We start from the raw sequence: 53,350 nt of genomic DNA, 5'->3' as shown, positions 1-53,350 counted from the left end.
TCGTATTAAAAGTCCCTGTCTGACTTCATCTGTCATCTGGGGACCCCCAAAAATCACACAGGTTGAGAACCACTGATCTAGAATGTATCTAGAATAGATCATCTATCTAGAATAGATGAACCACTGATCATCTAGGTGACATGATATGGCAGTGAAATAGACTCTTTCAAAAAAAAAAAATATATGTGCCACATGGTTGACCTGCTAAGCAACTTCATTTCTACACAAACAATTGTGTAACTTTTTTTGCCAGTGGCAAGGTTCTCGACTAATTTGTCTGGCAGGCCGCTATGGTAAAGTAAAGGCTGGCAAGGATCAAGCACCTTGTGGTGGCTTTTGGCTCTTTCTCCATCGTGTCACTTACTTACATGATTGACTATCTAGTCAGGTCATAGGAAGTATAAGTATCATTCGGGATTTAAAAAATCTAGAAGACACCACTGGGTCCTTGACATGAAAAGAACCACTGAGCCTCATTTTAAAAAGTGAAAATTGCTACATTGTGTTGTGAAAACACTGAACCCCTTTACTGATCAAATGGCCTCCAGTGTCAAGATTATTAGTTTTTCCTCAGATTAACAGATACATAAAATAGCACAAGACTAAACAAATATATAATGCATACACATCTCAGACAGACAGATGCCACTAGAGGGCAGCACATCACTGATGACCCACTCACCTAATCATAACCTGACTTTCCAGCAGAATCAAGCCAATTCCTTCCAAATGCAAGTCACCTCCAAACTCCTGATTCTAAAAACTCCTTCAAAGCCTAACCCAAGTTCAGAAAAATGTTTTAAAAAGTAAGAAAAATGCCTGTTGCTCTTTACATATCTAAAACAGGGGTGATGCAACTTTGATGATGGAGAGGGCCACTATATTTCCACACTCACTCCAGAGGGCCACATTGCATACACTGTCCAGTCTATGTCACACAAAAGTAGCAAAAATAGCCAATCTACAAGCTCAAAACGCGTCGCGACGCAGTTTGAGCTTGTAGATCGGCTATTTTTGCATTGGAATTCTGATTTTCTTTTTGCTGAATTGGAATCCTGAAAAGTAACATTTTTACTTAATTCCAAAGACAGTAGAATTTTAATACTAGTCATTAATATAGAAGTAATTAAAGCAGGTCATGTTTGCAAATGGAACAGCTGAAATCAATAATATATATCAGTATTCCGATCCTGCGGGCCACATTAAGTGAAGGTGGGGGCCGCATGTGGCCCCCGGGCCGCCAGTTGCCCATGTATGATCTAAAATGACAGCTGCCTTCCCAGTTTTATAGGAACAACGTGTACAGTAGGTTTTCCCGGTCAAATATTACCGAGGATTTTCGGGACTGAAGAACAAAGCTAAATACTCTACATAGTGTTATATAAACTATTTACCATTGAGCACATCTTAATATAGCCTTTTATAGACACATCCAGCTCCCATTAGTTAAGAGGAATGAGGAAAAAGCAAGGAACTAAACTTCAAAGCTTTTATTTAATCATGGAAACAAATACAAACTTGAGATGCAGTTATGTTTTTATGGAAACAAACGATGTAGCTTGATGCACACAAACTAAGCATCCACTTTCATACAACCTGTAAAGTGACAATAAAGTTGTTACAATACCATGGCATCAAACGAGTGTCTGTCCACATCAAGAGGATTTTTAAAAAGGCATATTATTGCAATAATGCAGCAATTAAGCAACAAACTACGTACATTTACTCAAGTACTGATGGTGAAGCAGAAAAACAAGCATTCAGATCAATGCTGTTTAGTGGAGTGTAGTCTTGATGGGTTTCAAGAGTTCTCCGAACCTACAGGAACAGAAGAGGCATATAAGTGCATTAAGAATTAACTTTTAAAAGTCATATCAGTACATTAAAGATAATAAAATAAGTTCTGATCTCAGTCCCATATCCGCTAGTTTCATCCAACAGTCACTAGAAAACGTATCATCATCGATCAGAATCATTTAGATCAAACTAGAAACCTTGTATCTGCATATTTAACGTATGGCCAGATAATTACACTCTTGCTTCTTACAGGATTGTTGCAAAAAAAAAAAGAGTGATCTACAAGCTCATGTCACGTCGCATCGAGTCGTGCACTTGTAGATCAAACTGCAACATCAGTCAGAGACAGGCTGAGAGAAGCTGTAATGGAGGCCTACTGTACCTGTTGTTCACATGGTCATCCAGACATGGCAACCCTCCATCACCCATGGTTCACCTGTTATGAAGGTTTACATTTTACTCACACGGTCATATTCTATAGTAGACTAGACATTAAAACATGTTGGTCATGTGACCAGAAGCGTTCTGGACATTAAAACGTGTGGCTCAGTAAAATAAGTCGATCATTACATATTCAGTGAGGGCAAGTTTATCATCATAGCCAGGTTATTAATATTATTATTAGTGGTGACATGGATCAGTTGAATGTCAAACAATTACCAGTTATTGTTCATCTCTTGTCAGCATCAGCATCACGACCACACCTAGAAGACCAGAGACAACATTATGGTTTAACGTCTGGGAGATTTTACAAATGTCTAAATCCTAACAGTCGTTTTTTGAAAAAAGAAAAAAAAAACGTATGTTGCTATATTATCAGTGGTTCTTAAACTTTTTCATGTCAAGGCACCCCAAAATTATATGCATTTGGCCGCAGACCCCAGAATGTTCCGTTCCAGGAACCCCCTGTAAACCCCTGGCAGTGAATGTGTTAATAGATTCACCTGTAGATCTGGATCAGAAAAGCGTTTTGGGAACAAAATGTATCATTTTGAGTCAATGAGCTGGGTGTTTCATCATATCCAGATTTTTTAATTTATTCAGAAATCGATAACAGGGCCTGAAAAAGATTCTATATCTAGGGGAACCTCTTTGCATATCTAAGCCTTGGGAGAACATAAATATCACAAGCAGAACGGGAGGTCGCGATGACATTTCTTCTCCCTTTTCGCGGAAGCACTGTGAAACCCTCCGTGATTAGCAACCATCAGGGGATCCATCATACTAGAGATAAATATTCTGTGACTACTTGAAAAGGTAAGAAAATCAAAGCTGGCAGTCTGGGCTTTAGTTAACCCATTAAGACCTGAAGCCGATTCCAAAAATGTCTTCTAAATCTCAACAGTATTCTGAAAAACTTATGTTTCTATATCAGTCGTGCTCAAACTTTTTCATGTCAAGGAACCCCAACATTATATACGGTACTATCATATTATCAAACAACGAGTGTCTGTCCACATCAACAGGATTTAAAAAAAAGGCATATTATTGCAATAATGCAGCAATTAAGCAACAAACTACGTACATTTACTCAAGTACTGAAAAACAAGGATTCAGATCAATGTTGTTTAGTGGAGTGGAGTCTTGATGGGTTTCAGGAGTCCTCTGAACCTACAGGAACAGAAGAGGCATATAAGTACATTAACAATTAACTTTTAAAAATCATATCAGTACATTCAAGATAATAAAAGAGGTTCTGATCTCAGTCCCATATCCGCTAGTTTCATCCAACAGTCACTAGAAAACGTATCATCATCGATCAGAATCATTTACGGTAAAGCAAACTAGAAACCTTGCATCTACACGTTTAACGTGTGGCCAGATTATTTACACTCCTGCTTCTTACAGGATTGTTGCACAAAAATAAATAGCTGATCTACAAGCTCATGGCAAGTCGCATCGAGTCGTGCGCTTGTAGATCAAACTGCAACATCAGTCAGACAGGCTGAGAGAAGCAGCTGTAATGGAGGCCTACTGTACCTGTTGTTCACATGGTCATCCAGACATGGCAACCCTCCATCACCCATGGTTCACCTGTTATGAAAGGTTTACATTTTACTCACACGGTCATGTTTTATAGTAGACTAGACATTAGAACATGTTGGTCATGTGACCAGAAGCGTTCTGGACATTGAAACGTTTGGCTCAGTAAAATAAGTCGATCATTACATATTCAGTGAGGGCAAGTTTATCATCATAGCCAGGTTATTAATATTATTATTATAGGTGACATGGATCAGTTTATATAAATAATTACCAGTTATTGTTCATCTCTTGTCAGCATCAGCATCATGACCTTTAACCTAGAAGACCAGAGACAACATTATGGTTTAACGTCTCGCTTCATAGAACCAGGTCAGATTAGCCTCATAGAACCAGGTCAGATTAGCTTCATAGAACCAGGTCAGATTAGCCTCATAGAACCAGGTCAGATTAGAGTCATAGAACCAGGTCAGTGAAGGTCATATTATTCTACATGTATAAAAGATTGTTCTTCCCCTTAATGTTGCTGAAACCGTTACTTCAAACTGACCAGCGACCGTCGGTGAAAGTGTTTCTGTCGGCTTCCTTATTGACCGCTCACTTCTACCAAGGAGAAGGAGCGGCTTCGATAGGAGCCTGTCACATGACAGTTATTTAGATATGACTGTGTCACATGTAGGAATCTACTTAAAACCGTCTACAAATATTAACAATCTTCACATTCTAATAGTCATAAAAACTATTTGACCAAGACGGTGTTGATTTCGTCTGCTAAAACATGAAAAATGTTCGTCTTCTAAATCCAAACAGTATTCTGAAAAAAGGTATGTTTCTATATCATTGGTTTTCAAACTTTTTCATGTCAAGGACCCCCAAAATGATATGAATTTGGCCGCGGACCCCCATCTCAAAATATTTTGTTCCAGGGACCCCCAGAGGCAAAGATTTGAGTTAATGTTTGCTTTAAAATAATATATATTCAAAGATTTGCACACATTTTCACGATTTTTCAAAAATAGCAGATCTACAAGCTCGTAGCGCGGCAATGAGCTTGTAGATCTGCTATTTTTGAATAACCCAACGTGTAAAATAATGCTTTTTTAGCTCAAATGAAAAAGTGACACAGATTCGTTCCAGGTCTTAATAGGTTAAAACTAAGCTATGATGACAAATATATTTAACATTTAAGCAAATTAAAAACCAGACTAAAATGTTAGTGAGGGACGAGTGGAGAAGAGATCCAGTAGAACCAAAAAAAGTCATTTTAATGATTGGTAGCTTGCACTTCAGAGCACAACCAAGTAAAATCAGCCATTACGATGCCATCAGGGCACCGCCAAAACACATTTTAGTCGACTAATTCAACTGTAGATTTAGTCAACTATAAAATCAACACTGCAAGACGGTCACCCAGCCCAGTGATTCTACATGAGATCCAGTCTGGCCCAGGTCGAATGGACCGGAGCCCAAACTTTTTAGCTCGAGACCCAAAAAGTGAAACCAGATTTTTGCCCAGGTCCCAAACCTAGTGAAAATAGTAGATCTACAAGCTCACAACGCGAGCTAGACAAATTTACCATTTTCACTACTTTTTAAAACATGTTTTCTAATTTAGGGAATTTATTTGATCATTGTATTTGCAGAATCAAAACATTATATTCACTCGTGACCAACGAAAATGGGTGTCGACCCACTGTTGGGACACAGTGGTCTAATCTCTAAAAACACAATATTTTTTAAATAAAAAAAAAAAAAAGGGCTGAGAATGGCAGAAACATGAAAGAGTCAGAGCATTCATGTGATTTACCGGTGCTCTGTTAACTGAATGTCTTTACAGGACATCTTGTCCATGTCAGACAGCGCCCCCCGGTGGTCGAACATGCGTCTTCTTCCTCCATCCTGGGGAAGAATCCATCTTGAGATGAAGTCCAAAACATTGATATAAGATAAAATAAAAACCTGGAACAGAAATGGAGTCAGTCAGTCAACTGATGCTATGAAGCCAAGCAGCTAAACACCTTAAATGTTCATTTCATTTATAATGTTCATTCACCACAACGACTCTCCATGTGTTACAGGTTAGTGTGCAGAGTACAGCAACTTGCTAGCTGTAGAATACAACTCTCGTAGACGTATTTATGATTCTGACGTTTTCAATCTACTAGAGTTGTAGGGTTCACCCCCCCATGGATACAGGGACTTTCAGCACTATACCCCGTAGACACTCCAAACATGTACAAATTGAAAAAAAAACGGTGCTTACCCCCACGCCCCAAATGATAACTCTCGCTACGGGGTAGTAGTTTAATGTAATAATCCATATCTTTCAATAAAGAAGTGTTTTAATGCAGTCTGTGGCCGAACGCCATTTTTTCACCCTCGTTTACTTCCCGTTTACATTGAGTGTAATTCCGGGTTTCACCGGATGGGCGCGTCACTACCACCCATTGGGAACTTCCGACAGAATCGGCCACAGACGGCATTAAAACACTTCTTTATTGAAAGATATGGATTATTACATTAAACTACTACCCCGTAGCGAGAGTTAACATTTGGGGCGTGGGGGTAAGCACCTCAAGCAGCTCATAGCTGAGCTTGTAGATCTGCCATTTTTGAAGAAAAAAAAAATTAAGGGGGCAAATCTTTGAATATATGTTTTTTAAAGGGAACAATTGTAACTCAAATCTTTGCTTTTGGGGGTCCCTGGAACTAAATATTTTGAGATGGGGGGGGGGGGGGTCCGCAGCCAAATACATATAATTTTCGGGGTCCTTGACACGAAAACGTTGAGAACCACATGGTCTAAGATACACCACAACGTTAAGACCCATGTATACCTGTCCAAAATACTTCAAAAAACGTAAACGAAGTCCACAATCACAACACCAGAGGTAGTGGTGCCACTGATCACGTCCAACAACCCAGAGTTGGCACAAACAAGGGGTTGAATTCGTTCCTGCCACCATGTCACAGAAACGTACGTGGGGCCCCCATGGCCTACCAAAAGTAGCGAAGGAGTGTAAAACCCTTCTCTCCTTCAAAACTGCCCTAAAAGAACACCTTCAGGTGGCTGCAATTAATCCAAACTGGCCCCTATAGTAGTCATAACCTTTAAAGTCACTTACAATAAGCAGACATTTAACCCCTGTGTGTCTAATATAATAATAATAGTTGTTATTCTGGTCTATGAGCTCACCGTATCTTTCAGATGAAGGACTGTTGAAGAGACCAAGCAAACGTGGCTGCTCGTCTATTTATACGCGACGACTAGCCCTCCAAGCAGCCCGCTGATTGGTCCGTAAGAGTCACGTGGAACGACCTGCATGACGGGATATGTAGTTTTATAGCTTTTGAAGTTCCAGGAGGACAGCCGACTAGACTAGGTCAGATTGTTTGAATTCTCCATTCAACACAGCGGTGGAAAAAGTACTCAGATTTGTTTACTGAAGTAAAAGTATCAATACTGCAATGTAGAAACACTGTTATATAAGTAAAGTTCCGGTAATACAAATTTACTTCAGTAAAAGTACCTTCTTCTTTTTTTTACCTTAAAAATGCAGATTTTGTATTGATGGAAAAAAGTGGTCCAGGTCAGTTTGACTGAGAATAAAGGGTTAAATGTAAATTACCTTTAGAAATATGATTGACAGATTCATATGGTAGAAGAATTAAATCAATACCATTATGGTAGAAGGGTGCAATTTGAGTCAGAGGCACATTGTACTTTTACTCCACTACAATGATTTGAAAACTTTAGTAACTGCTTTATTACAAAACAAACATACATTAACCACTTCAGCCCTATAGGCTACTTCGGCCTATATTTGAGAATAGCAGATCTACAAGCGTTGTGAGCTATCTGGGACACTGGTGTCCTGTGAACAATAACATTTCAGTGATTTGAAATGGAACTAGTGCTGTTTTATCATCTCATTTGAAGTGACACTCAGGTGACCAACTGCCATCACTGCCACCTGTTGAACCACAGCCTCCTCTAGTGGCCCAAGTGTGACTAACTATGGCAAAAATCAAACTAATGCATATCTGAAGTGTATATCTGCCTTTAGTAACATCTTGATTCTCTGTATTTTCAAGATTCTAGATTTTTCTTTCATTTATTTTATTCATTTAAAAATGAAGCTAAAGCTCAGCTTTAATCCCAAGGTCAATGTCTACAGTACATTTCTTGTACGTTCAAGCTCATCAAAAATATTTACTACCACAATGGAAACAAGCCCTCAGGGCTTTAATAAAGTATACAAGAATCAATCAATCAATCAATCAATCAACATCATCATCCTGCACAGGGCAGCCACAATATGGTAAGAAGCAGTTGAAGCCAGTTCTCCTCTCCTCACACCAAAACAGGACACCATTTGGCTCACCTCTTTTCACACCTCTACAAGAGACAAATTGCCACCTCAGATGCTATTACTGTGTCAAAGAACACAGGAGAGAGAGCGCTTTAAGTGTCTTTCATCAGTGCTCTAAGTGTCTTTTATCAGTGAGGTACATCATGTTTGCAACAGATATGCAAGGTTGCTTATTGGGGGGGGGGGGGGGGGTTGGATTGAGCCAGGACCATGGCCAAAAGAAACAGACCATGACCTAAGAACAGCAGATATCCAGGTTGGGTTTGCGATATCACTTACTTCAGAGCCATTAGTAAGGTATTGGTGGTCCTAAGCCGGTCATGGGGTGTCAAACATGATGAAGAGGTGTCACAAATGATGAAGCTCAATGATATTGTCAGTAGTTTATTGGTATGAATGATATAAAAGACAAGATGCTGTTAGGATAAGACACACACACACACACTCCCCCTGATATTACTGCTGCACTACGATTTTACTCTGTATCTGCAATCTTAAATAAAGACATTCATGCGTCTTTCTCTGCTTAACTGTGTCTCTCGACTCGTCTGTCCGACCCAGCAAAAACACCAACAATATCATTCACAATTATATTTAGTTACCTCATGTTTTTATTGTCTTTTACTGTGGTGTCTTTTAACTGTGGTGTTTTTGCCAGACCCAAGGGGTCGGGGCTTACATGAGGCTTTGTATCTGTTTTCTCCATACATGGGCATGGTCACTTTGTCCCCCGGCCCCAGCCCAAAAAGTCTGTCCCCCTTTCGTCCCCTTTCGTCACAAACTATTCATGACATCATTATTATGTCACAAAAATGATAAAATGATTTATGCTTTTCAGTTATAAAGTGGTTTGTAGGTGTGTTACATACTAGGACTTCATTCTGGGTCTGGCAGAACCAGGTCTCCTGGTCTTGTTATTTGTCATCTTCTCTGTACTGACCCGAGCAAAATTATTCTCCCTTGTGGATAATAAAGAACAACTAATCTAATCTAGAGTAATCTAAATCTCTCTAAAACGGTCACTTCAAACAGTTCACTGAAGCAGTTGAGAAAACTGTGTCCAGCCCAGAGTAAATTTCCTGCTGTTTTCAGCTTCCATGTTAAAGGATTACATTTTTTCTCAGATTTCTGTTGTTTCCTAAGTGCTATTTTTTTGCTCAGATCTAGCGACGTGTGACAGTGTCTCAGGTTGATGTCCGGACGCCACTTCTTCCAAAGTGGGTGTTGACAGATGTGTGTGGGAGCTTCGTCAACCCTCATTTGTTCTTTTGCTGAAAAACAACTCAATTTCACTATGCTTATCTCCTCGCATCTGGTGTCATCAATTCTGACTCTTTTTCCTTACTTGGCATTTCTGGGTGTTTTCCATCTACTCCTGTGTGACCTCTGTATTGTTCCTATGAACTTAATGTCTGTATTTATTCCTGTTTAATGTGTTTTAGTGATTCTGATTTTGGGTAAAGAAATAAAACTATTTTGTACTATTCTACATTATTCTCAACAATTGCTACATCTGCGACGGAATGTATGGAACCATTAAAGGAAAGCTATATAGCGGACCCTTCTGATTTACAGTTACATCTGTGAGAGAACGTGTGGCAGGAAAGCATTTTTATAAAATGTTTCCAGAGTGTGAATGTTTACAGCCCATGTTGGGTCTTTGGGCACTGACAGGATTTGTAGGTCAAGATGGGTCCAAATGACCAGGTCACAACTGTTAGCTCCACTCAGGTGTAGGTTGCCCTGGATCTGGTGCCAGTAGTTGAAGCCAGTTATATGATGTTTGTTTAGTGTCAGGGCACCAGTCACCTCATCTAACTGCAGATAGAAATTCCTCATCTCTCTTGCTGCCTGCCAAACGGTCTTTCGTCTGGCTGACCATGGACACTTGACCTCAATGATGCGATCACCGCCAGACACGGTCCCATCTGGAGATGCTCCAAGCAGGCCGCTCTCAGACAAGAACACTCCCCTCTCCTGGATATGCCTCCCTGTGAGCTGCGTGTATTGCTGCTTTGCGATTGGCTCATTGCGGATTCCATGTAATACTGCCTTGAAGGAAAATGTTGCCAGTTATTAATTAACTGTTTCCTAAGGAACACAGAGACATTCATTATGTTTAAAAAACAATAACGTATTACTCTCTACTTACTTTACTTCGACTGAGGTTGTATTTTCCAAGCAGCTTTTTGAATAAGGAAGGAGGGTATCTCCTTGATCGCCAAACTGCTGCCAAGACTTCGCCAAAGTAGCTTGCAGTGATCCGATTCTTACGATTGTCAAACCTGTTATCATACAGAAACCCCACATTAGGGAGACAGTTCAGCCAATCTGGGAAAAATATTGTTTTACTTCTCCTTTAACTCATTCCCTGCCACGGATGTAATTGACGTCATTTACGTCCAAACACCCAGGCTGCCAAGGACGTAAAAGACGTAATTTTGTTTTTTTTTGGTGGGGGGGGGGGGGGGGGTGATCCAAGCAACACCAAAGAAGAGTACACCAAGAAATCACGTGATCACAAAGAAAAAAAGATCACCTCCTTCCATGTTAAAGGATTCACAAAAGTCAAATTTTCCTCTGATTTCTGTTGTTTTCTAAGTGCTATTTTGGAACATTTCTGAAAAATCGAAAGTGTGAGAACAACTGAGTTAGAAAGCATTTGTAGAATCGGCCTCAGGTCTTAATAATGGGTTAATAAAGTATTCCATCTTTCTTACCATAACAAGTTATTGCTTTGCCCAACTGTCTGTCTCTCAATCCGCCACTTCTCCTGGTTGGTGACAGCGAGGTTTGTCAGCACATACCCATGCCTGTCCTGAGCCCATGCATAACCTGGGCTGGCCACCACCCAATCAAATGTCTTCATGACGGGTACAGCTGAAAGAATAGAAACTAAAATGAGTAATAGTATTTAAGGTTATTTCTGCCTGAACTAAACTGCCTTTTATCGCTATTATAAGATTTATATCTGGGTGTGCTTGATTTATTCCAAACATTCCCCATTGTTGTTGTTTGAATTAGAGTGGATTATTGTGACTACCCTGCTAAAATAATCAAAACATAACTGTGAACTATGGTGTACAAAGGAGCATCTCATTTAAACCACACAAAAAAAGTTCCTCCCACATACATACAAACACAAACAAGAGGATTGTAATACTGGGCTGCCGTTCATACTTGACCTCAATTAGGGATGGGACGTAACTCAAATGTGTGTCACTAAACTGAAATAAACTACTGTAAATTAAAGGTAGGGTAAGTGATTTTCTTTGGTTAAAATAAGTGTTTAAATAGCTCTATATTCTGATAGTACTCATTGCTATAGAGTGTTTGTTCAGGATATAGATTAAACAAGTGAAATTGGAAGTGAAGACACTAAGAAATGAGCTGACAAAATTTTAACTGGACCACTATACAAATTAAGCTTAAAAATTGGTACTTTCTCCTGATTGGCTGAGATTTTGACACCTACCGGAAAATGTATTTTCTGTTTATTAAAGAGCTGGAGAGACAGGGAGACATATGTTACTGAACAAACACTCTATAGCAATGATTACTATCAGAATATAGTGTTTTAAACTTTTAACAAAATACTTTTTGTTTTAACCAAAAAATATCACTTACCCTACCTTTAAGTAATATAAAAATAAATAAAGTATCAACAGAATATTAATGGAATAAGTCACTTAAATATAATCTATAATTGTTCCTCATACAATATTTTACAATACCTAATAAAAAAAAACATTTGAAGAGAAAACAGCCATACAGAATTGAGTCCTAATGTACGTTACAATACATGTTTTAATGTATGTTACAATACATGTTTTAATGTATGTTACAATACATGTTTTAATGTATGTTACAATACATGTTTTAATGTATGTTACAATACATACATAGGACTGCAATGTTATTTATTGATATGACATCATAGACGGTTAACTGCAGTTAACCAGCCACATTCCAAAGGTTACACGTTTACAAAAAAAATCACACCCAGTGTGAAGTGGGCGGTGTGGTCACAGTGGTCATCACAGTGATGGAAGTTCACTTAAAGAAAAGTAATATTGTGGACCAACCATTGTACACCCCTAACTTAAAAAAACCCATAAATGTGTTTTTTTTAAGTGCATAGTCCTATTTATAGGGCTATGCACATGTGTCATGTTTCATTAGCCAATCACAGTCCTGAATAGACTGTGATTGGCCAATCACGGTGCAGGGTTAGGGGGGTACACTGGTGGCCAATCACAGCGCAGGGTTGGGGGGCTGCAAATGTCCAAACCTCACATATAGGGGCGGTTTCACCGCCCAAAAAGGTCCAAATGCCTATACTTAACCCCTAACATTAAATTCCTTACAAAAAAAAGTCTAGTTGTCCTCACCATAGCAGTTTTTCTTTATATCCACTGACAGGTGTTGCAGGGCGTTTTCCACATAACCCGGGAGGACTAAGGTGCCGCAGCGTCGACACACCTGCCCGTAGGGCGTCATGATCACCGTCCCTCGTTCGGACGCACTCTGCCACCGGTACCGAAACCGAATCACATTCATCGAGGTCCATTCCCAGGAGCAGCAGCTACAGCAGAAACTGGGAGGTTGAAGAGAGACAGCAGAGACCAAGATTTACATCAGTCAATGAACTCAAGTAAATGAAATGCCCAGGATTCAAACCCGGGTCTCCTGCGTGGAAAGCCAACATCTTAACCACTAGGCTAAGGGAGAACTCTCCCTTGACCCCGGGGTAGATCTTAGGCTTTTAGGTCATTAGGCAGAGGTAGTAATATATACCGGTCATCACGCTCAGGAGGATTCTCAACCTTCTGCTTGCCAGGATGGGGTCACAAAAACAAGGCCAACACCCTTTCTAAGATTTCTGAGGAAGGGTCTTTAATTTGATTTAATTTGCATCAAATGGGGGGTCTTTGTTAATATAATTTTCCTCCAGGAGGGGGGGTTCACATTTTGTTTTGCTGGGCCACATAAAATGTGCAATTTTGAAATAAATTCAAAGTCCCCGGCCTCCTCCCTGACCCTGTGGCATTTAGATTCTGTTAATGGATTATTCTGTGACGGGCTGATGGTACTGTGGTTCTATGGATTTTACTATGATATGTGGTATCTTAACTCATGCAATTGAATGGTTCAATGTTATGTTCATGTAATAACTGTATTTTATGCTCTGCTCCGGGGGGGGGGGGGGGGGGGGTTTGTATCCAAGATATCCTAGGCTCACATTTCAACACCAGACCAAGAGGCAGTCCATTCAGAGAGTGGGCGGGGTCTATGGTTTGGAACCAGGGCCAGTGCTCTGTCTCTCTCTCTCTTGTCTGTTAATAAGAGGATTCATAATATGAACAACAAATGCATTCTGCATACCGTCCATTGCCCCAGTGCTCACAGACCATCCAACCTCTCCTCTGTTCCTCATAGGAGATGTCGTCTGTCTGCCTGTACTTGTAGTTAAAGTTCAGACTCCACTGGTCTCCATAGTTCAGCTCTGAGTCCAGCATGTCATCAAAGCTGTCCAGCCACTGTGAGGGAACCCAGTCTGTACAAAGAGAAACATTTTAAGCCACGGCTCTTTATTGCATCTTGTGGATACATGGGTAAAAAGTACCCCCCCACCCCCACAAATCATGTGGGGACCCGACCCACAGGTTGAGAACCACTGTGGTAAGTTACCCGATAACCACGTGATTTCTTGGAAATCTGAAGAGGTGAAAGTTAGGCACAAAAAGGCAGCCTTCATCAACTGTCCTGGCAGAACACACCACGTGGGGGTGGAGAATACAATACTTCTTAACCACTCTATCTACTCTGAGCATTCTAGCAGGTGAAAGCACAAAGCAGCAGATCTACAAGCTAACGACGTGTTGCAATGCGCGACAAATTGTGAACTTGTAGATCGGCTATTTTTGGACTGACAGATAAAGATATCTCCACATAATATCCAGATCTCCAATTGGGCATTTCGCCGAACCTCTAGTAGCCTATAGTCATAAAGTTTGAAAACCACTGGAACAACCCGATAAGACAATATCCTATACCTATACGCACCTGAATCAAGCTTGGTAGGCTATTTGCCATAGCAGCCTATTCAACAACAAAAAACACACGACTTTACCAATGTTTATGAAAACATTTGACTTGAGGCGAGACATACATTATGGCAATAACAACATTGATACATATTGATCACCAACACTTCCTCACTATACACAGGGGTTTTGCGAGACAGCTCGTAATCCTTGGATGAAGACTATCATAGATTAGCCCTGAATCATGGAACAACTTGTTTCTGGTTTGAGCATATTTTACATTTACAACCGGTACATCTACATAAACGTTCAGATTCCAAATATAAAGTGCTTATATCAAAGCCACAAATGTAACGAGTTAAAGCGCCTGGGTTTAAGTACCCTTATCTTCCGTATTGTTCAATAAAAAAGTTTTTTTATCTGATCGGTGGCCATTTTCTCCGAATTGTCTCCATTATGCTTTCAATTACGCGCCCCTATCGGTTGGGAGGTGTATTGCACGCAGATACATTATACAAAAAATAAAATAAAAATAGAAAATGGCCGCCGATCGAATTAAACTGCTTTTTTATTGAACAATACGGAAGATACGGGAACTTAGACCCGGGCACTTTAACTTGTTACATCCGTGGCCGTGGGGTCAGCACTTTAGATTTAGAAATGTGAACGTTAAGTAGATGTACGGACCAGGAACAAGTGGTTCCATGACGCTTGTGGAAGACGAGCGTCATGTGAACCATGGTGGCTAATCATAGATGTGTATTAGCCTATCGAATCTGACTTTTACTTTCCTGTCTATGTTAAAGTAAAAGTCAGACTCGATCAAATACATATGATAGTCTTGATCCAAGCTTGGCTACCCGTAATTAAGCTATTAAGTCACTTTAAATCAAATCGATGTCATTGATTTTCACGATGGTTTTGTCAGGGTCTCAACATGTCCTGCTCCACCTGCTCACCATTTATCAGACCTTGCATTTTGTCCACTGATATACTTACAGTTCATTGTCCTTGATGTTAAAAACAGCTGGAAATCGTCCACAAAGCGATGAAAAAGCGTCCGATGATGATCCTCCCCAGGATATGTTTACAGTTTCCACAACTTTCCAAGTAGTTTTGTCACTTTTGGGTGATGTCCGCCTAATACCGAATAGACGCAATTCCCTAGTTCTTTAAAAAAAAATGTTTTACGGGATTTGATCGAAAAGATAATTTTTAATTAATGTAAAGTGAATTTGAGTTCCAGTGTTCCAGTCTCGGCCAGGGCACGGTCCCACCAAACTATGGTTGCCCACTGTTAAACTCAGGTTGTGCGCGGCCGACAGTTTTCTGCAGCATGGTAGTACCAGCAGGCGTATATTTTTAACTCTATGTATAGAGCGCATAAACGCAAGATGTGCGCAAGACCATAAATAAACGCATTAGCATTGACAAAGCGTTGGCAGATTCCGCCCCATAGGTAAAAAGTGCGGTGGGACCACGCCTCCCCTGTCAAGACTTACAGTACGTTTTAACAGCGGGCGACTCTCGGGCGATCACCGGCGACATCGTCCAAAAGATAAAGAAAATCCATCTTTTCATCGCCCATCGCCCTATCGCCAGTAGTCGCCGGCTCTCATAGACTTTCTTTATCTTTTGGACGATGTCGCCGGTGATAGCTCGAGAGAGCAGTGTTCAGTCAGCAAATATAACGGAGCAAATATAAGACTTCCGGTGGACGATCTCTTCAGAATAAGAGTGCCCTCTAGAGTAAAAAGAAACCATTGAAAACCATTGAAAAACGGTTCATTTGCACATTAAAACTATAAATTAAGCATTTAAACGAAGCTATATATCACATATTATGTTTCTGTGTAACAAAAACGGATTTAAAACATTAATTATTTATCTAAATTGATAGATGCTGTTCAAAGGAGTGCATAGCCTATACAAATTGGACACTGGACAGGAGACGGTGCTTAGTGCCGGAACTTCTGAGGTACGCACACGTTCGGGGAGACCCCCTCTACACAGCCACACTCTCCGCTAAGCGGCACTAAGGTGTAAAAAAAAGTGGCGGGCCGTCCAGTGAGGTCAAGGGTCAGAAAAGGGCCCTTTTCAGTGCATAGCCTATACAAATTGGACACTGGACAGGAGACGGTGCTTAGTGCCGGAACTTCTGAGGTACGCACGCGTTCGGGGAGACCCCCTCTACACAGCCACACTCTCCGCTAAGCGGCACTAAGGTGTAAAAAAAAGTGGCGGGACGTCCAGTGAGGTCAAGGGTCAGAAAAGGGCCCTTTTCAGTGCATAGCCTATACAAATTGGACACTGGACAGGAGACGGTGCTTAGTGCCGGAACTTCTGAGGTACGCACGCGTTCGGGGAGACCCCCTCTACACAGCCACACTCTCCGCTAAGCGGCACTAAGGTGTAAAAAAAAGTGGCGGGCCGTCCAGTGAGGTCAAGGGTCAGAAAAGGGCCCTTTTCAGTGCATAGCCTATACAAATTGGACACTGGACAGGAGACGGTGCTTAGTGCCGGAACTTCTGAGGTACGCACGCGTTCGGGGAGACCCCCTCTACACAGCCACACTCTCCGCTAAGCGGCACTAAGGTGTAAAAAAAAGTGGCGGGACGTCCAGTGAGGTCAAGGGTCAGAAAAGGGCCCTTTTCAGTGCATAGCCTATACAAATTGGACACTGGACAGGAGACGGTGCTTAGTGCCGGAACTTCTGAGGTACGCACGCGTTCGGGGAGACCCCCTCTACACAGCCACACTCTCCGCTAAGCGGCACTAAGGTGTAAAAAAAAGTGGCGGGACGTCCAGTGAGGTCAAGGGTCAGAAAAGGGCCCTTTTCAGTGCATAGCCTATACAAATTGGACACTGGACAGGAGACGGTGCTTAGTGCCGGAACTTCTGAGGTACGCACGCGTTCGGGGAGACCCCCTCTACACAGCCACACTCTCCGCTAAGCGGCACTAAGGTGTAAAAAAAAGTGGCGGGACGTCCAGTGAGGTCAAGGGTCAGAAAAGGGCCCTTTTCAGTGCATAGCCTATACAAATTGGACACTGGACAGGAGACGGTGCTTAGTGCCGGAACTTCTGAGGTACGCACGCGTTCGGGGAGACCCCCTCTACACAGCCACACTCTCCGCTAAGCGGCACTAAGGTGTAAAAAAAAGTGGCGGGCCGTCCAGTGAGGTCAAGGGTCAGAAAAGGGCCCTTTTCAGTGCATAGCCTATACAAATTGGACACTGGACAGGAGACGGTGCTTAGTGCCGGAACTTCTGAGGTACGCACGCGTTCGGGGAGACCCCCTCTACACAGCCACACTCTCCGCTAAGCGGCACTAAGGTGTAAAAAAAAGTGGCGGGCCGTCCAGTGAGGTCAAGGGTCAGAAAAGGGCCCTTTTCAGTGCATAGCCTATACAAATTGGACACTGGACAGGAGACGGTGCTTAGTGCCGGAACTTCTGAGGTACGCACGCGTTCGGGGAGACCCCCTCTACACAGCCACACTCTCCGCTAAGCGGCACTAAGGTGTAAAAAAAAGTGGCGGGACGTCCAGTGAGGTCAAGGGTCAGAAAAGGGCCCTTTTCAGTGCATAGCCTATACAAATTGGACACTGGACAGGAGACGGTGCTTAGTGCCGGAACTTCTGAGGTACGCACGCGTTCGGGGAGACCCCCTCTACACAGCCACACTCTCCGCTAAGCGGCACTAAGGTGTAAAAAAAAGTGGCGGGCCGTCCAGTGAGGTCAAGGGTCAGAAAAGGGCCCTTTTCAGTGCATAGCCTATACAAATTGGACACTGGACAGGAGACGGTGCTTAGTGCCGGAACTTCTGAGGTACGCACGCGTTCGGGGAGACCCCCTCTACACAGCCACACTCTCCGCTAAGCGGCACTAAGGTGTAAAAAAAAGTGGCGGGACGTCCAGTGAGGTCAGGGGTCAGAAAAGGGCCCTTTTCAGTGCATAGCCTATACAAATTGGACACTGGACAGGAGACGGTGCTTAGTGCCGGAACTTCTGAGGTACGCACGCGTTCGGGGAGACCCCCTCTACACAGCCACACTCTCCGCTAAGCGGCACTAAGGTGTAAAAAAAAGTGGCGGGACGTCCAGTGAGGTCAGGGGTCAGAAAAGGGCCCTTTTCAGACAATAGTGTATACAAGTGGCCATACCCTAACCCAATAGTGTATACAAGTGGCCACACAACCCCACACCATAAAAGAATACAGACAGGCTTTGAAAGTTTAAAAAAAGACCTTTTAATTACTCTTTACTAATAAAACAGTGTACAATTTATCAAAAACAGAATATATATAAATACATTTTCCAATATTTGTTTTTAAACATTGCCAATTGTCTTAAGGTGGACTGAGAGGCTACTTTAGTAGTTTAGTAGTCACAGATTTGATCAATTTACTATATGTGTGTGTGTTAATAACAGCAAACATTATTCAAACACAATCATCATGCAAAACTGTAAAAATGTGGAAGTTCTAGGAAGTGCAAACCACACTCAAAAGTATAAAATGGTACTGCGTGCAACGTACCTAAGTGCAAAGATCACTCAAATGTATAATAAACGGGTACAACATGCAATGTACCAACGTGCAAACATCACTCAAATGTATAAAAAAGTATAACATGCAATATACTGAAGTGCAAACATCACTCAAATGTATAATAAACGGGTACAACATGCAATGTACCAACGTGCAAACATCACTCAAATGTATAAAAAAGTATAACATGCAATATACTGAAGTGCAAACATCACTCAAAAGTGCAACACAGCAAACTTAAAGTGCAAACATTGTACACACACACACACACACAAATTGATCAATAGATAGATGTACGTATATAAAGCAGAACCAGCTCAGTCCAAACATTGCATAGTCCTGTGCTCTAATGTTTGTTTTTAGATGATCACAGTAAGCACAAAGACAAAAGAAAAAAAGAAGAAAACATTTGATTAAATCAAAACCTAAAGGAAAAAAAGGAAGACCAAAATGACGTTCCCTCCTGGTGTCTTGGGAACATGTCAGTTCTGGTCCCTCGCATCCTCCATTTGTGACGTTCTCCTACAACAGACACAACAGAGCCTTTTAGGTAGTTTGTCCAAGATACAGTAAATCACAGTACATGCTTTAACTTTGTACTCAGATAAATATCTTTTTGCCTGACAACTCATGCATAACACAATCTCGCTTTTCACGGTGGCTTTTGAAAGTGTTGAGGCTCACATCAAACAGAACAGCTTTGGAAAACAAACAAGTGAAAATACCACAGCTGCTGCCGTCAGTTTGTTCTATGAAATTGGGACAACTGTGATAACACTCATATCTAAATGTAATACCCATACCTCTACCATACAATGCAAAGTACTGTAATGCTAAGTACCTTTGCAGTGGAAAAAATGCCTTAACCAGGTCTTGCTCATGCACACGTAGTGAATCCATTATCACAACATCTAATACTATAACATCACCATTCACTGTCTTTTTGGTGAAATCTACCGCGATGGTAGCCTGGTAAACCCTCCCTCCGGAAATCTCATTTCCATTTGATTCCAGGAGTGAGTCTGGCATGAAGGCTTGTATGGGCGTTTCTAGTGCATTACCAAATAACCGAGCCAATCAGCGTCCTCGCTCATTGTTTTGTGATTGACAGCGGGGGTAGGCCAATCAGGTGGAACCCGAGTGGTTCATACGTCATTAATCAATACACCTTTCATACAAGCTGCTCATTAACATCAAAGACAAACCAATTACTCCTGGTGATAATCACTGCAGCCTAAAGTGGCTTAATTGGACATCAAAGGGCCACTTGGACATCAAAGCTACATTACTCCCGCCCAGCTCCAGCCCACAGCCAAATTGCCCATATAGGTCTGCAGGCCAGACTCACTCCTGAAATAATATACAAATGAGATTTCTGGAGGGAGGGTTTACCAGGCTACCGCGATGGCTCCCCAATGGGACTTATTTGCGTTGACGGGCAATATCACCAACTCGTAGTTCCACCAATTGCGTGATGCTCGTGGTACATCTGGGAGGACACTGATGTCATCACACCAAAAACTCTGTAACTGTTGGCTTACAAAAGTGCTGGGACAAATAAATGCATTTTTTTTTCTTTCAACACTCGAAAGCAAGAGCTTATGGTACTCATCGATCATCTTATCACTCAGCCACTCGTTATTCTCCACAGCTGCCGTTGGAATGGATCTCCCTTTTCTAGCCCTTGTCTGCTTGTGTTGTTTGCATCTGTCTGTGCATTTATGTTTTTGTTCGACCTGCTGAAAGTTGATTAGTTTCACACTATTAGTTTTCTCGTATGACACGACAAAGCAACTAGCTGTGGTCAGTATTTTTAGCATCAGCTCAAAGGTATAGCCTGCTGTGTCATTGGATGCTTTTGTCATGATATGCCATTGCTGGTCTTTACACGTGTACAATGACACATATGGTGACTTGTCAAAAAATGCACAAATGCTGGACACAGCATAATCATTTTGGTGGTACAGACAGGAGAGAGTGAACGTTTTGGGAATTTCTGCACCAGATCTTAGCAGGAGAAGTAAAGTCTGTGGGCTGTGAATTACTTGATAGGTTGATAAGCTTAAGTCCTGCTTACATGTTTCACATTGGTCAAGTTGGGCAGAACATATTTTGGCAACTGTGTCCAAGATGCCTTTTTGTGACACTTCAAGTGGCTGCACTATGAGTTCTGATATGTTCTTTCTAGATGGTACGGCCTGGTCACCACATTGAGTACAAATATAGCGACCAAGACTTTTAAGGCAAAGCAGGTCATTTCCAAGGAAAGGAGCCCCAAGTGTGTCATTCACAAAGCTGTTTAATATGTGGTACACGTCTGTCATAGAAAATTGCCGAGACACTAATGACACCACCTGAGTGTTGGCAAGTTTCTCAAGCGCTCTTTTAAACAATGCTGGGGACTGCGCTGCTGCTGCTGCTGCTGCAAGCCGTGTGTGACATTTTTGGAAAGCAGATGTCTGTTTTAGAAATGTTAGTATTGGTAATGGTATGGCTTCACACATATTGTGATTTGGTCTTTCATTGCAAAAAAACACATCCACACCATGGCCAATATCTTCCAAATTGTCCTCTATTGTGATAACAGCATTAAGTGATGCATCATTACATTTCACATAGAAATAAATGTACCCATGTGGTTTTGCCAATTGCAATGCATTTGCTGGTTGAAGGATGTTTATATTTGTATCATCTGCTCTAATTACAACATTGTCATAAAGCAAATGTGCCCAGAAGTGTCCGGCTTTGGCCACTGAGCCTACATGACAAATGATTGAGCCCAACTTATACTTAATTTTACTGCTGTCACGAATGGGAATTTCGATTATATCAGATGGGACTACAGGCGTGTGGAGCACCGTCCCACCATTATCAACACGGGACACAGAAAGAGTAATGACATCAGGAGCATCAATCCAACATATTTGTCTCTTCATTTCTGAACCACATGCTGTACATCTCTGTTGACCTTCACCTTCCATGATTGTGTGTTCGAAAAGAGAATTGAGGGACTCACATTTCTGTGTCAGCGGTAATGCAAAAACAGTAGGCGCGCATGAAATGCTTTCAACTTTCGATGCACATTTTTTACAGATGTCTGTATGTTTTGCCATAGCAGTTGTTTGGACACTACAATCATGCAACCAGATTAATAATTTGTGTATCAAATCTAGTGGGTCATTGTGCATTGACAAGGACTAATTCTTATATTTACATCCATCAATGCAGTTGTGGAAAAAGTACTAAAATGTTTTACTTAAGTAAAAGTATCAATACTGCAATGTAGAAATACTCTGCAAAAGTAAAAGTCCTGAATTCTAAATGTAATTAAGTAAAAGTACTGGTATCAAAATGTAATTAAATATACAAATATTTGCTTGTAGATCGGCTATTTTCAAATTGCCAAAGTTTAAATAGGGCTGAAGTGGTCTTGTATAAATATAAAAATCTTTTGCTTGTAGATCGGCTATTTTCAAATTTCCAAAGTTTAAATAGGGCTGAAGTGGTCTTGTAATTATAATCAAAAATATACAAAGTAACAAGTAACTAGTATAATATCTGCCTCTGAAATGTAGTGGAGTAGTACTTAGTTACTTTCCACCACTGTATACGTGTATTTTTCAAAATGCATAGTACAGTAATTGATTACATGTACTTAGTTACTTTCCACCACTGTATAAATGTCTTTTTCGAAATGCATGTATGTCTTTCATAAAACATTAAATGCGATGCTCTTACTTTGAAGGCAACCGGAAACCTTATATTTGCTAGCTCAGAAACCGGATGTGTTATATTTGCTACCGGAACGGAGCTGCCCGAGAGTCGCCCGCTGTTAAAACGTACCGTGAGAGCGTCTTAGTTCTTCTGTTCACGCAGCGCTACTCAACCCGCGGCCCGCGGGCCGCATGCGGCCCCAACGCAGCGTCTCTGCGGCCCCTCATGGTCAAACCCATTTTTTTTTTTTTTTTTTTATTTTTAAGCACAGGATAAAAATATACATTTCCGTTCAAATATATGGGTTGCTTCATTTTTTTTCAAAAACAAACAGACAGACATATACAGGTGCGTCAATTGTACAGGTATAATGCATAGTTTTCTATGCATTTCAGTTTTTTTGGGGCGTTTGACCACCAATTTTTTTCGGGATAGGTGTCCCTTATTTCATATGGTGAAATTTCATTATTTCACATGTCAAAATGTACATTTTCTTATAACAATAACAATGTGTAGTGTGTTACAAAATCGAAAAATCCAAAATAGGACACATTTTTAGCTTGCGGCCCTTGGACTTTTGGTATTTTTCTGAGTGGCCCCCTGAGCCATCTTAAGTTGAGTTCCAAATCCCTCGCAAACAGTGGTGGAAAAAGTACTCCGATTTTTTACTCAAGTAAAAGTATCAATACCGCAATGTAGAAATACTCTGTTACAAGTGAAAGTCCGGTAATCAAAATGTACTTGAGTAAAAGTAGCCTACAAAAGTATTTGTATCAAAATGTACTTAAAGTAGAAAAGTTGAAAGTACTCATTTCCAGAATGTCCCATTTCACAAGTTTTCAATATAATAGGTATAAAAATCCTTTTAAAATAGCAGATCTACAAGCTCACAATGCATTGCATTGCAACCATTGAGAGCTTGTAGATCGGCTATTTTCAAATGGCCAGTATGGCTACTGAAAATTGGAAATACTCCAGTAAAGTAAAAGTACCTCAAAATGTGATGCTATTTCAGCTCAAATTCATGTTAAAAGTCTAGGGCCAGTAAAAAACATTTGTGTACTGCACCTGGATAAAAGAGAGCATCATACACATTTAGGTTTTTAGTTAACAATACTTCTTTCCTCAATTTGGTTTAATTTATACTTAAGTTTTTTAGAAGCATTGACAATATGGGACACTGGTGTCCAGTGAACAATAATATCTCTTATCTAATTTAACTAGTGCGGTTTTATCATCTCCTCTGAAGTGACACTCAGGCAAACAACTGTCATCCCTGCCACCTGTTGAACCACAGCCCCCTCTAGTGGCCCAAGTGTGACTAATTCAATTAGTAACTGACAGACTAACTAGGCTACCACACAACACTGACTGACCAAAGACAAAACTGTTCTCTTTGTTTTGTGGAAATGTGTCTCTCATACATCAGTATTTTCATTTTTAGTTTGAAGATTTTCTAGATTGGAAATTGTCAGAAATGTAAACAGCTCGAGGTACAGTCAGACATTTGGGCTAAAAGTCCTTTTTACTTAAAGGGATATTTCACTTTCAAATAAACATTAAAAAAATATATTTAAAAAAAATGAAAGAAGTTATGGCAAAATCACGGCCCCCTCACACATTAGTAGGACACTCTAATGCGTGAGGGGGCCGTGATTTTTCCATTACTTTTTTCATTTATTTTTAATATATTTTTTAAATGTTTATTTTATTTGAAAGTGGAGTATCCCTTTAACACAAAAAAGTCCTGGGGACATGTCTCCATTGTGGTTATATACAGTAGAGTAATTGTAAGTTCTCAAAGCTCATCAAAGGTATTTACTAATAGAGGTTGATGTGATGAAAGTAACTGCTTTCAGATCCTGCACTGAGGCAGCAGATGATGACCAGCAAAAACATCAACAATATCATTAGTTTTTATTTGTCATCTTGTCTGTACTGACCCTGGATTGTTGCTACCTTGCCGTGGTGGGGAGGCCTGTGCGCCTCCGTGACCCTGGGGGCTGTACCGGCAGGGGTCATACCCCTGGCAGGTTCCAGGTTCAACCAAGCCGGGCAGGTTTCAGGGTAGAGGTCCGACGAAAGGCAACACCTGGTCCTCCATGTTGGGGGTTGGGCGCGGGGCTAACAACCCCACCCCGTAATAACAACACAGACACGTCAAAAAGAGTAGCTGGAGGTGTTGGCTCAGGACCGAGATGTTTGGAGAACTCTGGTAGACAGCCTAAGCCCCAGATGGGGTAATAGGCGTAAGTAAGTAAGTAAGCTGTACAATTCAATTCAATTCAATCTTTATTTCAGACTCAGGGTCCATATAGCAAAACATGACAATCACACAGTAAAAGCAATAAAATAATAAAAAAATAAATAAATAAAAAACACATAAAAACAGTCCAACTACAGCTTTTCAAAGTCCGTAGAGGCTGTACGCCAATGTCTCCATATCGTGGAAGAGTACCGAGTAGAACTTTTGACAGGGTTAATTAAAATCTTAATAACATGATTGTCAGACTTTTCAAGACGACATATGAATTTGTACATTAAATTTCTTAACAGGGCTTGACAGGTAGGTACCCCCAGGTTTACAAACAGCTGGCTGGCACTGTGCCATCTTGGTACCCTCACCAGCAACCGTAGAGCATCATTATATGCTACTTTTAGTTTTCGCATGCTGCTAGCTTTGTAGTTACTCCATAAGTGAGCCGTATACAATGGTGTACAGAATGCTTTAAAGAGTGATACCTTGACATGTACAGAGCATTTGTGAAATTTCCGCATTAGTATGTTTGCCTGGGCATACAATTTGCATCTTTGTCTATGGATGTCTTTGTCATCAGAGAGATCATCGGATATACAGTGTCCTAGGTACTTAATCTCACTGCACACAAGTAGTATGTTGCTACTGAGAATAAAATTAGGAAATACTGCCTTTTTATCATCTTTACTTCGCACAATCATGATGCTACTCTTCTTGGCATTATATTTAATATTAAAATCAATGCCATACTGGGAGCAAACCCTGAGAAGCTGTTGTAAGCCTGCACTGTACGGGGAAAAGATAATCAAATCATCTGCATACATAAGGTGGTTGACTACAGAGTCACCTATGACACATCCAGTTTTACACTGGTTCAGTTTCCTAGACAGCCCATCCATGTATAAATTAAATAATAGAGGAGATAAAATCCCCCCTTGCTTAACACCATTACCAACATAGAAATGTTCGGACACAGTATTTCCCCACTTCACCTGCATAGTCTGATGTGCATACCAAAAGGCTAGTATCCTTATAATGTACTTGGGTACCCCTCTTTGGCACATTTTGTCAAATAACTTGAAATGATTCAACCGGTCAAATGCCCTAGAAGCATCAATAAAACACAGAAACATGGTGGAATTCTGGCTTCTATATTTTGCAATAATGTCCTTTAAAGCAAAAATACACATATCAGTGCCATGTTTCCTTTTAAATCCAAACTGGTTGTCAGCTGTGGTAATATACCTATCCAGTCTGTCCAACAGGATTTTCTCCAATACTTTGGAGAGTATACTAGCTAAAGCAATGGGTCTGTAATTATCAATGCTATTTATTTTCCCAGCTTTGTCCTTAATAACTGGCACAAGTAGTACCGCTAACATGGAATCTGGTAAGATACCATGGTTAAGGAAACCAGTAATACATAGAGCAAGCATAGGAGCAAGCTTCAGACTGGCATTTTTTAAGTGTTCAGCTGAGATGTGATCCGGGCCACAAGCTTTGTTATTTTCTAGCTTCATTATAGTGTTATAGACTTCCTCAGCTGTACAGTACTCACTGTACAGTACTGACCCAAGCAAAAATGATTTCCCCTTGTGGATAATAAAGAACAACTAATCTAATGTAATCTAAAACTCTCTAAAACTGTCACTTCAAACAGTTCACTGAAGCGGTTGAGAAAACTGTGTCCAGCCCAGAGTAGAGGAACATCCTGCTGTTTTCAGCTGCCTCAGAGGATGTCTTTGTGACAGACACGACTCATGAGTCCTTTCAAGCTCCTTTGTGTGACACTATGTCCCTACTGATAAGGACAAGTAGCATTTATTTAGCCTTGGGAACCAACTGTTGCCGAGCCACATGCTATCTACTGTAATTGTTATTTAGATAACGTGTTGTTTGGAGCAGATGGTTCATTGTTTACTCTGTATGCTAGTTTCTTTGAGGCACTTCATTCAAATTGATGTGACGCATTGTGAGCTTGTACTAACTAGAACTACAGATCTGTAGTTCTGTATTTTTATACATTTCATACATTTGAAAACTTGTAAAATGGGACATTCTGCTTAATGAGTACTTTTACTTTTGGTACTTTAAGTTAAAAAAATAATACTTTTGTACTTTTTCAAAAGTAAATTTTGAATTCCGGACTTGTACTTGTAACAGAGTATTTCTACATTGCAGTATTGATACTTTTACTTAAAGGTAGGGTAAGTGATATATATATATTTTTTTTTTGTTAAAAAGTTAAAGTACTATATTCTGATAGTAATCATTGATACAGAGAGTTTGTTCGGTCACAGGGGTCTCTCCAGCTCTTTAGTAAACAGAATATAGACACATTTTAAGCCAATCAGGAGATGGCTGCATGCAGAATGCATTTTCTGTTTATTAAAGAGCTGGAGAGACATGGGAGACTCCTTTTACTGAACAAACACTCTATAGCAATGAGTACTATCAGAATAAAGAGCTATTTAACACTTATTTTAACCAAAGAAAATCACTTACCCTACCTTTAAGTAAAACATTTGAGTACTTTTTCCACCACTGCTCTGCTTTGCTCTGATCTTGCACTTGTAATAAGTCTCTCTGGATGAGAGCATCTGCTGAATGCCTCCATTGTAATTGTAAAGTGATGTGGCCCATAGGTCAGGAGCCTATGATAAAGCAGGGGGAATATATCATTTTGTTTCAAAAAACAAGCCAGGTCTTCCTTCACATACAGTACACCCAATAGACAAGGGCAAGTCAAACAATTTAAATGAGTCAAATCTAGTTGCAACCAATAATCTTGTGTGAGGCAGAGCGGTTTCCACAAAAAACAATATGCACTATTTGGTTGGTACTAGATTCAAATCAGCGCAACTCCCATCAAGTATCAATTTATAATTTAGGCATTTAGCGGACGCGCTTATCCAGACTGACTTAAGGTTCTGAACTAGAAATTTCAAGCGTATAGACATAAAGCATGATTATTGTTTTAGTTTTCTTCTTTTTTATTAACCCAGAAATGTATTGCTACCCTTTTAGCAGCAAAGGATAACGGTGCACCGGGAACAAACTGAAGCCTGACAAAGATGTTTGAATTTCAGTCTGCTCCGATTTACTAAAGGCAGTCACACAGCATGTATAGGGTAGTACAGGTACATGTGGTTACACAATAAGAGTTGCACAATTATTGAATAGTCACAAGTGCTAACCATAAGTACTTGAGTTCTTGGTTAACAGGTAAAATGTCATCGTACTGTATAAGATAGCTACAGTATGTTTTCTTTGCAGTGAAGCGTCTAGTTTCGGGTGCTTGTTTCTCACACTGTCACTGGAGAAAGAACACTGGAAAGAACAATAGGCCTGTGGTTGGGACGGTGGGTTTCACACCAAGGTTTGTTGATAGTTCATCATGTACACATTTTGACATCTAGGGCAAAGGTCAAGTACAAATGTACTTCGACTTTTGCCCTAGATGTACAGCTACTGTGAAGTCTCCCAACCAAGGAAACGGTTTTATTTGAAAGGAGACATCGCAGCAACAGAAATGAATGTTGATTATGATGAAGAGTAGGAATTCACTGACTTCTAGCACTTACAGTTGAACCACCCTGCTTTATTCTGTCTCAGTTTGTACTGTAGAAAGCGTTTATCAAAAATAATTATGCTACGAACATTAACATTTTCTAGAGAAATGAACAAACGTTGTTGTGAAAAAAAGGTTAACTGTCACAATTGAAATATAGAATTCACAAAGTCATAGCAAAACATGGTGGGTCTATTGAAACAACAAAGCAAACCTATCAACTGACCCTTCTGAGAATGTGTGGTAGGAAAACATCTTCATAAAATATTTCCAGAATGCCAAGGTTTATAGCCCATGTTGGGTCTTTGGGCACTGACAGGATGACTAGGTCAAGAGGGGTCCAAATGACCAGGTCACAACTGTTAGCTCCACTCAGGTGTAGGGTGCCCTGGATCTGGTGCCAGTAGTTATGATTTGGTTTTAGTGTCAGGGCTCTATTTTCGTCGAACTCCAGAAAGAAACCCCTTATCTCTGCTGCTGCCTGCCTGACAGTCTTTCCTCTGGCTGACCATGGACACTTGACCTCAATGATGCGATCACCATCGTACACCGTCCCATCTGGAGATGCTCCAAGCAGGCCGCTCTCAGACAAGAACACTCCTCTCTCCTGGATATACATCCCTGTGCGTTGTGTGTATTGCTGCTTTGCCCTTGGCTCATTGCGGATTCCATATTGTACTGCCTTGAAAGAAAATGTTGCCAGTTATTAATTAACAGTTTTCTAAGGAACACAGAAACATACATTATGTTTGAAAGCAATAACGTATTACCCACTACTTACTTCAACTCCACTGAGGTTGTATTGTTCTTGCAGGGTTCTGAATAAGGAAGGAGGGTAAGACTGCCGGTAATCTGGGGCCAAGACCAAACCAAAGTTGCTTGAAGTGATCCGATTCTTACGATATGCCGACCTGTTATTACAAAGAAAAACCACAATTGTGGGTAAATTATTGTTTCACTTCTCCCTTAACTGGCATTTGAACGGCCACTTTGGACGATTATCCGTCCTGAACGGGTGCTGAACTAGTGCAGTCCGTTCGGGATGTGGCCGCTGTTCAGAATGCCGGTTCTGGAGAACCCCTCATCTGATGGACTTCACCCTGTACTGTTAATAACTGTGTTAACAAAGTATTCATTCTTTCTTACCATAACGAGTTCTCGCTTTGCCCAACTGTGTCTATCTCAATCTGCCATTTCTCCTGGTTGGTGACAGCGAGGTTTGTCAGCACATACCAAACCTTGTGCTGGGTTTGAGCATAACCTGGGCAGGCCACCACCGAATCAAATGTCTTCATGACGGGTCCAGCTGAAATAATAGAAACTAAAATGAGTAATAGTATTTAAGGTGATTCTACCTGAACTAAACTGCTTTTTGTCGCTATAATTTTGATTTAAATCTGGGTGTGCTTGATTTATTCCAAACTTTTCCCATTTTTGTTGTTTGAATTAGAGTCGATTATTGTAACTACCCTGTTAAAATAAACAAAACATAACTGGGACGGTAACCGAAATGTGTGTCACAGAGCCGGTTCCAAAGGTTACACGTTTACAAAAAAAGGTCCAAATACCCATCCCTAAACCCAACATTAAATTACAAAAAGAAATTGCAACATCGACAAAAAAAATCTAATTTTCCTCACCAAGGATACGAATTGCTTCCTCTTCTTCAATGTAGCAGTTATTCCTTATATCCACTGACAGGTGTTCCAGGGCATTTTCCACTTTGTTTTCGTAAAAACCCGGGAGGATGAAGGTGCCGCAGTATGGACACTCCTGCCCGTAGGGCCTCATGATCACCGTCCCTCGCCTGGACGCACTCTGCCGCCGGTACCGAAAAATCATCTCAACCAAGTCCCATTCCCAATCGGAGCAGTCGCTACAGCAGAAACTGGGAGGTTGAAGAGAGACAGTAGATACCAAGATTTACATCAGTCAATGAACTCAAGTAAAGAATACTGGTAATATACCAGTCAATCACACTCAGGGATGAGGAGTACCCCCTGTACTCAACCTTCTGCTTGCCAGAATGGGGTCACAAAAATAAAGAGCTGTCTTTGTGTATTTTATGAAGGCTGGCAAGGATGGCTCGTTGCTGTCAGCACAGGCTTCGGCAAGGTAATGTAATGCAGCCCCCCCCCCCCCAACAACACTCCCAAGAGAGAAAGCAAAGCTGCTGCGTTAGCCCCCCCCCCCCCCCCCCCCCGGGGGGCTAATAACAATGGATCACATGAACATGCGATGACCTTGCTTCCTCAAGGCCCTTTCACCCACTTGGTTCACCCCTTCTGGCCTTCACTAAGGCCCTCTACATACTGCCAGATATTTGATCCGATTTGGCTGTCGGGGGCCTTTTTTGACGCTCGCCGACAAACCCCCCGATCGGACGCAAGATCGGGCATTGCTCCGCGAGATGTTGCTCGAGCGGTGTGAAAGGCACTGCGAGAAGATCCACCCGCGATCCACCAACCAGTCGCCCCGAGGCGGCAGACCGAAGTGGTCGGTCGGGTAGGGGTGTAAGCCTCGACCATAGGCCGGAGGTAAGAGGTGCATATGGTAATGGTCAATGGCCGTGTGCAAATATGGTAATTGTCAATGGCCGTGTGCAAATTCAGATCAATTGCTCCAGCCATTGAGGAGAACCGGGCAGGACAGACGGTCTGTCCACAGAGGTTTCCTTAATTATAAGTAGGATTAACAACAATGGCAGACCGTCTCGCAAAATATTCATACATCACGTACATAAATCAAACTTTAGTTCATGAAAAGTTCAGACAGAGATCTCTGTTATGAAATTACTAATAAAGTGGAAATAGAAAATTCCCTATCAGACGGTCGTATAGTAGCCCTTTAACAATTGTTTCCCCTAGGGTTGGGGAACTGCTGCTGATGACCACCGCTGCTATTTTATGTGTTTATTAATTATTATTTATTTATTTATCATTTTAACTTACGGACGCTTCACATCCAGTTCACAGTCACACGCAAGAGAATAAAAACAGGGGCTCTGTCTCTCTCTCTCGTCTGTTAATAAGACTGATATGAACAACAAATACATTCTGCATACTTTCCCCGGGCCCGGTGCTTATAGACCATCCAACCTCTCCTCCGTTCCTTATTGGAGATGTCCTCTGTCTGGCTGTAGTTAAAGTGCAGACTCCACTGGTCTCCATAGTCCAGCTCTGAATCCTTTACGCTTTCAAATGTGTTCTTCCACAGCGAGGGTATCCAGTCTGTATGAGGGGAAATATATCAAGTTCAAGCACTGAGGTTCTTTATTGCATTTTGGTTAAAGGTACATTGGACATTGCAGCGGCATAACTATAATGTATCATTATGGTAATGAGTTTTGGACATAAACTGCCCACAAAAAGTTCGTAAACCTAACTTCGATTTTATCTCCCCTTTAATAAAACCAATTGGTATTGTGTTTTATATCATTTTCATTGTTGATTGGTCACCTTTACAACGAGGTACAGCTTGTTAGGATCGGGCATTCGTGGAATGAGCAACACAGCTAAACGTGTGGGTAGCGCCCCCCCCCCAAAAAAATTGCCAAAATCCCCAATATGCTTCTGTTGGTAATCGCTCTTGTTTTGAGCGACCTGCCGGCACACACATGCTGAGAGGTGTGTTCTAGTCACAGGTGTGTGTGGGCTTTTATATAAAACTAAAAGGAAAATAATTCATGAATTGAACCAAATATTAACAACAAATTAACACTGCAACTAAATAATAAGAAATATAAGAACATTAAAAAAAAACTGGTTTTCCATCACATATGTTGCATACAGTATTTCAACTAGCACTGAGCTGAGCGGCTATGTGCACATGTGTGCAGGTGCATGTACGCGTGCATGTGATGTCATTACAATAGAGCTCCACTAGCTCAAAAATCCACCACACGCCCCTGACTGTAGGTACAGTACATATTGTTCCATAATCTACTGTATGCAAAGACATACGCAGTGGCGTAAAGTAACTAAGTACATTTACTTAAGTACTGTACTTAAGTACAATTTTGAGGTATTTGTACTTTACTTGAGTATTTCCAATTTCCAATACTTTTACTTCTACTCCACTACATCTCGGAGGCAAATATTGTACTTTTACTTCACTACAATTACTTTAGTTAATAGTTACTTTTCAGATATAAACTATGATATTATGAAACACACATTAACTACTTTAGCCCTATTTTATATATAGGCTATTTGAAAATAGCAGATCTACAAGCTCACAACGCGTCGCATCGCATGAGCTTGTAGATCGGCTATTTTCAAATATTTTAGTACTTTTACTTTTGGTACTTTAAGTACATTTTGATAGCAATACTTTTGTACTTTCACTCAAGTAAATTTTGAATTCCGGACTTTTACTTGTAACAGAGTACTTCTGTATTGCAGTATTGATACTTTTACTTAAGTAAAATAATTTCCACCACTGGACATACGTAGGCCTATATGTGGCTACTGTAGTGCATCCAAAACAAGGGACCACTTAGAATCAATGCAATTTAGCTGCCTGAATGGAGGCACCACACCAGCCAAAATATCACCGCATTGTGTCTGATTATAAACAATAATATGACAGGAGAAAAGTAAAGCAAATCTCTACAAAGATAATCACAAAAACAGCCAGTGTACAGCAGCGTATAGATATTATTACATATTAAGAGAGTAAACCTAATAGGCCAGTGGTTCTGAAACGTTTTAATTTCAAGGACCAGAGGTACAGACCTGTAAAGGACCCATTTAATTAAAACCCCCTCAAGACCCGGGGGTCCCTAGCTGGACCCCACTTTAGAGAACCACTGATATCTCACGCAACTATTCGAAATTCGTCATTTCAACTTTACTAAACAGCTGAACAAATGAATTATTAGTAGGATGCTAATGAAAGTGAAAACATTAATTAATTAATGACGGTCTGTTATTAAGGCTTGGTTGAATGAAAAGGAAAAACAGTTGCTCCACTGCGCCCCCTACAGATCTGGTCAATGGAAAAATCTGGTCAATTTACTCAAGTAGCCTACTGTAAGTACAATTCTTTTTTTACTTTACTGGAGTATTTCCACTACATCTCATCTCAGAGGCAAATATTGTACAATCTACAATTCTTTGATTACTTTAGTTACTAGTTACTTTTTAGACCTTGATTATTATTATTGCAAAATAAACCACTTCAGCCCTATACATTTTCGGCCATTTCGGCAGATCTACAAGGTCACAATGGCATTGTGACCTTGTAGATTTTTGTAATACATTTCGAACTTGTGAAATGCAACATTATGCACAATGTACTTTTACTTTTGTACTTTTGTACTTTGCAATATTGATACTTTTACTTAAGTAAAACATGTGAGTAGCCTACCTTTCCACGGGGTCATACCTATGTTCCCCCACTAAGGTTATGGTTAGGTTTAGGTTAGGTCCTATATTCCCCGCTTCTCCTGAAAGCGGGGAACATAGAACCTGGGGAACATAGAACCTGGGGAACATAGGTACGGTCCCCTTTTCCACCACTGGCAATCATATTTGATCAACACTTCCTCACTACGCAGGAGGAGTTTTGCGTTAGACACGCCGCAATTAAAGCATCACTTTAAAATCAATGACATCGCTTTGTTGTTACATTTTATGTAATGTATGAATTGCTTTATTACGTAACCATGTGATAAAGCGGCATAGTGAATGTTGAGCTGCTCAAACATTCAACATCAACTTGATCATCAACTTGAGCAGACCGTTAGTTGAGAAATAAACCTTCATGCTCTAAGTGTTGATCACTGTCAGGGTTTATGTCTCAACATGTCCTGCTCACCATATATATATCAGACCGTGCATTTTATCCACTGATACTTACTGTCCATTGTCCTTGATGTCGTCGACAAAAGGACGAAAAGGCGTCGAATTGTGCCTGAATTTGGTTCTCTCTCTCTCTCTCTCTCTCTCTCTCTCTCTCTCTCTCTCTCTCTCTTCTCTCTCTCTCTCTCTCTCTCTCTCTCTCTCTCTCTCTCTCTCTCCTCTCTCTCTCTCTCTCTCTCTCTCCTCTCCTCTCTCTCTCTCTCTCTCTCCTCTCTCTTCTCTCTCTCTCTCTCTCTCTCTCTCTCTCTCTCTCTCTCTCTCTCTCTCTCTCTCTCTCTCTCTCTCTCTCTCTCTCTCTCTCTCTCTCTCTCTCTCTCTCTCTCTCTCTCTCTCTCTCTCTCTCTCTCTCTCTCTCTCTCTCTCTCTGCAAAATGCTAATGAAGTTTCAATCAAATTGCTCTATATTCTGATAGTATCAGAATATAGAGCATTCATAATGAATATCATCATTGCCGTATACAGTAGCATATACTATCCTACCGTTTGTTGAGGGTAAACAAGTGAAATTGGAAGTGATGACATAAAGACAAAATTGGGTTAAAGAAAACATAAAACAGCAAATTAACTATGTGTTTTAAATGTAATGGGCTGAGGTGGCTCCGTCACTTCCAAAGAACCACAACACTGGTCACCAGTATATGTTTCCCTGTTTCTCTATTTAAGGACTCATTCCCATTATTTTGTTAGTTTTAGTTAACTATAACCTTGGGGGACAAGACTGGAAAAATGCAAGCATTCTGACCAAAGCAAGTGAAAAACATTCCAGGGATATACTGTGTATGAATCTAGTAATCAAACCCTTCAAAAGTGTTACTCTAATAATTTGTATGAATCTGAATGCCATGTCATTAATGAGGACGATATCTTCTGGAAACAGAAGCTAAATCTGCAATTAAAGTTCTCAATTGAAAATTGCAAGCATATAGACATACAGTATAGCATTACCATTTTACTGAGTAAAAAAAAGAAAGAAAAAAATAGTTAATTTTTCTATCACTCATTGTTGAACCACACTGCATAATTCATGCTGTTTGTATTGCATAAAGTATTTTATCAAAAATAACTGCTACCAGATTAACATTTTATTGAAAATATTTATTTGTCAAACAACTGTTAAGGTGCCAAAAAGTTTACTGTCACACATTGAAATTCTGGCATTAGCACATTTAAAATTCACAAAAAACAAGACTCTACTCAAGGTAAGGTATCAGTTAATGACTTAAATACAGTTTAAGGGTCCAGTGAGTGTCGATGCTAACTAACTGCTAACTGCTCTCTGGTAGTTGACATGGTGGTTCTATTGAAGCGATAAGACAAAGCTATCAACTGACCCTACTGATGTAGTTACATCTGTGGCAGAACGTATGGTAGGGAAAACATCTTCATAATGTTTACAGCCCATGTTGGGTCTTTGGGCACTTCTAGGATGACTAGGTCAAGAGGGGTCCAAATGACCAGGTCACAACTGTTAGCTCCACTCAGGTGTAAGGTGCCCTGGATCTGGTGCCAGTAGTTATGATTTGGTTTAGCGTCAGGTCACCAGTCACCTCATCTAACTGCAGATAGAAATCCCTGATCTCTGCTGCCTGCCTGACAGTCTTTTCTCTGGCTACATATGGACACTTGACCTCAATGATGCGATCACCACCATACACCGTCCCATCTGGAGATGCTCCAAGCAGGCCACTCTCAGACAAGAACACTCCTCTCTCCTGGATATGCATCCCTGTGAGCTGCATGTATTGCTGCTTTGCCCTTGGCTCATGGCGGATTCCCCATTTGATTGGCTAGAAAGAAAAATATTGCAAGTTATTTAATTGTTTTTACTGTGTGAGCACGGAGATACATGAAGTAAAAAAAACAAATAAAACGTATTACCCACTACTTACTTTAACTCCTCTGAGGTTGTATTGTTCTTGCAGGGTATTGAACAAGGGGACCAAAGGGACCAAACCAAAGTTGCTTGAAGTGATCCGGTTCTTACGATATGCTGACCTGTTATTATAAAGAAACCCCAAATTTGGGAGACAGGTGGGTAAAATATAGTTTTAGTTCTCACATAACTGGCATTTGAACGGCAGCCACTTTGGAGGATTATCCGTCCTGAACGGGGCGCTGAACTAGTGCAGCCTGTTCGGGATGTGGCCGCTGTTCAGAATGCCGGTTCTGGAGAACCCCTCATCTGATGGACTTCACCCTACAGACTGCAAGTTCCTTGGATCCTCAGCAATAGACCGTCCAAGTGAGAAGTAGATGAGCGATTCAGGAGATAATGTGAAGGACAGTCAGACATACATACAGACAGACATTCATACATACTGTCAGACATACATACAGACAGACAGACATTCAGACATACATACATACTGTCAGACATACATACATACAGACATACATACAGACATTCAGACAGACATTCAGACATACTGTCAGACATACAGACATTCAGACATACATACTGTCAGACATACATACAGACAGACAGACATTCAGACATACATACATACTGTCAGACATACATACAGACAGACAGACATTCAGACATACATACATACTGTCAGACATACAGACAGACATTCAGACATACATACATACTGACAGACAGACAGACATTCAGACATACATACCGTACATACTGTCAGACATACATACAGACAGACAGACATTCAGACATACATACATACATACTGTCAGACATACATACATACAGACATTCAGACATACTGACATACATACATACATACAGACATTCAGACATACACACAGTCAGACATACAGAGATTCCTGGAGTAAATAGATAGATAGTTGTATTAATAAAAACGTATGATCTTCTGCAGCCAACAGTTGCTATTATGATTATCGTGTCAAAGAAAGTCAAAATTTACAAAGTTGGTGAAAAGGTGAACAGTTTCAATGATGTCTAGTTTTGTTTTCATCAACCACATACTGTAGTTTTGTTTTTATCAACCACATGAAACCTAGCGTCCCTATTCTGGGGCAAACATTTGCTGAAAATAGCAGATCTACAAGCTCACAATGCGTCGCACACATAACGTTGACCTGGGGGACCCCTGTAGCTGACCCCGGGGATGTATATAAAAATGGTAAATGGTGCATTTACAGTATATAGCATCTTCGCCCAAAGCGCTTCACAATGTGCATTACATTCACCCATTCACACACATTCACACACAGAAGACAGAGGAAACCAACCAAACCCCTTAACTGGCACCAACCAGTTAGGGGTTCAGGGCCTTGCTCAAGGACACAAACTCAGAGGAAGCCGGGAATCGAACCGGAGACCTTCCGTTTTCCAATGCGGCCGCTCTACCTCCCGAGTCACTGCCGCAGTGCCGACCCCAGTTATAGAAGGTTTAAGTGTTTAGGTTCCTTACCATAACGGGTTCTGGCTTTGCCCAACGGTGTCCCTCTCAATCTGCCTCTTCTCCTGGTTGGTGACAGAGAGCTTTGACAGCACATACCCAACCTTGTCTGAGGCTCGGACATAACCCGGGCTGGCCACCATCCAATCAAATCTCTGGATGACGGGTCCAGCTGAAACAATAGAAACTAAAATGAGTAACAGTATTTAACCCATTAAGACCGGGAATGCATCTGTGTCATTTCAGATTTTATCCACTTTTTATTTTTTTATACTTTGGCTATACACAAATAGCAGATATACAAGCTCATAGCGTGGCACCCGAGTGCCACTCTATGAACAGTAGATCTGCTAAAAAAAATAAAAAATCTTGAACATTTGTGCAAATCTTTGAATATACAGTATATACATATATATATATATATATATATATATATATATATATATATATATATATATATATATATATATGTATATGTATATATATATATATATATATATATATATGTATATTTGCACGGATGCGTTCCCGGTCTTATTGGATTAAGGTTATTTATACCTGAACTAAACTGCCTTTTGTTGTTTGAATTAAGAGTGGATACCTGTAACCATGCTAAAACTATCTAAACTGTGAGCTATGGTGGGAAAAGGAGCATCTCATTTAAACCATACGTCACAAACAATGTTCAACCGTCCCGCATAAATACAGACAGACAAGATGATTGGAATTCTGGGCTAGTACCGTTCATACAGTAAATATTTAATATTGGGGTCAAGTATGAATCATACTTGACCCCAATATTAAATATTTACTTTCGTTTTTGAATATTACATTTTAATAATATTACAGACATTTAGCAACATCTAAAAAAATAAAAGTCTAGTTATCCTCACCAAGGATGCCCTCCATGTAGGCTGCAAGACCTTCTCCTTCTTCATCATTATCTTCTTCACAATCTTCATCTTCATCATCATCATTATCGTTATCTTCAGCTTCTTCTACTTCTACTTTTACTTCTACTTTTACTTCTACTTTTATTTCTTCAACATCATCTTCTTCGTAGTAGTAGTCATCATCATAATCATAATAACCTTCTTCTATGTCTTCTTCTCTGTAGTCGTAAATCCAGTCAAATTCGTCCTCCTCCTCTTCATCAGCATCATCATTGTAGCAGTTATTTCGTATCTCTCCAAACAGGCTGGCCAGGGTGCTTTCCACTTCTCTCTTTAAAAAACCCGGGAGAACAAAGGTTTTGCAGCGTCGGCACACCTGCCCGTAGGGCGTCGAGATCACCGTCCCTCGCCCGGACTCGGTGCGCAGCCGGTACCGAAACAAGACCACCACATTCATCGAGTTCCATCTCCTGGAGCAGTGGCTACAGCTGAACCTGATGGGAGACAAGCAGAGACAACATTCACATCAGCAGGGGTGTAATGGTGTTTTTCCTTTAATGGCGGAACGCTATTTTAAATCACGTCACGTGCGAGCGCACGCACGACACGCGCACATTTTTATTTTATTATTTAATTTTTTGGGGGGCTTTTTATGCCTTTATTTAGAGAGGGATAGGGAAAGTAGGCCGACAAGAAATGGGGAGAGAGATGGGAGGGTGACACGCAGCAAAGGCCGTCGGGAACGGGAGTCGAACCCGCAACACGCTGTCAGGCTGGCATTGCAGCCTAGGGTGCCTGGACCGTCACGCTATACGGCAAAGGCCGCGGACATTTTATTTTACCTTAATGTGTATGTGTATACATAGGACACATGTTTAGGAAATGACTAGTTTTTGGCTTAGTTTTAGTCGTTGTAAATCTTCTCAAGGAACGCCTTGAAATATAGGAGCTGAAACTAAAAGTTAGCTTTGAACGAGTTATGTGTCTCTGCTTCGACGGTGGCTGAGGCATTGCTGCGTGCAGATAGGATACTGGCAGCAGCGGCTACTGAAGCCCAAATGCTGTGTTGCTTACCGTGTATGCAGAGGAGTGAGGATGCGATTTGCACACTCACTTGTAAACCTGTTCTGCAAAGTAGCCATTTGGGTACTGAAATTTGGGTACTGAGAGCAGTTTAGAACCCAGGCTGATGATTCAGCATAGCTGCACAAGAGAACGATGTATCGGGGAAGAGACTGAGGTCAAACAAGTGTATGAGGAGTTCTATCTGTTCTGGTTTATTGAAGAGAGTCAGAGTATATATTAGGCATTTTGATGTAGCACTAGCAGATCTACATCGACACATTGTTTGTGACCTTGTAGATCAGCCATTTCAACTGTTTAAAAAAGTTGGCAAAAAATGGTGTAGAGGGAAAAAATAGCAGACTAAGTAAAAAAAAAAAACTTTAATCTGAAACACAATTTTATACAATATAGAGTAGGGGGTCCCTGCTTCATCTCTCTCTCAGCTAGGGGGTCCTTGGCCTGAAAACGTTGAAGACCCCTGCGATAAAGGGTAAGGCCCAATAGAGTTCATTAGAGGGGGAAATGAGCTGTAGGTTCAGAAGTTCAAGCAGACGCTAGACCAGGGGGCCACTTCCTGTCTCTCGAGGTTTGAGTTCGTAGAAACTTGTAGATGTGGCACACAGGAAGTAATAGCAAAGGTGGCCCTGTTCATCTATTTGCACACACCATACACGGTTAAGGCCCCCCCCCTGGGCTGGCAAGTATGCATGCAAATAAAGGTGAACTATGCATATATGCTAGCTAGAGCTAGACTATGATCAGTGGTGTAGAGTAACTAAGTACATTTACTCAAGTAATGTACTTAAGTACAGTTTTGAGGCATTTTTACTTTACTGGAGTATTTCCAGTTTTCTGTACTTTTACTTCTACTCCACTACTACATCTCAGAGGCAAATATTATTTGCCTCTGAGATATTACACTTTTACTCCACTACAATTATTTGAAAACTTTGTAGATTTTGATTATTATTACAAAACATACATTGATCACTTCAGCCCTATATTAATTCCGGCCATTTGAAAATAGCCGATCTACAAGCTCACTGAGCTTGTTGTTCTGCCATTTTCAAAATATTCATTTGAAAACTGCATAAAGAGTACTTTTACTTAAGTACATTTTGAAGTCCGGACTTTTACGTGAGTATTTCTACCTTGCAGTATTGATACTTTTACTTAAGTAAAAGATGTGAGTACTTTTTCCACCACTGACACTGACTGATAAGGAAGCGAGACAAGACACTTCCCGAGTAAACAGACGCAACACTTCCGCCCCTCTGTCAACCACAGCGTGGCCCGCCGGAGATAAGGAACGTCAAGTTCAAGTTCTATCATGGCAGGTGACGCAAACAGTGGAAACAGTGGAGAAGTAATCATGAACTGCATTGTATACGTTTACAACAACAGGTACTTGGCTCATGAATCGAGGGGGACGCATTCTAGGGTGCACACGCGTGCACGATCCGTACCTGTGCGTGGGCGAGAGAAAGAAATGTGGGAACGCCATGGTGTTAAGTGAAGCGACCAGTGCACCCCTGCACATCAGTTAACTTGACTTGACTTTATTTGTTTATTTACAGGGCAGTGCACGTTAATGAACATTCATTATATGTACAAGAAATGAATCAATTGAACATGGATCTAATTATGTAAACAATCATCATGTGATCCACCATTAGGATTATTATCCCACAATGGAAGCTGAGGAAGTTTGGCATAGGAGTGGACCTGCGTGCAAAGTCCTGTTTATGTTCATGCGAAGAAGAGGAGCAAACAAAGTGGCCATGACACTCGGTGCCATCTTGTGTTTGTTAATAAGATGTGATATGATGAACAAATACCTTCCATAGGGCCAGCTCATGTAGACCATCCAACCTTTCCTGTGTTCCTCAGGGGAGAGGTCATATTTCTGCCTCTGGTTGTAGTTAAAGGTCAGACTCCACTGGTCTCTGTAGTCCAGCTCGTAATCCCGATTATAAAGCATGTCATCAAAGCTGTCCAGCCACTGTGAGGGAGCCCAGTCTGTACAAGGGGAAATAGTTCTAGTTCAAGCCAAGGTTCTTTATTGCATCGTGTGGATACATGAGTAAAAAGTACTTTAGTTCGGCTCTCTCACAATTCTGATTGGTCAATCACAACATTCAGCGGTCTGTTATTTCTTGATAGCAGTCAGACCGCTGCTATGAATGACACAGTGGTTCTCAAGGAGTTCGGGGACCCCCAGGGGTGCTTGAGGTGACTCCAGGGGGTCCCCAGGAAAATTTGTGATCGTTAATGGGGACCAAATGGACCCTTACATGTCTGTAACTCTGAGAGTGTACACATGGAATCAAATGGACAAAAAAAAGAATGCTTCAACTTGAATGATTGGCACCCAACAAAATTTAACATTACACATGGTACATTTTGTTCAACATACGTTTCATATAAAAATGGTAAAACCTACTGTGAATGAGAGGAAGATGAGAAATGAGAGGAAGAAGGAAAAAAAACACCCAAATATGGACAATACTAGAATAGATGCATTACAGCTCAGAATTAGTACACAATATGTTATACTATACAATATTCTTTTAGAAGGCTATAGTGTAAAATTTTTTGCATTATTTGATATGTGTGTTGGGCAACATTTACCATGTGTAATGTTTAATTTTGTTGGGTGCCAATCACTCAAGTTTAAGTTTTTTTTTTTACATTATAAGCTTTGCTATATGTCATGGTTTAAATTCACATTTGAATATAGCCTACACATGCTGCATGCATCAATACTTGTCTCATATGTTATATTTATGCACATATAAATGACAGTTTGAGAGAGATTTTGTCTTGCTAAAATGAATATTAATAGGCTACATGATGTATAAGCAAAACAATCACCACAAGATTTTATTTTTTTGTCATTCATAATTATTTATATACAATTATATCTCGTGACAAAAAACTGCATGATATTTACTTAAGTCCTACCGCCCAGACATGGGAACGAAAAGTCACTTTTTAATGGTTCACCTTATGGGCTAATATATGAAAACCTACGTAAGCAAGTGTCTACCTTGTTAGGTCAAAAATATGTTTGTAATATATTTCAGCATAGTGGTGGCCGCCATCTCTAAATGGTCCATTTTGAAGCATTAGCTGACAATTTTGAGCATATAGGCCTACAGAAGATTTGGATTCAGCACCCCTAAAAACATGTATGCCATGAATTAACACGATTTGCCTTCAGCATTTTTTAAGCACATTTTCTGAAATTCTACCTAAACTAAAACTGGGGTCCCTCCTTGAAATTAAGAAGTTTGAGAACCTCGAACACTAGAATGACAGAGCAACAGAACAGATGAATCACACAGATGAATCACACCTGAATCAATTCGCCAATTCAAACACGGCAACCATAATTAATGAACAAACAAACACACAGCTTAAAAGAATGTGTTTTAAAACATCTGAGGCAAGACATGCAGTGCAATAACATATTGATTCATATTTGATCAATACTTTAAAGCAACAATAAAATCCTTTAAAATCAAGTAAATAGTTTTGTTGTAATAGAATAATAGTCTACATTTATTTGTGTCAATTTATTAATTGCTTTATTAAGTAGCGTGATAATGAATGGTGGGCAGGTCACTGTTTAAATAAACAGCCAGTCAGTGCTCACCTAGCCATGGATCGGTCACGACCGTCATGGATGAACTTCAACCTGGTGTTTGCACTTTCTCCCTTTTTGGCCCGTACATCTACATAAACGTTCAAATTTCAAATATAAAGTGCTTACCCCATGGCCACGGATGTTACAATTATGTACGGCCCCTCAAAAGTACCCGTATCTTCCGTATTGTACAATAAAAATCATTTTAATCTGTTTGGTGGCCATTTTCTTCTACGCGACCCTATCGGTTGGGAGGTGTACTGCAGCCTGACACATTACATGAAATGGCCACCGATCGGGTTAAAATGCTTTTTATTGAACAATACGGGTGATACAGGTAGATATTTATGTAGATATACGGGCCGTAAACGGAGAATGTGCAAACACCAGGCTGAAGTTCATCCATGACTGTCATGATAAGACGGTCATCATGTTGTTTTTTCAGGCTTGCATATTTTCCACTTCTTTAACTTTATACACTTACCTCTGTTCATTGTCCTTGATGTCATGTTAAAGATTGTCGTCCAGGGATGAAAAGCGTGTGCCAGAATGTGTGTGACCCCCCCCCGTTTCCAACGCAATCCTTTAGTGTTTATTTTTTACGAATGAATCGAAAAGAGTATTTTTAATTCATGAAATCAATGCATTTGACTTCTAGTCAAGCAACTGAATTGTAAACGCGTCTGTTCTGAGGTTGTTACTCCTGGTGCGTGACATGGATTGTCTCCAAAATCCCACGCAAAAAATCATTACCCGTAGGCCTATGGAGAAATCAGTGGTGGAAAATAACTAAGTACATTTACTTGAGTACTCTAGTCTCTACTTAAGTAAACTTTTGAGGTATTTTTGACTTTACTGGAGTATTTCCAATTTTCAGAACTTTTACTTCTACTCCACTACATCTCAGAGGCAAATATTGTAGGCTACTTTTTACTCCACTACAATTATTTGACAACTTTAGTTACTAGTTACTTTGTGGATTTTGATTATTATTACAAAACAAACACTTAACCACTTCAGCCCTATATACAGTACATTTTGGTCATTTGAAAATATCTACAAGCTCATTGTGAGCTTGTAGACAGATCTGCTATTTGCAAAATATTTTATAGCCTATACATTTTTAACTTGTGAAATGGAACATTCTGCTTTTACTTTTGGTACTTTTAGTATATTTTGATAACAATACTTTCGTACTTTTACTCAAGTCAATTTTGAAAACCGAACTTGTAACAGACTATTTCAACTATAGTGTATTGATACTTTTACTAAGAAAATAATTACTTCTTCCATCACTGCTCAGCTCAAATCACAGCTATGCACCCCGGATTGCCTGACACACCCACCACTACACCAGTGGCCTCGAAACCCATGCCTTTTTTTTTGTTGGTTCCCAAACTAGGGGTCGGGACCCCCAGGGGGTCCCCAAATTATTTTGGGGGTTCCCCAGCCCAGGTGATTATGTTAATGTGCAACATTGTTGTCTCACTCAACAGTAAACAAACCAACATACAGTATATAAGTGTATACAGGGTATCTGCACATTTATAAAGTGACAATTTAAGGACTTTTAAGACCTTTTTAATACCAAACTGGCCAAATTGTCAAATCAAATGATGTAAGATAGAGGCAATTTTTTTGAAAATAGCCGATCTACAAGCTCACAACGCCTCAAGGCGTTGTGAGCTTGTAGATCTGCTATTTTCACAATATTTATCTTTGGAACCTAGTCAAACTAAATAATGCCTCAACTCCTGAAGTGCTTGTCAGGGTGGGGCAGTTCAAATTGGATTATTTTTCCTTTTTTTGGGGGGGGGGAGGGTCCCCTGTTATTTGGGGGGGGGGGGGTTTCAGTTCAAATATGATTCTTTTGGGGGGTAGCAGGCTGAAAAGTTAGGAACCCTTGCTCTACACAACAGGAAGCAACAGACCACAGTAACATACCAAAGTGTCGTCAACTGTGATAAACGAGCAAGTTATCAGTGGTTCTCTAATTGGGGTCCCCCAGAGGTCATTGTTCAGGGGGTTTCAGGGGAATAAGGAATGGTGGGCAATAAGGAAATCTGGGCACCATTTTTTGGGCCACAAGAGGAGAATGGGCACCAGGAAGAGTGGGCACCAGGCCTCGGAAGACTGGGCACCTTTTAGTAAAATATGCCCAAATGCAGATTTGTGTCTATCCGCAGCAGCCTGATCTCTGATCCGCAGAGTATAGACAAATCCACAGAGAGCTGCCTGTAGCTGCGGTGCGGAGCCACACCTGCTTGACACCGCAGTTATGATTGGCGCTCTGTGGATTTGTCTATAGATAACAAGTGGAATTGGAAGTGATGACACAAAGAAATGAGCAGACTTAGACATCAAATGGAAGCTGATAAATGGGAAATCTATCCTGATTGGATGAAATTGGCAACCCGCCTAAAATGTATTTTGGCGGGTAAGTGTTTTAGAAAACATAAACACAAATGAACATCTTTTGTGTGATTGTGTCTATGTGGGTTCAGATATAACAGTTTAATAGTTTCAGGGCTGAGGTGGCTTCCTCACTTCCAAAGCACGTAACACTGGCCACCAGTGTGTTTCCCTGTTTCTCTATTTAAGGAGTCATACCCTTATCCAAATATACTCTAGTTTTAATCATTTTGTTAGTTTTAGTTAACTATAACCTTGGGGGACAAGACTGGAAAAATGCTAGCATTCTGACTAAAGCAAGTGAAAAACATTAGATTCCAGAGACATGTACAAACAAGCCATTAGGCTTTCATGGGTTTTTTCAATCCTATCGAGTTGACCGTGTATGTAAACTGTACCTTATTGTGCTTTTTTCTGCACATTTCTAAATAAAGTATTCAATCAATCACAACCCAACCCTTCAGAAGTTAAACTCTTCATGTGTATGAGTCTGAATGCCATGCCATTAATGAGGACATGGGTGACGATTTTAATAAGTCTCTAGACACAGTCAAGTACGTTTAAACTGCATTTACTGTAGAGAGTGGCAACATGGTACAAGCCACATCTGTCATGACAGAGGTCTCTCTCTGATTTATAGAGCTGTGCGTCGATTAGATTGATGCACAACAGGTGTGCAGTCACACCCAGCTCAGAGCCCACTTAGTTTGGACCCAGGCCAGGTGTGACCTCCTTAATCAGCCATGACCCACACACCACATACCAAACTGAAGCAAACACGGCCCACACTGCATAATTCTTGCTGTTGTATTGCAAAAAGCATTTATCCAAAAAATACTAAATGCTACAAGATTAACATTTTGTTGAAAACATGTATTTGTCATACAAATGATACTGTGTCAGAAATTGTACTGTCACTCTGACATTAGCACATATCAAATTCACAAAGTCATAGAAAAACAGACTCTCCCAGGAGGTATAAATCGGTTAATGACTTGAACGCAGTTTAAGGGTCCAGTACGTGTAGATACTAACATAAAAATTTGCTCTGGTTGGTAGTTGACAAGGTGGGTCTATCGAAATGATGAAGAAAAGCTATCAACTGAGCCTTCTGATGTACAGTTACATCTGTGACAAAATGTATGGAAACAATAAAGCAAAGCTATCAACTGAGCCTTCTGATGTACTGTTACATCGGCGACAAAATGTAAACAATAAAGTCAAGCTATCAACTAACCTTTCTGATGTACAGTTACATCTGTAACAAAATGTATGCAAACAATAAAGCAAAGCTATCAACTGACCCTTCTCACATCTGTGACAAAATGTAATGTAGTATGGAAACAAAGTAAAGCTATCAATTGACCTTTTCTGATTTACAGTTACATCTGTGACAGAACGTGTGGCAGGAAAACATCTCTATAAAATGTTTCCAGAGTGTGAATTTTGTTTACACCCCATGTTGGGTCTTTGGCCACTTCTAGGATGACTAGGTCAAGAGGGGTCCAGATGACCAGGTCACAACTGCTAGCTCCACTCAGGTGTAGGGTGCCCTGGATCTGGTGCCAGTAGTTAGATTTATGTTTTCGTTTTAGCGTCAGGTCACCAGTCACCTCATCTAACTGCAGATAGAAATCCCTAATCTCTGCTGCTGCCTGCCTGACGGTCTTTTCTCTGGCTGACCATGGACACTTGACCTCAATGATGCGATCACCACCAGACACCGTCCCATCTGGAGATGCTCCAAGCAGGCCGCTCTCAGACAAGAACACTCCTCTCTCCTGGATACGCCTCCCTGTGAGCTGCACGTATTGCTGCTTTGCCCTTGTCTCGTGGCGGATTCCCCATTTAATTGCCTTGAAAGAAAAACGTTGCCAGTTATTTTTTTACGGTTTTCTTAGGAACACAGAGATACATTAAGTAAAACAAATAAAACATACTACTTACTTTAGATCGTGTTTTGAGGGGGTATTGGTCACGCAGGGTTTTGAACAAGGAAGGAGGGTAAGGACTGCCCGTTGTGGAATGCCGTGCAACTGCTATCAAGACCGAACCAAAGTTGCTTGAAGTGATCCGGTTCTTACGATATGCTGACCTGGTTTTATATAAGAAAACAGAAATTAGAGAGGTAGTTTAGCCAAATAATTATAATAATAATAATAATTTCACTTGTCCATTAATATCGGCCACGTCCATTCAGTGCCCGCCCCGAACGGCACTCAAACTTGTGATGTGATAATGAACTTGAAGTTGAAGCATTAAGCCTGATTTACAATTCGTCATAGGACAGTGTCGTGCACCAGGAGAAAAAAAAGAGCCAATCTACAAGCTCACAATGCATCACACTTGTAGATTGGCCTTTTCCGGTGCGTGACACCATCGAAGGACGGAGTATAAATTAGGTGTTACTCTGGCTACCTGTCTGTCTGTGTGTGGACGGGTACCCGTCTGTCTATGTGTGTGTGTGGACGGGTACCTCAGGAACACACTGGCTGTCCCTGTTGAAATTATGTGCACAGACGAGAGACGAGCGCTACCAGTAGACTGTTGTTAACTTTCTGACTGCGGTGCTAGTGCAGAAGACAGGTACAGGAAGCAATGAGGGACAATGCAGACGGCAGCTACGGCAGGAGGCTCAGTACAAAACGTGAAGCAGCAACACTACATAACACCTTCTGAACGCGACCCAACTGCATTCTGGATCCGGCGATGTCAGCACCGCGCTGACCATACGCATGTCCGCGTGCACACGACTTGCTGGTCAATCGCTTCAGGAGCATGCAGTAGCGATGCTTTTAAACACTTCTATTAATGAAGACATATTCCACATTCTCTTCATTACCTGGTTGTTGAGGTGCATTTACATCTGCGAGACTGACAAGGCAGGCATGTTATTATGAGTGACGTGATTGACTCGATATTAATATTAATGTGATGTGATGGGAGGTATGATCTTGGGTGCATCATGAGATCGCCCATCGTGTTTCCACTCGCTCGTTTGGCAGAGAAGCTTGCCCTTTACAAAAAGAAACCAAAAATACACAGCGAAGGAAGGCATACTAAAACAGTGCGGTCTAGAGAGGATTAAGATACACAAATAGCCAAATAAAAAAACCACAGACACATACAGTAAAATAAAACAGAAAAAGTAACACGAGCATGGCACTGCCTCTATTCATGATCTTTCTTACCATAAGGGGTTCCTCCATTGCCCAACGGTGTCTGCCTCAATCTTCCTCTTCTCCAGGTTGGTGACAGAGAGCTTTGACAGCACATACCCAGCCTTGTGCTGAGCCCGGGCATAACCAGCGCTGGCCACCACCCAGTCAAATGTCTCCACGGGTCCAGCTGAAACGAAAATAACAAAAAAATAAGTAATAGAATTTAAGGTTATACCCGAACTAACCTGCCTTTCATCACCATTATAATGGTTATGTCTGGGTGTACATATTCCAAACCTTTCCCTTTTTAGGTGCGTTATTTGATGAAAGTGGATGTTTCTACCCCACTAAAATAAAATACAAATGGACTGTGGAAAAAATTACAAAAATGGTGTGCAAAGGAGCATCTAATTGAAACCACCCGACACAAAAACATCTTCAACCCTCCCACATACATGTTCAACCCTCCCACATACAAACACAAACACATAAGATGATTGGAACTCTGGGCTACCGTTCATATTTGACCCCAATATTACGTTTTTGTTAGATTTTGGCTCATTAAATTGTGATAGTACAAAAGCTAAGCAACATCTAAAATAAAGCGACTGTTTGTCCTCACCACAGATGCCCTCTCTGCACGCCTGACACAGAGCTGACTCATGAAGTCTGGCCACTGGCCGCTCATCATCATCATCAGTTTCAAACACTCTGAAATGGTCATCTTCGTAGCATTTCTTCTGTATCTTCCCAAACAGGTTCTCCAGGGCGTCTGTCACTTCTCCTTCTGAAAAGCCCGGGAGGGCGAACCCGGCATCAGGGCAGCGTTTGCAGGCCTGCCCATAGGGCCTCATGATCACCGCCCCGCTGTCGTCCCTGCTCCGCAGCCGGTAGCGAAACGAGACCACCGCGTTGTGCGAGCTCCATTTGCTGGAGCAGCGGCTACAGCAGAACCTGTGGGAGGTTGGAGGGAGACACAGCAGAGACGACGTTCACATCAATCAATGAACTCAAGTAAAGAATATTAGAAATATACCAGTAAATCACACACAGGGACGATGGCCTAGCACATACACTATACTGAAGGGGGAAAAAATCGAATAGTCACCCCATGAAGACTTGAATTCATGGATATTGTTTAGTTTTTGTCACATTCCTAAGCCAATAATTTGATGACCAGCGGACCGGTAGGCAGCGGTTCCGGTAGGAGACACAAAGGAGACTCTTTATTGTACCGCTGCCGGTCATCAAATTATTGGCTTAGGAATGCGACAATAAATATAAAAATATCCATGAATTCAAGTCTCCATGGGGTGATTAATCGATAGGAAAAAAAGTATTTTTGGGGGGTGAACTATCCCTTTAATAAGACTGATACAGCATTAGCCTTGGGTCAAGAGAGTCTTTTATTTGATCAAGTCCGACATTTGCTTATGTATAAGCAAAACATGTCAGACACGATCAAATACATCTATGATAGTCTCTTGATCCCAGGCTAAGCCCATTAAGACCTGGAACGCATCTGTGTCACTTTAGATTTCTTTGGCTATTCAAAAATAGCAGATATACAAGCCCATAGCACGGCACCGAGTGCCGCGCTATGGGCTTGTAGATCTGCTATTTTTGAAAAATCGTGAACAAATATTTTTCAGATTTTTTTCAAAAAACTGTTAGGATTTAGAAAACATTTTTAAGAATCGCCTCTGGTCTTAATGGGCTAATACAGTATGAATAAACATTGTGCATACTGTGTACCTCCCAGAGGCCCAGTGCTTGTAGACCTTCCATCCTCTCCTCTGCTCCTCGGTGGAGATGCTGTATGTCTGGCTGTAGTTAAAGTTCAGACTCCACTGGTCTTCAGTGTCCAGCTCTGAGTCCAGCATGTCATCAAAGCTGTCCAGCCACTGTGAGGGAACCCAGGCTGTACAAGAGACACATAAAACATATTATTACACACATTAACCAACAATTAACCAACACACATGAACCCCCCCCCTTGCATAGGCCTGCCTTTGAATTGAATTGAATACTTTATTAGAAGTTTGCAGAAAAAAGCACATGAAAGTACAGTTCAATACAAGGTCAGCTAATAGGAATGGAAAAAACCCAAGAAAGCCATTGGCTTGTTTCCATTGGGGTCCTTGCTTTGTACTCAATGCATAGACATTAAATGACAGACAGATATGTACACTATTATGCAGAACATTCTTTAAACAGTTTAAAGGTAAGAAAAATAAGAAATATGTACAATAAACAGTTCGAGGGGGGGAGGCTATTTTCTATAAAATAGATTAATTTGGGCGAAGAAATAGCACATCATCACGCGCCACAAAGCTTATGTATTGATGTACCTAGCCATGGTTCATGTTTCAGGGCTATGATGTACCACAAGGTTTAAGTGATTATTGGGCCTAAACATTATAATCTAGGCTAACTGACGAGATTATGAAGTTGAAGAAAATATGTTTCCTTCATCGTCGTGCAGTATTTATTTAAAACAGTTAATAACAATGAATTATATGATTTAAGTAGGATGATAATCATGAACTATAATGTCTGTATATTCTTTGATTTACAGTAGCCTACCTCTGTTCATTGTTCAGGTTGAGGTTATAAAGACTTTAGGAGAAAATCGTCGTCAAATGAATGAAAAGGCCTGGAAGTTTTCCTACAGCTGATGGTGGTTTTCAGGTGGTTTCCACTGTCAGATGTTCTGCTTAAATCTCTTTAATAGACTCACATCTCCCCTCTAGTGTTCAAAGCAAGGAAATGCATTAATGGATGAATCGAAACGATCATTCATGTCCATGAAAAGTTCAGTCAAGCAGATGAATTGAATGAAAAGTGTATTTCTTTCCCTGCAAAATCCGTCGCAAACCTTTTGCTTTCACTTTCCATTCCAAGCATCTCTGCCACATACAGACACAGCCAGCTATAACTGTCTCTGACAGTCAGAGCAGAGCACCAACCCCCATTCACAATATCATGCATGACATCATAAAAGAGTCCTCAACAGTGATTAAAGGACAATGTTATCTAGAAGACCATTGGTGACCCCCAGGGGTCCTTGAGGGAGTTCCAGGGGGTCCCCAGCTAAATGATGGATAGTATAGGAACCAAATGGAACTCTCTGAGTTACATTAATATACATTGGGGTCCCAGATATATAAATGCCATTACATGGGGGTCTGTAGCCTAATGCATGTCAAACGGGGGGTCCTTGAAATCAAAATGGTTGAGAATCAGAATCACTGCTAGAGCCGTAAAAATATTCTCTTAATATGGGGGTCCCTGGCGTATCTTTTCAAATGGGGGTCCGCGGGCTAATAAGTCTCAATTTGGGGGTCCTTGACATGAAAAGGTTTGAGAACTACTGATATAGACCAGGCTCTCAAACATTTTCGTGTCAAGGACCCCCAAATTGGCTGTGGAGTGGACCCCTTTTGAAAACATTTTGTGCCAGGGACCCCGGCGTAAGAGAATATTTACATTAAATGTTTTCATAATTAGTATGTTTAATTATAATTTTTAAAGATGTTTAAGTCTAAAACAGGATTAAACTGATTTTGATGCTATATGACACATTTAGCTGGGGACCCCCTGGAACCCCTTCAAGGACCCCACTGATTTAGACTGGTATAGAAGTGGTGGCCATACCAGCCCAGAAACTATTAAACTGTTATATCTTAGTATCCTACTGACACAAAAAGTGTTGTTGTGTTCTAAAGCATTTAAACACAAAATGTTTGTATGTTTTAATCATGTAAAAATAAATGAGAGGGGCGCAATTATATTAACATTATGTAATTACTTTGTAGAAAGCATGTCATTACTTTGTTAAAAAGAGATAGTGTAGAGGGGCCATAGTATACTAGGGGACCATTTTCACGTCGGGATACACATTTGATCCAATCAGAAGAGAGAACTCATACAGGATACAGGATAAACAAGTGAAATTGGAAGTGATGACACAAATAAATGAGCAGACAGAATTGGAACTGGAACATTATCAAATTGAATGATAAATGGGTACTCTGACCTGATTGGAATTGGCAACCCACCTGAACATTTATTTTCTATTTTAAGTTTTTTTTAAAAACATAAATAAACACAAATTAACATCTTCTGTGTCACTATGTGTTATTAAAGATAACAAGACTGGAAATAACACCCCACAATTCTTGCTGTTTGTACTGCAGAAAGCATTTGATCAAAAAACAATGATGCCACCAGATTAACATTTTGTTGAAAACATTTATTTCTCAAACAAATGCTACTGTGCCAGAAATTGTACAGTCACTCTGACATTAGCACATATAAAATTCACAAAGTCAAAGGAAAACAGACTCTCATGGTATAAATCGGTTAAGTCAAGTCAAATGTATTTATATAGCACATTTAAAAACAACAGCAGCTGACCCAAAGTGCTTTCCAAAACACGAGCAAAAAATAGACCTTAGTCTATTCACAAAGCAGACCCATCAAGACCGGGAAAAAATCTGTGTCAGTTAAGATTCTTGCGTTGATGTACAAGCTTGTATGAGCTTGTACATCTGCTATTTTTGAATTTTTTTTAAACATCTTGAAAGTGTGAGAACAACTGATTAAGAAGGCATTTGTAGAATCGGCCTC

At 40.7% G+C, this 53,350-nt stretch overlaps 4 protein-coding genes and 1 long non-coding RNA gene across 5 annotated transcripts in view; all 5 read right to left on the bottom strand.

Moving 5' to 3' along the window:
- Positions 1-1,475: 1,475 nt before the first annotated feature.
- Positions 1,476-7,001, bottom strand: LOC308095093. The gene is made up of 8 exons (XR_013934031.1): positions 6,977-7,001; positions 5,588-5,739; positions 4,055-4,100; positions 3,778-3,831; positions 3,323-3,408; positions 2,458-2,501; positions 2,180-2,233; positions 1,476-1,818 (listed from the first exon to the last, which is right to left on the bottom strand). It is a non-coding gene; the product is annotated as an uncharacterized lncRNA (long non-coding RNA).
- A 1,685-nt stretch (positions 7,002-8,686) lies between these two features.
- On the bottom strand, positions 8,687-15,502 carry LOC308095089 (uncharacterized protein). The gene is made up of 6 exons (XM_080442017.1): positions 15,200-15,502; positions 13,539-13,710; positions 12,545-12,750; positions 10,874-11,033; positions 10,306-10,438; positions 8,687-10,205 (listed from the first exon to the last, which is right to left on the bottom strand). Exons 1-6 carry the CDS (start codon positions 15,204-15,206, stop codon positions 9,729-9,731), a joined length of 1,155 nt encoding a protein of 384 aa, XP_080298143.1. The 5' UTR covers positions 15,207-15,502; the 3' UTR covers positions 8,687-9,728.
- A 12,363-nt stretch (positions 15,503-27,865) lies between these two features.
- Positions 27,866-34,199, bottom strand: LOC308094655 (uncharacterized protein). Its single transcript, XM_080441423.1, has 6 exons — positions 34,154-34,199; positions 31,356-31,521; positions 29,932-30,179; positions 29,438-29,597; positions 29,073-29,202; positions 27,866-28,973 (listed from the first exon to the last, which is right to left on the bottom strand). Exons 1-6 carry the CDS (start codon positions 34,158-34,160, stop codon positions 28,509-28,511), a joined length of 1,176 nt encoding a protein of 391 aa, XP_080297549.1. The 5' UTR covers positions 34,161-34,199; the 3' UTR covers positions 27,866-28,508.
- A 12,317-nt stretch (positions 34,200-46,516) lies between these two features.
- LOC308094881 (uncharacterized protein) lies at positions 46,517-51,314 on the bottom strand (the record flags this gene model as incomplete). The annotated part of the gene is made up of 6 exons (XM_080441704.1): positions 46,517-47,413; positions 47,505-47,652; positions 48,749-48,905; positions 49,341-49,672; positions 50,474-50,639; positions 51,305-51,314. 6 exons carry the CDS (start codon positions 51,312-51,314, stop codon positions 46,940-46,942), a joined length of 1,287 nt encoding a protein of 428 aa, XP_080297830.1. The 3' UTR covers positions 46,517-46,939.
- A 1,992-nt stretch (positions 51,315-53,306) lies between these two features.
- The window catches only part of LOC308095148 (uncharacterized protein), an 8,663-nt gene continuing 8,619 nt past the window's right edge, over positions 53,307-53,350 (bottom strand). The window contains exon 6 of the mRNA XM_080442093.1: positions 53,307-53,350. This exon is cut by the window's right edge and continues 706 nt beyond it. The gene's annotated coding sequence lies outside the window, so the exon portion shown is untranslated.

Source organism: Gymnoscopelus braueri (assembly GCF_963280865.1).
Source record: "Gymnoscopelus braueri genome assembly, chromosome: 11".
Taxonomy (NCBI): domain Eukaryota; kingdom Metazoa; phylum Chordata; class Actinopteri; order Myctophiformes; family Myctophidae; genus Gymnoscopelus; species Gymnoscopelus braueri.
The sequence above is the reverse complement of the archived record's forward strand: the minus strand, read 5'-3'. Positions and strand labels throughout refer to the sequence as shown.

Coding starts and splice junctions, on each gene's coding strand:
- LOC308095089 (XM_080442017.1), bottom strand. Junction 11,034..12,544: donor TATAAAGAAAAACTGCTATG/GTGAGGACAACT, acceptor CTATTCTTTCAG/CTGTACCCGTCATGAAGACA. Junction 10,439..10,873: donor CAAAGCAATAACTTGTTATG/GTAAGAAAGATG, acceptor GTATGATAACAG/GTTTGACAATCGTAAGAATC.
- LOC308094655 (XM_080441423.1), bottom strand. Junction 29,598..29,931: donor GGAAGCAATTCGTATCCTTG/GTGAGGAAAATT, acceptor CTATTATTTCAG/CTGGACCCGTCATGAAGACA. Junction 28,974..29,072: donor ACAACCTCAGTGGAGTTGAA/GTAAGTAGTGGG, acceptor TTTTCTTTCAAG/GCAGTACAATATGGAATCCG.